The sequence below is a fragment of the Malus domestica genome, chromosome 05, assembly GCF_042453785.1.
Source record: "Malus domestica chromosome 05, GDT2T_hap1".
Taxonomy (NCBI): domain Eukaryota; kingdom Viridiplantae; phylum Streptophyta; class Magnoliopsida; order Rosales; family Rosaceae; genus Malus; species Malus domestica.
In genome coordinates this window covers 12,453,224-12,525,312 of record NC_091665.1, presented here as the reverse complement: position 1 = coordinate 12,525,312, position 72,089 = coordinate 12,453,224, and the positions used below count along the sequence as shown (strand labels likewise).

Here is a 72,089-nt window from a genome sequence, read left to right as displayed (position 1 = left end):
CACCCTCTCAAAGCCTCACTCTCAGAGGCTCTCTCCCTCACAATCCTCTCAGAGAAATACAATAATCAGTGTGGACGTAGCCTAAACATTGGGGTGAACCATGATACATCTTGTGTTCTTTACTTTCTTGCAAATTCACAGTCGGATTTACGTTGTTCCAAGACCCCTCCGATTTTGTGCATCAACATTTGGCGCCGTCTGTGGGAAACGATACGAAAAGTTATGTCGGTTCTCTTTCATTTTTTCACCTCCGTCGTGAATCTGCAAAAACCCAAACACCCAAAGCTTTCCCAAAAAACCCACACAGAGACACCAAGTTCATTTCTCTCCCTCATTCCGTCTTCTCTCTCTTCATTTCCTCATCAAAATCCCACCTCCCAAATCCAACCTCTCGCCCTTGGATTTTAAATTCTACGATTTGGGTTTTGATCTCCTTTCCAGATCGAAAAATAGGTGCCTTGTCGACCATGCTTAAACACCCCGATGACATTTACCCACTTCTGAAGCTCAAAATTACATAGAAATAAATGACAGGTAAGGGAAGAGGTAGCGGCTAAGAGCTCTGGGTAAGGCGGTTATGCCTTAGCCTGGTCTGCAGTCCGATACTACTAAAATTACTGTTATAACCTTGGGGCTTACCGCAACTTGGAAAGTCACGAAGAAGTAGCAGTTGAAAGCAGAAGAGAAGTGATTGCTATGGCTATAGCGTCGAGCTAAGTGTCTCCTAGTTGCAACTGGTCGACTTGGAGACTAAAACAATCTTCTTTATCCCCAGCAAGGTCGTCGTCTCATTCCTCTGCCCTGTGATTCGATTCTCGCCGGCATCGGAGGAGTCAGGTGATGTGTATGGCACTAGATGAGGAGAAGCTCACCTGCCGCAACCTTCTCTATTTCCCGATTGAGTGTGAGAGCCCAAAGCCAGGGCGGAGGCCTGACATTTTCCCGCCGTTCAGTCCTATGAAGATGTCTATGCAGCCTTCTTTGCCGTATGACCCGCCATATGCTACTGCAGAAACAGGAATAGGAGTTCGACGAGCCAAACGAGAAGATCCGGTCGAAGCAGAAGGAGACGCTAAACGCGTTTCACATAATCTCACTGTCGGAGGGGTTCGATCTGTCGTCGTTGTTCGATGAGAAGTCACGGGAAGAAGTCATCACTCAGCAAGGTGCTCTCCTCTCCTATCCTCACCTCTCCATTCATCTCTTTCTTTCCCAGGTCCAGACGAGGCCACACAGACATAGAGACATCGATCTGGCGGTTTTCTTTCGGTTTTGAATAGGGACATCCTATGGGAGACTTACATGATCACTAAGCTCATCACTAGAACCTGCCTTCAGCTCTTGAGGCGATATAATAAAAGATCCGAGAGCTACAGATCACAGCTTCTCGATGATGATGGCCCTACTTATGTTCAAGTTTTCGTTAGCATTTTACGTGATATTTTCAAGGAAGAAACGGTGGAATATGTCCTTGCTTTAATTGGTATACCAGCATACAGAAGTGGCAAGCACATAACAAGATAAGATTCCACTCCTAAAGAAGGATGTCTGGAGATGAGAAAAACCGAGGAGGAAGTGGATTCACAGTCACTGCTCTCACCCATGTTGTAAACCTACAAAGCAGAAAAGCAAAAGTAGAGAAGAGAATAAAATCTGAGAGATTGTGATTTGAATGAGCAGGACCGCAAGTGGTAGGGGAGAAATGGTAAAGAAGATATTAATGATTAATTAGGTGCACATGCATGACAGAGACAGAAAGAGAGGTGCGGTGGAAAGAGGAAAGGAAAAGAAGAAGAAGAAGAAGAAAAAAAACTCTCCAATACGCAGCAGGTGCAGCACGCACCAACAACATGCAACTGTCAACCACTCTCACAAAGGAAATCTCGTTGTTGTTCATTTTTCTTATCTTTTGGAGATATCTGTATAACCCCACTAGAGGGTTATCATAAAAAAAATTAAAAAATAAAAAAAACGGCAAGCCCAAAATAATAGGCTAGAATGTTATGTGTAGGGCGAAGGCCCATATGACCAAAAAAGCTAGGCCCTTTATTATCACCAATCAGGTGATCAAAAATACGTCCAGTACAACAAAAATTATTCGGTAGCCTGCCTCTATTATCACCAAACAGGTGATCAAAAGTACGCACGGTATTCCAAAATTATTCGGCACCCTGCTGCTATTATCACCAACCAGGTGATCAAAAGTACACCCAGTACTCCAAATTTATTCGACACCATGCCGCTATTATCACCAACCAGATGATCAAAAGTATACCCAGTACTCCAAAATTATTAGGCAGCCTGCCGCTATTATCACCCACTAGGTGATTAAAAGTACGTCCAGTACTCCAAAATTACACATGAGCATCACTCATGTCAATCATACATAAACATTCATGAGCATCACTCATGTCAATCATACATAAACATTCATGACCATCATTCATGTCAACATTCATGAGCATCACTCATGTCAACATCCATGAGCATCACTCATGTCAACATCCATGAGCATCACTCATGTCAATCAACATAAACATTCATGAGCACCACTCATGTCAATCAACATAAACATTCATGAGCATCACTCATGTCAATCAGCTTCGAAAGCTTCATTTACAGAGCTCCAGCTTCAAAAGCTTCATTTACAAAAGCTCCAGCTTCAAAGCTTCACCTGCAAAGCTTCAGTGTAGGGTATACAAATACCTCATCCGAACAACCGCCACTTCGACCCATACATGGATTGAATTTGAAGTCTCCAACCAACAGCCTCTATTGACTGAAGACTTGGGGGACTACACTATGTACCATATTTGGGCCTCAACTGGGCCTCATGAAAAATACTCGGGGGACTTAACCCATTATTCATGTATTGAGGAGCGAGCCCTTATTTTATAAAAGGGACTCCTTTACTTTCATTAAAGAGCACCCACATTATATACCATATATTGGGCCTCAATTGGGCCTCATGAAAAATACTCAGGGGACTTAACCCATTATTCATGTATTGAGGAGCGAGCCCTTATTTTATAAAAGGGACTCCCTCACTTTCATTAGAGAGCACTCATTATTCATGTATTGAGGAACAAGCCCTTATTCTATAAAATGGACTCCCTCACCATCATTAGAGAGCATCGCCGCCTGCTGAGCAACCACCTCGCCGCGAGCATCACTCTAGCCCATCACTTATGTATTGAAGAACGAGCCCTTATTCTATAAAAAGGACTCCCTCACCTTCAACACCACAAACCGAGCTAACCAAGGCAACATAAGCCACAAGCCGAGCAACCTCGCAACATGTGCTACTTCTAGTTGAGCATCATTTCAGATTGAGCACCGCCTCATATCGAGTATCAGTTTAAGAAGACATCTAGTTACTTTGGCCCACACATAGACTGAATTTCAAGTCTCCAGCTAAAAGACTCTCTTGACTGAAGAATTAGGGGATTACTGTTTGTACCATACTTAGGGCCTCCATATTTAGACCTCGTATAAATACTCGGGGGACTCAAGTGTAATTATGTAATAAATGAAGGGGAAAATATGTAATAAGTGAGGAGCCCTTATTCTATGAAAGGACTCCTCACTCTCCTTATTAAAGGAGACCAATTCTTAGGCCTGACCCTCACCCTCTCAAAGCCTCACTCTCAGAGGCTCTCTCCCTCACAATCCTCTCAGAGAAATACAATAATCAGTGTGGACGTAGCCCAAACATTGGGGTGAACCACGATACATCTTGTGTTCTTTACTTTCTTGCAGATTCACGATCGGATTTACGTTGTTCTAAGACCCCTCCGGTTTTGTGCATCAACAGTACTAGTGGTAATGCTACCTCAAATGTGGAGCAAAGATCAAGTGTTGTACTAGATGATGTGGGGGGTGTGATCGTAGATATTGATGTAGCTTCAAGGATGGCAAAGAAGATCCAACGAAAGAGAGTAGAGGCACAACAAAATGAGATAGCCAATGAAGTGGATATGTACTTCAATGATCCACATCAAAGCCTAACATATGAGGGTTTCAATCTTTTGGATTGGTGGAAAGGAAATTGTGCTCAATATCCAACTCTTAGTAAAGTTGCTAAAGATGTATTGGCCCTTACTAGTAGCACCGTTGCTAGTGAGAATGTCTTTAATCTTGGTGGGAGAGTTGTTGATCCTTTTAGAACTTCCTTAACACCTAAAACGGTTGAGGCTTTAGTGTGTACTAGTGATTGGCTTAAAGGAAAGGAATTGTGTTTCTACAAGGAGCCTACACTTGACGAATTCCATTTCTACCAAGAGCTTGAACGCTTAGAAAGAAGTAAGTAAACAATTTAATTTCCTCTTTTATTTCCTTAGTATTTATTATCTAATAGACTATAATTCAATGTAAATGATTTGTGGTTTATTGTTTTAGGCATGGCTAATTTGGGAGGTGAGAATACAACACAAGAAAATGAAATGCCACCTCCACCTCCTCGACCACCTCAACTTCAAGTTCAACAACGTCAAAATCAATCACTACCTCCACGACCATCCATTGTAAGGGGTAGGGCTCAACCATCAACATTAAGGGGAAGGGCTCAACCATCAACATTAAGGGGAAGAGCACAAGTACCAACAAGAAGGAAGCAACCACTAGCATCAACAAGATATAGGGGCCGAAGAGGCCAAAAATCTTCATAAACTTTAAGCTTTGCTTTTTGGCTTTTGGTTTGTAACTTAATTATTGAAACTTTGGCTTGTATTTCTTTTGGGTTTGTTACTTTATTTATTTTAAAACCTTGGCTTGTAACTAATTTTTTTGCTTTTGGATTTGTTACTTAATTTATTTTTATTGCGTGCATTTGTAGTAGAAATTGAAGAGGCAGATTTATGCTATTGTCATTGTGCACAGATTTGTGCTATTGTCATTGTGCACAGATTGGGTAGATTGGCACACTGCACACTGCACAGATTTGTGTTATGGTTTTATTCGTTGAGAACTCCATGTCATTTCATGTTTTAGTTAGTTAGCAAAATTTCTCCTTAAAAAACAAACATAAAGAAAAGATTTGTGTCTGTACAGTTATATGTTCAACAGATTGGCAGCCCAAAAGCATACTATATCAAATTTTAGTCTAAAAGCCCAAAAGCTCAAAACTATTTTGGGATTCCCAATTTATTCCGAAATCCCGAAACTATTTCGGGATTCCCGAAAATTTGATTTAGGATCGGGATTGAAATTGGGATTCCCAAAAATTTGGGTTTGGGAATCGGGACAAGGGTTTCGGTATGGGATCCCATACCAAACCACCCCTAGATAATAGTATAGATAATAAATGAGAAAATATGAGGGTTAGGGCTTGGTAGTTAATTAAGCTCTAATAGAAATAAACTCTTATATCACTTGAGTTGATGATACATTATGCGGAAGGTAATGTGGACACGTACATTTCAGAAAAACATGACATTCATAATCTCTTTCTTTTCTTTTTGCTTTTGTTTTTTCAAAAAAAAAGATCAGCTAGTGGTTTCGTTCAGACTACCCTTTTGAGAGTTGGAAAGACTCATAAAGACATTTCAGCCTCCCATGGTCACCATCGTGTGATTCACTAGTATTAGAAATTGACCCTAAGATGTGCCTATGAAATACAGGTCTGAAATTCGTCATCAACCACTGTACCACACCATGGTAGTTACCTATCATAATTTTCTCACCTAAATTTTGGGAGCATAGCAAAGAGATCCATTTGATAACCATTTCTTTTTCACTTTTTATTTTTATTTTTTTTTAAAATGAAAACTTATTTGGTTGCTTTAAAAAAAAACAAAAAAAAATGAAAACAGAAAAGGAAATAGTTATCAAACGGAGTTTGAATGTTTGACCTTGGTCATTCCCCAACAAAGCGCAGCGTTTTGGTGGCCACAACCGACTGGTGCCAAGCGACGAAATAGCCTGAACTCTATAACCCGGAAATGAAATTCCAATTTCCATCTGATTAGCACTGGCCTGCTCCTTCCCAACGTCCCCAAATCGAACCCGAGTCGCGCAGAAGAAGACCCATCGACTCAGCCATCACCGGTCATGGCTGCGATCTTAGCTCGGAAATCTCTCCAGGCTCTCCGCGCCAGACAGCTCGTGAGTTTATCCTCTGCCCTAGCTCCCTTTGTCTAATCCTCCGTTTGGTTTCTGAGAAAATTTGCTGAGAAAATTAAAAATCCAAAGCTCCCATCGTGATGCTCACCTTTAGAGACATATCGAAGTTAAATTTCCCAACTTTTTGACTCCTTCCAAATTTCTTGGATCAGGGGATCTATTTGTTTGAGCAGAACTGAGATATTTGCTTTGGTTTCTTCTTTAGATTTTTCGATTGAAAATCTGAATTTTATTTATTTATTGTATTGATAGTTTTGGAACTATTATTGCTTTCTGACTGCGATATGTGTTGTGAGCTTTAGATTGTTGTTGTTAAACTCATTTGTTTTCACATGGGAAAGATTTAGAGTGGTTTATGACCTTAATTTTTCGCACGGGTAGAGGAACGGACATAAAAAATCGAAGAATTGTGTATGCCTTGCGATGTCATTTGCTATGAGAATTAGAGGGGATTTTGGGGCTAATGAAAGGAGAATAGGGAAATTCTGGGTTATTGAGATTTAGAGTATGTTTGTTTCTTGGAATGGGGTTTTAGGAATTTATTCCAGGAGATGGGTTTTTAGGAGTTAGTGGAATTCAATGATTCTCATTCCAGTATTTGGAAATGTTGGAAATGAAAGTGATTAGGACACAGATTGTATTTTACTATTCATAAGCGGATGTGTAAGGTAATCATTTTGATTTTTTGAATGTCAACGGCAGAGAATGCGTTTGGAAAGCCCAATTCTTCCTTGGTTAACAAAACTTTCGTTTTATGGGTTTTTGATATCTTGGGAAAACAAACACTATCTGATTTGAATTTACCAAACTTGAATATCCTCATGCCTCAGCACCAGTTGTGGAAGTCAAACACACTAATGCTTTTTCGGAGTTCCTTGGCGTTTGAACTATACACAAGTTGAGGTGTGGCTGACTGGTGACTTCAATTATATTTGATTAAAAATACTAGTTGTATGTCCTAGTTTTGTTTGAGTTGGTGGTTGTTTTCTGTTTGCTATGTTTTGTTGGGCCGGGTTGTTCTTCGTGACTACGCTCCTTGTTTCTTTAATATACTCGTATCATTTTCAATAACAATAAAAAAACTGGTTATCTATTTGAATTTGGGTTTTCCATATACTAGTTTCTGCACCTTCAAAAATAAATGAACTGATCATTATGCTTTATCCCCATCAGTATCTTTGATATGTCAATTGTTTAGGAAACAGTCAGAAACAATTCCTTGTCTGAGGTTCTCTCCTTCAATTCTTTCATCTGCATTCTTTTTCTCAACTTTCAAATGAAATCTAATGAGTCTAAATTACGTCTTCCTTGTTTAGGAAACACTTTCATATATTTTATCATTTCAGCATAATTGTAGGGATGTTATCAGACTTTTTGGGTTTATGTTTACTTGTTTCATATTCTATTTTAGCTATTGGATGACACAAGATTTTACCGGTCTATTGTTTGGTTACTGTTCAGGTTGTACCAGGCCAAGCATTGCAGAGTTCTTCCTACTATGGACTGCAATCCAGTTCACAACACTTCTCAACCATAAAAGGTTTGCTATTCTGTGGGGTCACATAGTGTTGGAATAATGATTATTCAAGATAAAACTTTTATCTATATCATGTTTGTGTCAGGTGATTCATCATGTTGTGATATTATTTTTGAGAATACATTTGTACTTATTTATGCCAACTTCAGAGGATGAGGAAAGAGAGCAACTCGCAAAGGAGATTTCCAAGGACTGGAGTACTGGTAATCCCCCTTCCCGTCAAAGAAAAAAGATACCAGTATGTTTGTTCTTGATTTCATGTTACAATATTATTCTGCCATGTGAAATAATGGCCTCATTTTGATATTTACTTCAGTTTTTGATCGAAGCATAAACACATTGTTCCTCACTGAAATGGTTCGAGGTCTGATGCTTACGCTTAAGTACTTTTTTGAGAAAAAAGTTACTGTAAGTATCTTCCATCACACATTACCAAGTTTGTTTTTTCTTCTTTTTCTGCCAAATTATGACTACTATCTTTCATTTTGCAGATCAATTATCCTTTTGAGAAGGGCCCTTTGAGTCCTCGTTTTCGTGGTGAACATGCCCTACGGCGATATCCTACGGGAGAAGAGCGTTGCATTGCATGCAAGCTTTGTGAAGCTGTAAGAGTTGAAACCTTTCTTTTGGTATTCTAGGTTGTCAAATATGAATTTAAGACAACTTATAAATTTAGGATATGAAGGTGAAAGCTCCCGCCTGCTAAAACTGTTTAAAAAATCAGTATACTTGTTTCGGTTTTGCTTTTTATTTTTGTGTTATGTTTTCCTTGGGCTGCTTTTGGCATCTTGGGCAATACCTGGAGCTTAGAAGACAGACAACGCTGCCTCTGGGCCACATTTAGAAAACTATATTGAATTTTTGGCTTTGTTTGGCAGTTGTGCCTCATTTATGTCTAATTGCTTTCAGGTTTTGATATATTTTTTGGACTTTTCACATGTAAGCCCTTGATAAGTTTACATAATAGAGATAAACACGTCAAACCCAATACTTTAGAGAAAACCCAACTGACTTGGTAATGGAGGAAGGATTTCTTAGCTAACAATCAATTAGAGCATGACAAGGGGATGGATGAGGGTTTTTTTTCTTTCTCCAATTGAGCTCTTGAAAGTGTTTTGTATAAAACTTGTAATTGTTGGGTTGTGTTTTTTCTGAATTTGCTGATATTTTTTATGCGCACATGCGTATCAGATTATTCTGCTTTCAAATTTATATATCTATATACATGGTCTGCTTCTGCACTTGTGTTTAGTCTCTTGCTTTGGATGTAATTCAATCTGTCGTAGAATGCAGAATCATTTCACTGTGCACATCCTAAACAGGCTAGGTTCAGATGTTATGTTAATGTTATATGGTTTGAGCAGGAGCAGCTGAATGTAGCATTTTAACTTACAAAGAAGATTTTTTTTTTTTTCTTTTTTTCTTTTCTCAGATCTGTCCTGCACAAGCAATAACAATTGAGGCTGAGGAACGAGAAGATGGTAGCCGTAGGACTACAAGGTGAAGCATCATTCTCCCTTCTTCCCCTCCCCGTTCCTTTCCCTCTCGGTATTCTCCTCACAGTTATCTAGTCTTCTAGGTATGACATTGACATGACAAAGTGCATCTACTGTGGATTCTGTCAAGAGGCATGTCCCGTTGATGCCATTGTCGAAGGACCAAACTTTGAATTCTCAACAGAGACTCATGAGGTTAATGAGCATTCTTTCTATTGACTCAGTGTAACTAATCCTATGTTTTCATCTTTATTTTTCGTACTTTGGGTAACAACTGATCCAAGCATTTGTTTCTGCCTTTGTTGCAGGAGCTTCTTTACGACAAGGAAAAGCTGCTTGAGAATGGAGATCGTTGGGAGACCGAGATTGCTGAGAACCTCAGATCCGAAAGCCTTTACCGCTGATTTTCCGCCCATAGTTTCTTTCCTAGTTACCATACTCCCTTTTTCTCGACTTGTTGAGTATGTGGAAAAATAATAAGATCCCGGCATGGATCTTAAAGAGTTTGTATTGTTTGTTTCGCGATATCTTAACCGTTGTCATTGAGTCATTGTAAGTAATGATTCCAAATGCGACGTAGTTTCTTTCTTTAAGATTTTAAACACATGAAGCATTCTCGAACGCGAAATCTTTTGAGAAACAAAATGTTGTAGGCACCAGAGAAGCATTTTCATTGTGCTGCAGTCTCTCTAGCTCCTTCAAATGAATTACTAGTTCTCTTGTTCAAGACATTGATAAATCTTCGGGATTGAAATTGTTCTTGAATCGATAGCATTTAGAAACCGTTGGATTCAACATGGTTTCCTGTTAAAACATCTGAACAAGCGATTTTGGAGGGTTCATGAGCCATCTCCTCATGTTATATGTGCTCTACTAACGTTCAAAAGTTAACGATGTCAAAATTATACTAATTTTTCCTTTGTTAGTATAATTAAAAATTTAATTTGCCAACTAAAAGTAATATGTTTTTTTTTATTTTGAGTGCTAGTGGAGTAAATGTAACATGAGAAGAAGTGAGAAGGCTGAAATGAGAATGTAATTGATAAAGTTTAATCTGTTGTAGCCTATTTTATCTGACAAAGAGAACGGGGCCGGCGGCAAGAGTAGAGAGAGAGGAGATATGTGTTTGTAGAATCGTAGGGGAATTGTGTATTGAGGGTGTGTTATCCCTCCTACTTAGTGCCTTTATTTATAGTAGTAAAAAGAGAGAAGAAATTCTTCATCCCCAAGGAATACAAGTCTATATAGAAAACAATAACTAGAATCAAATATAATCTAGGATTTACACAATCACACTTAAACTAGGAAAGTTCACAACACTCCCCCTTGAGTGTGTAAATACTCAAGGTAGATTCAGCATCATGCAGAAGTCGAGGAAGTCGACTCGTCGGCATTGATTCTAAGGAACAACGTTTATTCTCAATAAGGTAGGAACTTGCATAAAGTAGTAAATCTCACTAAAACCCCTAAGGCTATGGCAAAAATCCGAGTAGGGACAAAATCCATAGTCTAAGGAAAAATGCGTGAGAAATGCATAGTCAAAAGAAACGTCTAGGAGATGTCGTCAAGGATATGACCAACCCAAGGTGGGTGCTTCATTAAAACCTAGTTAGGTAGCAAAAACCCAATGGAAAAAATTGCTCATAATCGTAGGGAAAAAAAAGTACATTAAGATCAAGTAAGTGTTCTTTAGGATACTCCTCCTGAGTTTGACACAATTCCAAAGAGAAATAACAATGTTGCAACTCAAAAAATTTACGCATACCAATTCTTTGAACAAGCTTCTGAAACGTCACCTTCTGTAGTGATTTGGTGAAAAGGTCGGCCAAATTGTCTTGTGAACGGATTTGCGTGACTTCAATCTTCTGATGCTCTTGTTGTTGATGTGAAAGGAAGAACTTCGCGCAATATGCTTGGTGTTGTCTCCTTTGATGTAACCTGTCTTGAGTTGTTCGATGCATGATGTGTTGTCTTCAAAGATCGTCATAGGGACATCTACGGCGGGGTAGAGATCGCAGGAGCTTCGAATATGGCCCACTACTGCTCTCAACCAAAAGCATTCTCGAGTTGCTTCATGTAAGGCGAGAATTTTAGCATGGTTAGATAAAGTGGCAACAAAGGTCTATTTAGTTGGCCTCCAAGAGATTGTGGTGCCTTCAATGGTAAAGACATAACCCATTTGAGAACACGCCTTGTGCTGATCAGATAAGTATCTTGCATCAACATAACCAACAAGGCAAGAATCGACTCGAGAAGCAGAGGGTGCGGCATCACTCGAGGATTTGTAGGGATAGAACAAGCCCAAATCCGTAGTACCCTTAAGGTATCGGAAGATATCTTTCACGCCAGTCTAGTGTTTGCATGTTGGTGCATTACTATATCTTGCCAAAAGATTAACAACGAAAGAGATGTTAGGTCTAGTGCATTAAGCTAACTACAATAAAGCGCCTATCGCATTTAGATAAGGAACTTCAGGCTCCAAAATCTCTTCATCATCATCTTTCGAACGGAAATGATCTCGTTTTGCATCTAGTGATTAAACGACCATATGAGTACTCGAAGGCCTCACTTTATCCTCATTAAAGCAGTGCAACACCTTCTGGGTGTAGTTCGTTTGATGTACTAGGATTCCATCTGAATGGTGCTCTATCTCGAGATCGAGACAATATTGAGACTTACCTAGATCTTTCATCTCAAATTCCGACTTCAGGTGCGCGGCAGTTCTTACGAGCTTTTCAGGAGTTCCGATAAGGTTCATGGCATCGACATATATTGCAATTATCGTAAAACCGAAATGTGACTGCTTAATGAACACACAAGGGCATAGTTCGTTGTTCACATATCCCTGACTAGTCAAATACTCACTAAGACGGTTATACCACATTCTTCTGGATTGTTTAAAACCGTAAAAGTTAATGCCTCAGCCAAAAAGCGTGTGTTCAGGGGTTTGGAAATATTTGAACCAGTAAATGTAAGTCATTTGGGAACTTTCATATAGATTTTCGTATTAAGATCCCTATAGAGATACGCAGTTACTACGTCCATCAGCTGTATACTCAGTTTTTCGGAAACTACCAAACTGATAAGGTATCGAAAAGTAATCACATCCATAACGGGCGAATAAGTTTCATCATAGTTAATCCCGGGGCGTTGTAAAAAGCCTTGTGCAACAAGACGAGCTTTGTAACGCACAATTTTGTTCTTCTCATTACACTTCGGAACGAAAACTCACTTGTAGCCAACAAGCTTCACATGTAGAGGAGTAGGAACTACAGGTCCAAACACCTTACGTTTCGCAAGCGAATCGAGTTCGACTTGGATTGCTTGTTTCCAGTTTGACTAATCGGTTCTACATCAACATTCTTCAACAGAACGCGGTTCAATGTCATCGCTCAACATGATCTCAGTAGCTACTAATGCATCGTTAACGATCATCTCATTTCTACACCACACATCATCTAAGCTAGCATGATAAATCAAAATCTCACAATTCTCGGAAGGAGGATTCGTCTCTTTAAGGACGTTTCCGTAATCTAGAATTTCCTCATGATTTTGATAGAATGAGTAAACGACTGTTGGATTCACAGTAGGCTCTTCATGTGCATGTGTCGTGGGTTTCCTTTTCCAGGGGTGTGAATCATTTAAACCAAGATGTCTGCCATGCTTTTATGCAGGGTCAGATGATTGGCTAGCCGCTAATGTACGTGAATCACCAAGATTGGCAACCCGGGCCTCCAAGAGGGAAGTCTATCGTACATTTGGTACATCCATCTTTGCAGGTGCATTTGCAGCTGGAATATGTGATCTTGTCACGTGTGCTAGATCGGTGAAAGCTTCTGGCATGCTCTGAGCTATGCTCTAAAGATCTAATATGCGTTGCACTTCAGTTTTAGATTGAGCAGTGCAGGGATCTAAATAAGACAAAGTGGGAGTCGTCCACGATAATTCGCATCGTTCTTCAGAAATGTTGATGTTCTTATCTCCCCCTAACAAAGGAAATATTGTTTCATGGAAGTGACAATCCATGAAACGAGCAGTAAACAAATCACTTGTCAAAGGTTTTAAATAACGAATAATTGTAGGAGAATCATATCTAACATAGATTCACATCCTTCGCTGAGGCCCTATTTTTATACATAAGGGTGGTGAAATTGGCACATAGACTACACAACCAAAAACAGGCAGATGCGATATGTCGAGTTCGTATCCGGTAACTAACTGAAGGGCGCTATATGGTTAGGTCATAACAAGCCTCAAGTAAACGAACATGGCTGTGTGCAATATTGCATGGCCTCAAGCAGCGATTGAGAGCTTGGTATGTATGACCAACGATCGAGCAATCATTTGTAAGCGCTTAATGAATGCCTCTACCAGGCTGTTTTGGATGTGAACATGGGGTACTGGATTTTCAACTTCAATCCCAACCGACATGCAATAGTCATCAAAAGTTTTAGATGTGAATTATCTAGCATTATCCAATCGAATAGATTTGATCGGATAATTAGGATTGTGAGCCCTGAGCTTGATAATTTGAGCTACTAGTTTGGAGAATGCAGCGTTCCTTATAGAGAACAAGCACACATGTGATGAACGTGTGGAAGCGTCAACCAAAACCATAAAATATCTAAATGGTCCGCATGGAAAGTGAATCGGTCCACAAATGTCCCTCTGAATCCGTTGTAGAAAAATGGAAGGATTCGAATGAATCTTGTTATAAGAAGGCTGAGTAATAAGCTTTCCTATAGAACATGTTGAACATGCAATTCCTTGAATCAAACCTAACTTCGGGTTAGTGGATGCTCGTGTGATGATTTGAGGATACAACGCATCGCTATTCGTTTAGGATGTCCCAAACAATCATGCCAAAGTGTAATTTCATGTGCGGTACCAGAGGTAAGGCCAACCACATAGTGGCTTTCTATGGGGCGTATGGTCGTAGTATACAGACCACTCGGGATACGCTCCATTTTCTCTAGAATATGTTTCTGGTCATATTCGTAGGAAGTTATGCACATAAATTCAATGTTGTTTTCTATGTGGGTTTCAACGTGGTAATTGTTATCTCTAATGTCCTTAAAGTTCAACAACGTTCTTCTGGAATGTGGAGAATAAAAAGCCTAATCAATGGTCAAGATTGTACCATTGGACAACATTATACGTGCCTTACCATATCCTTCAATCAGGTTGGATAGGCCTGAGAGGGTTGTCAGAGGTGCATTCTTAAGTACGAAGTTAGTGAAATAGATGTGTTTACGCAAAACGGTATGCGTGGTTGCACTATTTGCCAGATAACTAACTTCCCCACTAGTCATACCTAAAATGAAAAACTAATTTGAATCAATCACATGAATAAAAGTTCTAAAAACAAATATCCATTCAAAATAATTTTAAGTATTCAAGGACGGAAATTAATTAAAAACTTAATATCCAAAAAACGAATCACCAACAAATAATCCACATATAAAGGAAAATTGTTCAAAATTTAACCAAAAACAAAAGGAGAGGTTTGACCACTACTGTGGAATTTGGCCCCATGGTCTTATTTCAACTAAAAAATAAGTCTATGTCTAAGATTCTAATCTTCCATAGGTGTGATAGCCTCTTGAAAGTCAGAAACCTCCATCTTTGTACTTTTTGGATCGTCCACTTACACAAAGTTTGATTCAAACTTCTTACGACGAGAATGATATTCAGTTACAGCCTTTTGGGGAGCTCAGCAACATGGGACCAATGGTCATTTGAACCATAGCAATAACACATGTCCACATCTATGGTTTTAGGTGCTTTGCCTTTATTCTTGAAATTTGGGGCCTTAGGAGCCAGATTTGGGCTCTTCTGGGCTTTGTTTCCTCCCTTGGATGTGCCTTGACTCTGTTGACCTTGGTGGGATGGCTTTTGGCCGTCCCTACCATGTCTTTTTTGGCGTTTTGGGCATTGGCTTTTAGCATTTCAGGCATAACAATCGCTCCAGTAGGTTGAGCTTGATGATTCTTCATTAACAGCTAGTTCTGCTTTTTAGCGAGAAGTAAAACAGAGATCAAATCCGAGAACTTAATGAAGTTCTAAGCTCTATATTGTTTCTGTAGGACAATATTAGTAGTAGAGAAGGTCGTATAAGTCTTCTCTAGGAGATCCTCTTCGGTCAAAGTTTCACAAAACTTAAGAAGTGGTCGAATTCGAAAAACTTCATAATTATATTCATTCATAGACTTAAAGTCTTGGAAGCGCAAATGCTACCAATCATGTCCTACTTTAAGCAAGAAGATGTCTTTTTGGTGATCAAAGCGATCAGCCAAAGCAACCCATAGTGCTCGTGGATCCTCTTCAGCAAGATATTTAGTTTGCAAGGCTACGTGGATATGTTTTTGGATGAAGATCATAGTTGTGGCTTTCTCAACTTTGCTAACAGGGTTGACTGTTTCATCTTCAATGGCAGGACGAAAATTCTTTGCAGTAAGGTGGAGTTTCACATCTTGGACCCACTCGAGGTAGTTCCTTCCAAAGAACTCCAAAGTGATGAAGTCGAGTTTGTTCAAATTTGACATGTTCTTATCGCAAAATAAAGGACAAGATGTGATTAGTGCAATGGAGAAAAATAATCAATCCATTCACATAGGAGTAGAACATTCAGGTTCTAATAGACATGTATTGGTTAATATTCGTATGAAAAAACTTCGGGTTTTCATGGGTGATGTTTTTAAGTGAAAAACTTTAGGTTTTCAAACAAGGCAAGTTTATAGAAACTTTAGGTTTCAACATAATTATGAACTTCAAGTTCATATGCTCTTGTAGACAAATGCAAATATATACACAGAAATATGCAACAAGAAAATATGCAAATAGAACTTCAGGTCTAAAATTATAATTAAATTAATTAGTTGGGCTTCAAGCCGAATTTAAAGTGTGGGTGAAAAAATATAAAACCCATTGGGCCTAAAAATAATTAAGCAATTAAACTTGGGGCCCAAAAGAAAGGCCTAAACCCATGGGTGGGTTGAGTAATCAGGAACGTGCGGCCTAAGCCCAAAAATTGGGCTGGGTTGTGCTTGGTTGGGCTGCAAGCTGAAATAGAGAGGGCACATATCTGGTGTGGTGGGGATACAGGACACCAAAGTCGCAGGGTTAGTGTTGGGAATTGGGCCAAGCCAAGTTGTCGGGTCACTGCAGGCGAGCCCTAAATATATATATATATATATATATATATATATATATTTGTATGGTCGAGTTGGGCTCGGAAAAAAAACATGCCCAAAGAAAAAAAAACTTTTTTTTCTGGCCCGATATCATACCAGGCCCAAACAGGGTCAAGTTGGACCAATAAGTCCTAATAGAGCTAAGAGGTGTCGCCGGAGAAGGTGATTAGCGCCGCCATTGCAGGTGGCCAATTCTTGGATGGGAGGACTCGGAGCACCCTTGTTGGGTGCTTTTGACCACCATTACGAATTAGAGATTGGGAAATCTCAACGATTCAACCAAAACCCTAGAAATTAAAATTGGAATTTTGAGAAATCCGATGAGATTCGAAGGAATCTTCAACCAAGGGACATCGTGGACAATCTTCAGGTCGTCGGGGAGGTAGCCGAGGTGGCTGGGCATGGCTGCAGGCCATGCAGCACGGTGGCTGAAGGGTGGCGACACCTTTTGGGTGTCAGGTTCTAGGTTTTGGGCAAAGAGCAGAAGCTCCACTTTGGGTTCTTGGCTCGAGGGCCCATCTACATGGATGGGTGATGGAGGTCACTGGTTCGAACCCCTAGGTTTCTCGATTTCAATTTTTCTGTTTTTTTTTTCAATTCAATTAAATGCATAATCAATTCAAATATTTGAATGCATGTACATATATTTGATGCAATTCATGGCAAATATCAAATTCACATAATTCAACAATTATGAATATAATGCATACACAATTTATGTAGAATCTAAAATTCGAAAAACGTAAAGTTGGGTCATGCATTATGGTGAATGTTCATGCTATCATTGTAGCAAAAATATTGAGATAAAAATCGTTGTTTTGGAAGCACCTAATTGCGTGATGATATGGATGAACTGGTTTGATGCAGAAAAAAGCTTCAACGTCAGATTCCTAAGCGCAGCGGTAGGAGCGTGCTGATAACGTATTGTAGCTTATTTTATTTGACAAGGAGAAGGGGGCCGACGACAAGAGTAGAGAGAGAGGGGAGATGTGTTTGTAGAATCGTAGGGGAATTATGTATTGATGATGTATTGTCCCCTACGTAATGCCTTTATTTATAATAGCAAAAGGAGATAAGAAATACTTCATCCCCAAGGAATGATTTACATAATCATATTTAAACTAGGAAAGTTCACAATATTATTAGTTATTTTAAAAATACTTTCCAAACTATCGAAATGGTCAAGGATTCTCTTCCTTTCTTTTTTTTAGCCTTTATGTTTGCACACTCAAGATTTCATCTTTGTAGAGAGAATAAAAAAAAGGAAAACTAATAAAAAATGCTTGAAAATTTTAAGTTTTAATAATAAGGACAAAATAAAGGATAAAATAAATAGTACCAGATTAACTTTTTAGTGTAAAAATATGATTTTTTTTCATAAGATAAACACTACCAGGTTGGTTAGGGTTCCCTACAAAAAAATTGTGAGAGGCGGGGAAGGGGGAGGGAAAAGGGAGCGGAGAGAATCCCGTCCGCCAAATAGAGGAAATAAAAATAAAACCCTTAGCCCACAGGCCAGCCTTCGTCTTCGTCTTTCACTTTCTTGAAGTTCTTCCTCCCTCGACTCATCTGCTTCGACAGCTAACGCCCGCTTCTAACTATAGCAACACTTGCTGAATTGAAGAGAGAGAGAGAGAGAGAGAGAGAGAGAGAGAGAGAGAGCGATGGCGGAGGAGGCAATTCTAGGATACCTGGAGTCAAAGGAGGAAATATCAGATTCCGGTCAGTTTGCAGCTGAACGTGGGCTCGATCACAACGAGGTTGTCAACGTTATCAAGAGCCTCCATGGTTTCAGATATGTTGTCGCACAGGTTCTCAGTTTTGCCCCTTTTTTCCTTTCTTTATCGTAATCTGCCATTCAGTAGACTATAGATTGTTACAAGTTACTCATGCCTGAATATGTTTTTGCCCAAAACTGATAAGTAAATACACACAAGAAAAATCCCGCATTCGCGGAATGTTTGAAAGGTTTAAATTCATGTTTTTTTTTTTTTTTTTTTTTTTTTTTGTAACTTAGTTGAAATTAAAACTACTAATTCTGAATTATAGATGTAAAATGGTGGCCTTGGTGAGTTATTCTGTTGAATACCTTTCAACAATCGTTAATCTGCAGGACATCAAAAGAGAGATGTGGATGCTTACTGATGAAGGAAGGGCATACACTGCTACCGGGTCACCGGAAGTGCAGCTGTTCCTGGCCATACCACCAGAGGGTATCCCCAAAGAAGAATTGCAGGTGTGATTCTTTCCTATGGCTCTCACCTTTATTTGGAAATTCTGATCTGATGCATTATCCATTGGTTTTATTCAATGTGTGTTTGCGATAGATTTTCGTTTTTTTATCTCCCGTGACATTGATAGTTGAAACTGATGTTTTATTCAGAAAAAGCTGGATCCATCAGTTTTCAAAATTGGAAGCGCCCAGGCTGCGAAGAGAAAATGGGTGGATATGGGCAAGCAACTAGTAACCCGAAGGGTAAAACCCTGTTCATGATATTATGTTACAATGAAACCAAGGATACTGTTATTATGTTACAATTTTATCTAAATAAGTAGGCTCTTCCGTTGATTAACCAAGGATAATGTTAGTATGTTACAATTTTCTCTCATGCATATTTCTTGTTTGCAATTGTACATACATTTTGAATTCCTCCTGGTTTGGGAGCCTGAAACTTGTGGTTATTTGATTTAAAGTTTGATGCAGGGGCAGGTTTTTAAGCGATTTCAAATGAAAATTTCACTTAGACCTCATAATTATCCTGTAAAACTAGTTACAAATCCTGGTGTATTGTTTACTTAAGCAAGGATCACAAATTAGGATTGTTGTTTCAGCTTTCACTTTGAACACTCTCTTGAATCAGGAGTCCATCATGTTGTCATCCAGCCAAAGAACATTTTTTTAATGTGTTTGAGTTCTTCCCCTCATTGTTCAGTGCCGATCGCTTTGCAATGTTTGAGTCTTTTCAAAATTTAATATTTTGTGTCAAATGGACTCTGATTTTATTGTCTGTTTAATTATGTGGTTCATTGGTGTTTTAAACATTCATTTGCACCTTTTATCTTTGTGTATGCGTTGTTTATGAATTTTCAGAAGCTTCATCCTATTGTGTGTATCTTTGTCCTTTTTCTTTTTTATGGTTCTGGCTGTACTCGGAGCAGTTCTCGTTAGTTTGGAACTCTGAGTGAGTGTCTCCATGGGGTTCTAGTGTTGTGTTATGTAATGGACATTTTGTTATCAAATTTAGTTGTGTTTTCTATTCCTGCAAAGTTGCACTTTTTTCTGTCTTGCTCAAAATTTGCTGTACATTGCCAAATCACATACTTGGAATTAGGCCTGCACTGTACTCCTGCAAATGTCGTCCAAATATCTGATGCTAGTATAACCAAGTTTTGCCTCAGTTATGTGTGCATGATGCCTATTACTTACATACATACTCATCATAATTATCTTCTTGTACGTTCTGCAGATCCAACATGTGGAGGACGAAGTAAAAAATTTGCTTCTACAGATACAAGATGGGCAGGTGGATAATTTTTTTTCAACACTAATCATCTCACATTGCATGCAACTAGATACACACATGCACATATTTAGAATGTTTGGGATATACGTTCAGCTCCAGGCTTCAGTGATGTGTAGATAGGTTATGGTATGCGTGTCTGTGTTCATCTTTTATGATGGGCTGGGGCCTGATCAAAACACATCAGGTTTAACATACTAGAAAACGGCTGCCTTATGAGACATTCAAGTGGCCTGGGGCCTGTTCGTAATTTAAATGAGCTGGGGGCACTCTGTTTATACATTATCATGCATGAAATGAAATGAGTTTGTTTTTATTTTTATTTTTCAATACCACATTCCCTCTTATCTGATGCACGTTTGCTGTCCTTAGGTACCCTCGTATCTTTTCTTCTTATATATCTTCACTGGCAACTTGTTTGGGTTTTCTTTTCATTATATGTGATTGCAGGCCATCAACCAAGATGAAATTAAGGCTCTCAAAGCAAGAAAGCTTATTGTTGCACAGTAAGCATCATATAATTTTTATACCCTTTGCTTATATAGTTCCGTTGTTTTCTTTTGAGGCCGAGGGGGTACCAATAAAATTTCTTTGACCACAGAAGATAATTTTTTATCATAGAAATCATTTTTTCTGTTCTCTCGTGCTATAGAACATGGAAGGGCTACTTGGTGAAAAAGGGCCCCAATTATGCTCCAAAGAGAAAGAAAGTAGCTACAGATTTGACTCGAGAGAATCTTCAAAGGTACATATGTGCTTGCTAATTGCTGAGTGTAAATCTTGATCAGCAGAATTTTTGGCAACAATAGTACTAAAGTTCTCTGAAGCATAGTTAACTTGGAATCACCAAAGTCATAAACATACCTCAGAAGTATCCTTGTCAAAGAAAGGGGAACGTCCTCTTGTATCCCAGGCATATTCAAACTAGAAATTTATTTTTCCAACGGTATTTGAAATGTATGTACATATTCCTATGTACCAGTCATGTTTTGGTAGACTGGGGATCCAGAGTATTTGAGGTTAATAGCTTGAAAACTAGTGTTATGTTCTTTCTTTTCTGAGACCTAATGGCATGCCCTTCTATAGGCTATCGTGAGAGAAAAACAATAAAAAAAAAACAATAACTTATGTGTTAGATAATGGAATTTGGATCAAGTACATATGTCAATAGTATTCACACTTGCAAAAGAACAAGTTGTGTAACTTTTGTTACAACCTACCTGTGCTCGGTAGAATGTCCCAGATAATACCCCCTTTTCTTAATCACAAGTTTGATTGTCAGTTCATCTAATGAGAACTGTTTCTGTCGACCATTTTTTCTTTGGTTGGATTAAATTTCTGGCTTTTATTGTTAGTTATATTATGATTGTGGGCCTTTGGTTGCTCAGCATTTCAGTCATATTGCTTTAACTGAATGAGCAATCTTTTGTATTTGCTATATAGTGCATGCATTTTGATTTATTTTATTTTATTTTGAAAAGGAGACGATTGTGTTCAAACTAAGAAATAGTATACAAAGAGGAAGACCAACCCGAGCAAACAAAACACAACAACAGCTCAGGAAAAAAACAAAAAAGATACAAGACAAACTACAAAATAACTGCCTTCCAATCTAGCGAAAATAGGGACAGCAAAATTTCCTAAACTCTGCGGAAACAGATACCCACAGCAAACAAAAACTGAACTCTTCCCCAAAGATTTCAAATCCAGCACCTTCTTCTAAGATCCTACTCTCTCTCAATCTAGAGCCTTCAAATCTAGTGCATATTTTAATTAATAATTTAATACCTTTGGCATTACAATTAGCATTTGTTAACTCTTTATATGTCCCTGGATGTTATAATGACTTTACATAAATAACCTTTCCTTTATGTTTCTTTTCTTTCTCTTTTTTTTTGTTGGTGGAAACTTTTGGGAGAGACAGGTATAACATGGCTCACTGACCTTTTCAATAGGATTTTGAAAACGAAGAAGATGCCAAATGAGTGGCGAATGAGCACTTTGGTGCCTATCTACAAGAATAAGGGCGACGTACAAAATTGCATGAACTATAGGGGTATTAAGCTAATGAGTCATACAATGAAGCTCTGGGAGAGAGTCATTGAGCATAGATTGAGGCAAGAGACACGGGTTTCGGACAACCAATTCGGGTTCATGCCAGGGCGCTCAACCATGGAGGCAATCTATCTCTTACGAAGATTGATGGAAAGATATAGAGATGGGAAAAAGGATTTACACATGGTCTTTATAGATTTGGAAAAAGCGTATGATAGGGTCCCAAGAGACATTCTTTGGAGGATTTTAGAGAAGAAAGGAGTACGAGTAGCATATATCCAAGCTATAAAGGATATGTATGAAGGAGCAAAGACTGCCGTAAGAACTCATGAAGGACAAACCGAAAGCTTTCCCATAACTGTAGGATTACATCAAGGCTCATCCTTAAGTCCTTACCTTTTTGCGTTGGTAATGGATGAGTTAACACGACATATTCAAGATGATATTCCTTGGTGTATGCTTTTCGCAGACGATATAGTGTTGATAGATGAAACTCAGGAAGGGGTAAATGCAAAGCTTAACCTTTGGAGAGAAGTGTTGGAATCTAAAGGTCTTCGCCTAAGCCGATCAAAGACAGAATATATGGAGTGCAAGTTCAGTGCAAATGGAGGCCAAAACGAGTTAGGGGTGAGGATCGGAGATCAAGAAATACCAAAGAGCGACCGTTTTCGTTACCTAGGATCTATCTTGCAAAAGAACGGAGAATTAGATGGAGATCTCAACCATAGAATACAAGCTGGATGGATGAAGTGGAAGAGTGCATCCGGCGTGTTGTGTGACCGCCGTATGCCACTGAAGCTCAAGGGAAAATTTTATAGGACGGCAATAAGGCCGGCGATGCTGTATGGCACAGAATGTTGGGCGGTGAAACATCAACACGTACACAAAATGGGTGTAGCGGAGATGAGGATGCTTCGTTGGATGTGTGGGCACACGAGAAAGGATAAGATTAGGAATGAGGATATCCGGGGTAAAGTAGGAGTAGCCGAAATTGAAGGAAAGATGAGAGAAAATCGGTTACGGTGGTTTGGACATGTGCAAAGAAGGCCTACTGACGTTCCGATTAGAAGATGCGACTATGGGACAGAGGTTCAGGGCCGAAGGGGTAGAGGAAGACCTAGGAAAACTTTGGAAGAGACTCTAAGAAAAGACCTAGAGTACTTAGATCTAACGAAGGACATGACACAGGATCGAGCACAATGGCGTTCTAAGATTCATATAGCCGATCCCACTCAGTGACTTGGATTTTCCAAGTCTCCAACTGAGAAGTTTTCCTCACTCGGGAAATTAAGGGAACACTACCCCAACCTACATGCTCCACTCAGAAAGCTTCAACATACAAGCTTTAACAAAAGAAAATTCAAAGAACTTAGCGAAGAAGGCTTTGGTGTATTTAACACAATACGTTGAAATGAAGGAAAGCTTATTTATTGATATCCCCGATAAGCTACAAATATGTACATATACATGAGTCAAAATAAGCACACAAGAGGGAGCCTTCACAAAGGTTGCTTTGGAGAAGTCTCAGCAGTCGGTAGAGCCCCAGAAAGAGAAGGCACCGGAGGGGGATCATTTGGAGCCTCAGTACTGGACAGAACCCTAGAAGGAGGAGGCATCAGAGGTTGATCATTTGGAGCTTCATTACGCGGTACAGCCCCAGAAGACGAAGGCAATAAATGCCTTTGGAACAAACCCACAAATCTCTGATGATCAAGTAAAACCTGACCATCAGTTTCCTTCATCTGGTCAAGCTTCCTCTTCATGTTTGTAGCATAGTCATGTGCGAGCCGGTGCAACTGTTTATTCTCATGCTTGAGCCCTCTAATCTCCTGTTTGAGACTCATCACTTCAGCCGCCAATGATTCAACTTGGCGGGTTCGAGCAAATAGGCGTTGGGCCATATTAGACACAGAACCTGCACACTGAACACTGAGAGCCAGCGAATCCTTAACAGCTAACTCAGCAGACCGTTTGGAAAGTAGTCTGTTATCTTTGGGAGTGAGAAGGTTCCTGGCCACCACCGCAGCGGTCATATCATTCTTCATCACGGAATCCCCAACGGTAAGAGGACCAGTAGGGGAGACGAAGGATGGGCGCCATATGTTGTCTGGAGAAGGCGGGGCTGCCTCTTCAACAAGGTTCAAGTCAAAACGACGGTCGGAGGGGCCAGACATTTTCAAAGGTGTTGAAGAGAGAAGAGGTCAGACAAATCAAGATCTTAGAAGTGCAAGAATGAAGCTTCTACTGGTGGAGATTCAAGTGTGCTTTGGAACTTAATGCCAGCCCCTATAAAAATCTGCACTCGACGAAGCTTCAGAAATCGAAGAGGCGCCTGCTCAGAAATCGAAGAGGCGTTTGCTTTCTCAAAAGCTGGGCTGCTTAGAGATCACGAGGGTTGATCTCAGAAATCGAAGAGGCGTTTGCTTTCTCAAAAGTTGGGCTGCTCAAAGACCACGAAGGCCGATCTCAAAAATCGAAGAGGCGCTCGCTTTCTCAAAAGCTGGGCTCCCCAGAGACCACGAGGGCCGATCTCAGAAATCGAAGAGGCACCTACTTTTCAAGCCTTTTCCAGCCTTGTCAGCACCTGTCACACGCACACTCAGTTTTGCGGAAATTATGGGCATTCTGTCAAAGACTTCTGGGGAAGTAGAAAACACATGAATCTTACTGTTCAATCACCCACTTCCCACACGCAACAATAGCTCATGGGTACCACAGATAACTTTGCCAAAGTTCTCTGCCAAAGTTGAGCACGTGAAGCTTGCAGCTCCCACTACATCGCTCTGACCAAGAAGGGTAAAAGAATAGCAAAGAAACAGCACTAACAAAGTTTAGACCCATAAATTTTGAAGGTCTAGCTACCATATTATTACCCACAAGGGTAAAGGAACAGTACCACTGCTGGATAATTGGAAAGTCCCTGTGTGTCAACCTCTGTGCTTCGTGGCAAGGTAGACTAGCAAACATGCCCAACCTTTACTCACATTCGAGAAAACACTCCCAATAAGATTGCTTGCTCCAAAATCGAAGAGGCACCGTCCTCCGAATCTCGAGAGCCAGACTCCCAACATGACTACTTTCTTAAAAATCGAAGAGAGGGTAAAGGAACAGTACCATTGCTGGATAATTGGAAAGTCCTTGTGTGTCAACCTCTGTGCTTCGTGGCAAGGTAGACTAGCAAACATGCCCAACCTTTACTCACATTCGAGAAAACACTCCCAACAAGATTGCTTACTCCAAAATCGAAGAGGCACCGCCCTCCGAATCTCGAGAGCCAGACTCCCAACATGATTACTTTCTCAAAAATCGAAGAGACACTGCTCCCCGAATCTCGAGAGCCAGACCCCCAGCATGATTGCTTTCTCAAAAATCAATGAGGCATCGTTCTCCGAATCAATCGAAGAGGCGCTCGCTTTCTCAAAAGCTGGGCTGCTCAGAGACCACGAGGGCCGATCTCAGAAATCGAAGAGGCACCTACTTTTCTAGCCTTGTCAGCACCTGTCACACGCACACTCAGCTTTGCAGAAATTATGGGCATTCTGTCGAAGACTTCTGGTGAAGTAGAAAGCACATGAATCTTACTGTTCAATCACCCACTTCCCACACGCAACAATAGCTCATGGGTACCACAAATAACTTTGCCAAAGTTCTCTGCCAAAGTTGAGCACGTGAAGCTTGCAGCTCCCACTACATCGCTCTGACCAAGAAAGGTAAAAGAATAGCAAAGAAACAGCACTAACAAAAGTTTAGACACATAAATTTTGAAGGTCTAGCTACCATATTATTACCCACAACTGTAAAGGAACAGTACCACTGCTGGATAATTGGAAAGTCCCTGTGTGTCAACCTCTGTGCTTCGTGGCAAGGTAGACTAGCAAACATGCCCAACCTTTACTCACATTCGAGAAAACACTCCCAATAAGATTGCTTGCTCCAAAATCGAAGAGGCACCGTCCTCCGAATCTCGAGAGCCAGACTCCCAACATGACTACTTTCTCAAAATCGAAGAGAGGGTAAAGGAACAGTACCATTGCTGGATAATTGGAAAGTCCCTGTGTGTCAACCTTTGTGCTTCGTGGCAAGGTAGACTAGCAAACATGCCCAACCTTTACTCACATTCGAGACAACACTCCCAACAAGATTGCTTGCTCCAAAATCGAAGAGGCACCGCCCTCCGAATCTCGAGAGCCAGACTCCCAACATGATTACTTCCTCAAAAATCGAAGAGACACTGCTCTCCGAATCTCGAGAGTCATACCCCCAGCATGATTGCTTTCTCAAAAATCGAAGAGGCATCGTTCTCCGAATCTCGAGAGCCAGATACCACAGACCACTTTTTCAAAGTGCTCTGACAGAGTTAAAACATGTGAAACTGGCAGCTCCCACTACTGTGCTATGACCAAGCAGGGTAAAGGAATAGCATTACTACTTGTTGTTAGGGAGACTCCTATATATGTCGACCTCCATCCCCAACGGACAGGCAGACCTGCAAAAATGCTCAACCCTTCATCATATCTGAGAGGGCACTCCCAACGAAGCCTTTCGAAATATTCAGCTTTCTTTCCCCCCGATAATACCTCTGCAAACAAGCTATACTAGAGCAAGAATATCTCATATCATCAGGGTTAAAAGCAAGAGTATCCCATATCATGCTTTTTCCCTGTCTTTTCTTTTGGCCTTGTTTTTACCTGCAAGACAAGGAGAAAGAGAGCAATCAGTCAGCACTTGGAATCAAGCTTCCAGCCAGGAACTGACTGCCTGGAACCCCTTACCTGATTACTTACCTGGCATTGCTCTCGAGTACTCATCTTCAACATCTTATGTTTCCAGGGAAGATTCCGCATCTGCTTGAGGAACAGATAGGGCAAGTGCGAAGGATACAAGGAAGCATGTGGAGACAAGCGTAACAGCACACGTGCCGATACATTCATTACTCTGTCAAAAGCAAAAGTATCCCATATCAGCAGGGTGGAACGTACTCTAGATTTGATGGACTTGTTTTGACCCTCAAATTCTTCAGTCGGCCTTATACTCTGGAGGAAACCAGAAAACCCTCCAGCTCAGTTCAAGAATAAGCCTGTGGAAAGTTACTTCTTCAAAAGCAAAAGTATCTCATATCATCTCTTCTCATTTTTCTTCTCTCTATCCTTCATGCTGCTGCAAGATGGGGAGAAGGTGAACAATCAGTCGGAGCTCTGATTGCTTACCTTGTCTGTCACCTCTTTCAGCAGACCCCCTAGCTCGGCGACTTGGGGGACTCCTACTACATGGTTTGTATCGCGCTTGACCAAGCCTGAAACTACAAGTAAGCTTCAAGTGAAATTGATACATTACCTTGTGCATCTCCACCAGTTAAAGATACCACCCCTGGATGGAGGAAGAGTACTTCCAGAGAAGATGCCACATCTACCTATGAGACAGATAAGGCAAGTCAAGACGACACCACACTCCGATACTTAGAAGTTTCGTGACTACGAGATCATTCTCCCACAATATTTCCTAATGTCATTTGTACTAAATCATTCACTTGTACTCACTAAATGAGAGCTTGAACCTATGTACTTGTGTAAACCCTTCACAATTAATGAGAACTCTTCTATTCCGTGGACGTAGCCAATCTGGGTGAACCACGTACATCTTGTGTTTGCTTTCCTATCTCTATCCATTTATATACTTATCCACACTAATGACCGGAGCAATCTAGCGAAGATCACAAAAAGCAATCGTTTTCGCTACCTAGGATCTATCTTGCAAGAGAACGGAGAATTAGATGGAGATCTCAACCATAGAATACGAGCTGGATGGAAAGAGTGCATCCGGCGTGTTGTGTGACCGTCGTAGGCCACCGAAGCTCAAGGGAAAATTTTATAGGACGGCAATAAGGCTAGCGATGTTGTATGGCACAGAATGTTGGGTGGTGAAGCATCAACACGTACACAAAATGGGTGTAGCGGAGATGAGGATGCTTCGTGGGATGTGTGGGCACACGAGAAAGGATAAGATTGGGAATGAGGATATCCGAGGTAAAGTAGGAGTAGCCGAAATTGTAGGAAATATGAGAGAAAATCGGCTCCGGTGATTTTGAACATGTGCAAAGAAGGCCGACTGACGCTCCGGTTCGAAGATGTGACTACGGGACAGAGGTTCAGGGCCGAAGGGGTAGAGGAAGACCTAGGACAACTTTGGAAGAGACTCTAAGAAAAGACTTAGAGTACTTGGATCTAACGGAGGACATGACACAAAACCGAGCGCAATGGCGTTCTAGGATTCATATAGCCGACCCCACTTAGTGGGAAAAGGCTTTGTTGTTGTTGTTTGATTATGTGACGCACCCATTAATGAATGCTGTTATATGCAGTTTATCTTGCTTATAGATTTAAATGATTATTTCTGTAATTAGGGGCGATTGGAAGGAACTGGAGTTCAAAGAGTATAACTTCAGCGCTAAAGGTCTGCCTATTGAAAGTGGTCATCTTCATCCGCTGCTCAAGGCAAGAACAGATTTCCATTGTATATTTTTAAAAGTAGTTTTTTGAGTATTATAAAACCATTATATTGTGTAAGTCCTCAGCAGCTAATTTCTTGTATTACAAGGTTTAAAAAAAATGTGGAAATAGAAAATAAGGAGATAAAAACACATCCCTTTGACTTTCGTAGTTTAGAGCAGATAAGATTAGCGACCATTTTTCTAGTCAAGATAATCACATCTTACAGTAGTTTACTGCAAGCTGGCATTTTAGTAGTATCAGTGATGCAAAAGGATATGGTATTTTTTGTTTTAGGCTTTAGCAGACTTTCAAATGATACCGCCAAAGTCTGTGGGTGCTCAATTTGTGCTATGGTATGAGTAAAAGTTTTAGTTTGAAGCTGTTTTGTATAAATTAGCTGTTAGCATTGCTAATTGAATTTCCCAATTTTCAGGTACGACATCAGTTGAAGGGTATTTTCAGGCAGATGGGGTAAGACCTGTTTCTTGTCTAATATTTGCTGATAACGTGCTCTCTCTCATATACATGTACTCCTCCCTATGTATAAGTCTGATCTTTATGTATGGGGTTTTTGTACTGACTGCAGGTTTGAGGAGATGCCAACAAACAATTATGTCGAGAGCAGGTAGCCTCCCTTCTTACTTTTACCAACTTTTACCAACTTTTCTTACTTTTAATAGTTCCAATGTCAATTGTAGGTTATGATAGGACTACTACTTCTAGCCCAGTCTAGTTGATGACAAGTAACCATATTGCTAAATCATCTACAGGGAATTGTAGAATCTAATGTCATTTTATGGATGAGAATAATTTGAGTACCATTTTAACAAAAAAAAGTAAATCTGTTCAGGGGATTTGTTCCCGAGGAAGATATGCTAAGATTTTGATGAACAAATTCAAGCTAATTTCCGGTCCTGGAAGAAGAAAATGCATGATTATTCACAGATTATTTTGCACTCCTCACTGGTATACCGTATTTCTGTTATCTAGCTGGAGTGACAATAAATTTTAGTGATAGTTACAGGTTCTGTTGAACTATTGGTTTCAAAAACCTCCCATAAAGTAGATATTTGTGCGAATGTTTTTCACTAGATGGAAAGTGCTTTGAGTAATAACTTTAATGTGAAAACTCTCTCTCTCTCTCTCTCTCTCTCTCTCTCTCTCTCTCTCTTCATTTTATCGGTAGAGTATTATTTCTTATTGAAATTCTCTCATTAGTATTGTTTCTGTGGGATTTCAGTGCTTACAGCTTCAGTATTCATGATAACCAATGGTGAAATACTGAGATTTTTTGTTTCTGCTTTACTTACAGCTTCTGGAACTTTGATGCGCTTTTCCAGCCACAACAACACCCTGCCCGTGATTCGCATGATACATTTTTCCTACAAGGTGTCTTTGACGTTATTGCTTTATCCTGCATGCTTCTGTATCTTTATTCCAAATAATACTTGTCTGGGTTTTTGCTTTTAGTTCCTTCAACCACCAATGAGCTGCCTGAAGATTACGTTGAGCGGGTGAAGCAGATTCATGAGTCTGGTGGTTATCAATCCCGAGGGTATGGCATTCAAACTTCCTTTAATGTTTTAACCTCACAATATTTGATATAACTACATGTTTCTGTTCTCTTTCTGGCAGATATGGGTATGATTGGAAAAGAGAGGAAGCAGACAAAAATCTTCTGCGAACTCACACAACTGCTGTTTCCTCCAGGATGCTGTACGCACTAGCCCAGGTGTGTTCATTTTTTGAATCTTTAACTGATATGCTCTTCATGTCTTTCAATTGATTACTAATTTCTTTTTACGTTTAAAGCTAATTCTAAACTATGAAACTTCTTTCCTTTATTTTCCCCTTCTTCCGCCTTTCCTTTTTAATGGCACAATCTGTAATCTTTGTATTCAATAAATGCTGAGTTGGTCTTTGTATTCAATAAATGCTGAGTTGGTGTGAAGTTTAATCCGCTTACAATGCCTTTTTGGTGTTGGTATTTTTCTTGCACTATGATTCTTTTAATGTAAGGCTAGCCGACATTCACCTCTCCCAGACCCTGCGTAAAGCGGGAGCCTTGTGCACTGGGTATGACCTATGATTCTTTTAATGTAAACCAAAAATTATTCAGTCTTGAATTATTATCATATTTTACTTGCTACCAACTCATATTTATACACATTTAAAAATTGAAATCTTATCGAGGTCTAATTAGCATGCATACAGCTCTTAAAGGTTTTCAAAGAATTTTCTTCCATTTTTCCCCAAAAGGTGTTTCTAACTATTTGTTAAGTAATTATTTGATGTATTTTCTGTCTAACTTTAGCAGTTGCAGGTCTTTAATATAGGCTTCACCTTTGGTTTTGCCATTTTTCATGTGCCTGCTTAAGCTGACACATTCACACATGAGCAGTCCTGAAGTTGTAATTGTTTTTCTTTCTTTTGCATTGTCACAGAAACCATTTGTGCCCAAAAAGTACTACTCTATTGATCGTGTGTTCAGAAATGAAGCAGTAGATCGAACACATCTTGCAGAGTTCCACCAGATAGAAGGTAGTGTACAGTTTATTTATATATGTCGAGGGTAGCAGATGTTCTTTAACACCTTAACGAGAGGGAAAGGAGTAACATTCAGTATAAGTTGGGAGTTTGGTAAATCCGTCGTGCACTGGTGTTTGTGGGCTATGGATGTAATTGAAACTAGGTTAAGGTGGTCTGTGTAAATCAGTCGCCTCTCTGAATTTCTGCTTCTGGTTTTAGGTTTGGTATGTGATCGAGGGCTTGCTCTTGGTGACTTGTTAGGAGTACTCAAAGAATTCTTCTCACGTCTGGGTAAGATATTGGCCGGCATTTTGCTGCTGTCTTGGTTTTTGTGCTTGTGATTTTGGATATTGGGTTACTAGAATGCACTTATTTGTTTCTATTTTTACTCTTAGGCATGTCGAAACTGCGATTCAAGCCAGCTTATAATCCATATACCGAGCCTAGCATGGAGATTTTCAGGTGCAAGTTTATTCTCAATAAGGTGAAAATGCTATTTCGTGTGTGTAGTTGAAAGCTGATAAACAATTTCCTTTTTGCTCAAATAGTTATCATGAAGGCTTGGGGAAATGGGTAGAAATTGGAAATTCAGGCATGTTTAGACCTGAAATGCTGCTTCCTATGGGACTCCCGGAAGATGTTCGTGTTATTGCATGGGGCCTCTCCCTCGAAAGGTGAGAATAAATTATTTTGTCGATACTGTTTTCCTCGGTGTCTTTTTTGAAAGTGAAGATTTGCTGAAGAGCACTCTTTAACTATGCTTTGGAGAAATCCAATAGGCGGGTGGGGAACTCTTGCTAGAAAATACTCTAAACTATAATTGCTTTCTTGTGTGGATTTTAATTTGGCACCAGACCGACGATGATTCTCTATGGGATTGATAACATCAGAGATCTTTTCGGACACAAGGTAAGACGGACATCCTTATCTTCAATCTTTTTCGTAAATTTTTCATTCTTCCGAATTGGGGTTTCACCTGGTTCTCGTATTTTCTAGGTCGATCTTGGTCTCATCAAGAGAAACCCAGTCTGTCGGCTTGGATTATAAGCGTTTTCTGTGGCCGTTGCAAGATTTTTGTTGTACTGCAGTTTGCTCATTCTAAATACAAATATACTGAGAATTTACGCCAAGGCGTAACCTTTTGTTGATAGAAAAAAAAAAAGGCTTATCTTCATTTGATGAAGACTCACGATTTGCCATTTTTATGGAACTGAATTGTTATTTGTAGACATCGAAATTTCGGTAAATAAATGTTGACCGATAAATCAAAGTTTCAACGCTCATCTATTACATAAATTTTACACGTAACGTGTGTCTAAACAAAAAATCGAAATAAGTTGGAAAAGTCATCAAACAGGACACGTGTCAACACCTGGCAGAAACGACTTATTTCATATGGAATATTATATTCAAAATTAGGCCTTGGAAATTTCTATAAATAGAAGGCTAATTCATTCATTTGAGGGGAGGAATTCATATTACACCTTGAAGCTCTGAAGCTCTGAAACTCCGAAACTCTCAAGCAAATCCCGAAGGATCAAGAAAGCCCTTTTCGTTCTTCATCAAATCCATCTTCAAGATCAAGCCCCGACGGCCCTTGAAGAAAGTGTTCTTCGTTCTTCGTTCTTCATTCATCATTCTTCCAAGATCAAGCCTCGACGGCCCCTTGGATCAACAATCATCCACCTTCAAGATCAAGCCCTGACGGCCCTTGAAGAAAGTGTTCTTCGTTCTTCGTTCATTGTTCTTCTAAGATCAAGCCCCGACGGCCCCTTGGATCAACAACATCAACAAATCCACACGTCCAACCGTTCTTCAAGATCAAGCCCAAAAGCCCTTGGAGATCCGTTCATCACTGTTCTTCAAAGATCAAGCCCAAAAGCCCCTTTGAAGATCCGCTCAAATCCACCTTCAAGATCAAGTCCACGGCCCTTGAAGAACGTTCATCCTTAGATCAAGCCCAACGGCCCTTTGGATCAATCGCACATCCACAAATACACACCTTACGGAGATTGAATCAGAGGATCAAATTTAAGAGAGATTGTAACCCAAAATCATCAAATACAAATATTTGTTTGTGCACGTTGTTCTTGTCTCTTTCGTTTCAGGAATTTTCCGTGTTCACAAATTGGCACGCCCAGTGGGACCATCTCTACCTCTCATCTCTTTCTCCGTTCAAGAAATTCGAGCACACTTCCAAAATCAATGGCATCAAGGAAGGCTCAATCTGTTCCCACAACCAACACGAAGAACAAAAGCATCCTTGCCGCAGGCGGCGCCATTTCAGACATCGTAACTCGAAGCAAGGCAAGAGCTCTTGTTGCCTCCTCTTCCACCCCTACATCAACCCTGCCAAAGGAACAAGAGTACCCGAGGTACGAACCTATGATCACCCTGGCCTCGCTAAGGGCACCAAGGGAGGAAAGCCCGAAGAAGTACTCCGAGTCTTTGTTTTCCGATGCTGACTCAAGCGACAACACATCCATGCAAGTTATGGCTACCAGAGCAACTTCAATCGATGAGCAGCTGGCTCAGATGAATGAAGCAATTGCAAGGTTAACCCGAACTGTGGAAGAAAAAGACTTACAAATTGCAGCACTCGTCAACCGACTGGAGCCGCAGGATGGCGAGAAACCCAACCCGAAGATTGATCATCTGAAGAAGGAAGACGACGAAGAAGACGAGCCCCCGGTGAAGAAAATCGATGTGAAGCCGGAGCCAGACCAAGCAGCGAAACTTATGGGATCTCTATCTATCCAGCAGCTGCAAGAGATGATCACCAACACCATCAAGGCACAGTATGAAGGAAGCTCTCATGCCTCCACGTTGTACTCGAAGCCTTACTCCAGGAAGATCGACGCCTTAAGGATGCCGAAGGGCTATCAACCGCCGAAGTTTATGCAATTTGACGGAAGGGGAAACCCAAAGCAACATGTCGCACATTTCGTCGAAACCTGCAACAATGCAGGGACGGAGGGAGATTACCTCACCAAGCAGTTTGTGCGCTCGTTAAAAGGAAACGCCTTTGAGTGGTACACAGACCTGAAGCCCGAGTCCATCAACAGCTGGGAACAGTTGGAAAGGGAATTCCTCAACCACTTCTACAGTACCCGCCGCACTATGAGCATGCTGGAGCTGACGAGCACGAAACAATGGAGGGAAGAACCAGTCATGGACTACATCAACCGATGGCGTAATCTAAGCCTCGACTGTAAGGACAGGCTCTCCGAGATTTCTTCAATCGAGATGTGCATCCAGGGCATGCAATGGGGTTTACAATACATCCTTCAAGGTATCAAGCCACAGACTTTTGAAGAATTAGCCACCCGTGCCCACGACATGGAACTGAGCATCGCCCACCATGGAAAGAAGGAGCCAATCACCGATTTCAAAAGGGATAAGGTGTTTACTTCAAGAGCAGACAATCATGGGAAAAAGCCCGCCAAGGAAGCTTTTACCACCAAAACCATCCCTATCAAGACCTCGTCCGCACCCGTCAAAATCTCCTTCAATAACAAAGCAAAGGAGATAAAAAGAAGTGAGCCTTCCTACACCCAAGATAGGTACAAAAACACTTTGAGGGAAATGAAGCAGAAGGTATACCCTTTTCCGGACTCCGACATGGATGCAATGCTGGACGACTTGCTGGAGAAGAAGGTGATTGAGTTGCCTGAATGCAAACGCCTTGAAGAGATGAATCGTACCAACGATCCCAAGTACTGCAAGTATCATCGTATCGTGGGTCATCATGTGGGCAAATGTTTTATCCTAAAAGAACTCATCATGAAGTTGGCACAGCAAGGGCGGATTGAGCTCGACCTAGAAGACACAGCCGCAACGCATACCACTACGATCGTGTTCGGGTCCTTTGATCCCGTGCCTCTTCAAGAAATACCCAACCATTCCTATCAATGCACAAGCTACACGGCACCTTCTGCACAACCATCATTAGGGGCAAACGACCAGGATGCACCTATCGATGATGAAGAAGGGTGGACATTGGTGACCTATAAGAAGACGAGGAAGCCAAGACCACAAGCTATAAAGCCAAAAGGGGAGCAAGCGAGAAAGCATCGTCGCCGCAACAATAGGAAGCCTAAAAGAAGTATAAGAGCTGCTAAGTCAACATATGCTGGGGACCCCATGGAGCAAGAGCCACGTATTCCTGTCTCCTTGCACGAATACTTCCCGGAGGACTTCTTCCAACAGTGCACTATCACTACATGTCACATGGTCGAAGTAGAAATGGAAGAACCCTCAAAAGGCAAAGCTGTCACCATTGAGGGGGAAAAGACTCCTACAACTGAAGAAGGTCTGCCAACACACTTTAGCATTGAGGGAACGCTCCGGTTGCCAAAAAAGATGCGAAAAGCACTGGCAGCGGTCTTGGCAAGTTCCGACGACCATGAAGTGCAAGAAAGCAATAACGAAAGTTTGAAGCTTCAACCACATGAATGTGCCACATGCTGTGCCGCCGAGGACGCAATCCACTTCACCGACGAAGACTTGCTACTAGGATCCAAGCCTCACAACCGACCTCTCTTCATCTCTGGTTACGTAAGGGAGCACAAAGTCAGCCGCATGCTTGTGGATGGTGGATCAGCCATAAATATCATGCCAAAGTCAACAATGACCACAATCGACATCAAGGTGGATGAACTATCCCTAAGCCGTATACTAATCCAAGGTTTTAACCAAGGAGGACAAAGAGCGATGGGCATGATCCGAGTAGAGATGACCATTGGTGAACTCAAGTCAAGCACAATATTCCACGTGATTGATGCAAGAACTTCCTATAGTTTGCTCTTAGGAAGGCCTTGGATCCATGCGAATGGAGTAGTACCGTCCACCCTTCACCAATGCTTAAAATTTTACCGAGAAGGAGTAAAGGTGATCTATGGCGACACCAAGCCATTCACCGAAGCCGAATCACATTTCGCAGACGCCAAGTTCTACATGGATGAAGACATGGTGCCTGAAACTCTTCCAAAAGAGATCAAATCCATGGGCAAAGCAACACCTAAAAAACAGGAGTGGCAAGCCGTGCCCAAGAAGCAAGAAGAAGAAGCTATGCCATCTTCAAGCAAAAACGACGATGAGCTTGCTAAACCTGCAACAACCAGAGGGAATAGGACGCCTTCAAATGGACCAAACATACCCGTTTTCCGATACATCCCAACGTCAAGAAGAAAGAATGGTCAATCCCCGTTTAAAACTGCAGCAAGCAAAACCGATACACAGCGGCACATGGATAATGTAAAGTTGCTTAAAACAAATGCAGTTTTGCCTCTGACACAGCTAAGCGACATTAAGGTTGCAAGGCCATCACAAGGCTTCATAAAAGGCCTGCCAAAGGGGGTAGAACCAAGCTTTCTCCCAACCAAGAGGACCGAAGAAGGTTTTGATCCAAACGCCTACAAACTCATGTCGAAAGCTGGGTACAACTTCACCTCCTCTGTAAATTTGGGAAAGAAGGATTTGAACACCATCAAAGACAACGAACGTGATCTTACTAAAACTCAGAAGAAGTTGGAGGAGCATGGTTACGGGGTCAACAACAACAAAGCTGGACTTGGCTTCACACCAAATGCACCGGTGAAGATCTCCAGCAAGGCAAAAAATGCTAGCGCTCAACACATCAGCGTGAGCATCATACAAGATAAAGAGGAGCCTCGAACTGCCCTTCAGACGTCAGTATTCGATAGAATGAATCGTTCAAGGACCAGAGTTTTGGCACCTAAACTCATTGGCGGTCAAAACAGAACTTCCGTCTTCAAAAGGCTTAACACATCAGTATCTCGAAGCTCTGTTTTCAAAAGGTTATCGAAACCTAAGAAGCAAAGCGATACGACTAGCTTTCCTCCACGACAGTCAGTTATGGAAAGACTTGGAGAAGCCAAAGAGCATTCCAAAAGGAGAAAGACAACACCAGAAGTAGAAAAGATCGATCGTTTGGCAGAAAAGGATGACGTTCGAAGTTCCATTCCTTCAAGAATGAAGCGCCAAGCAATTTTAGAGGTTAACACAGTTGGATCACTGAAAGTGAAAAGGCGCACCATCATCCACACTGGACAATCTTCATGCCAACAAGCTTAAGAGGTCAACACTGAAGAAGAGGCCCAAGACGTCTTCCACATCACAATCCAAGAAGGTGAAGAAGATGAAATCCTCGAGGAAGATGTCATTGCAGCACCGTCACAACTCGAAGATGGGGGGCAAGCCACAGTTGACGATCTCAAAGAACTCAACTTAGGCACAAGTGAGGAACCAAAGCCTATCTTCGTAAGTGCATTACTAAGTGCAGACGAGATAGAGAAGTATTACCAGCTGCTATTAGAGTACAAGGACGTCTTTGCTTGGACCTACAAGGAAATGCCCGGCCTCGACCCTATCATTGCTGTGCATCATCTTGCAGTCAAGCCTGGAACGCGACCAATAAAGCAAACTCAAAGACGCTATCGATCCGAGCTCATCCCACAAATCGAGGCTGAGATTGACAAGTTGATCGAAGCAGGCTTCATTCGAGAGGTGCAATACCCTAAGTGGATCTCTAACATCGTCATAGTTCTTAAGAAATCTGGACAAATACGTGTTTGCGTAGACTTCCGAGACCTCAATAATGCTTACCCAAAGGATGACTTCCCATTGCCAATCATTGAAATCATGGTGGACGCGACCACTGGCCATGAGGCACTATCATTCATGGACGGCTCTTCTGGATACAATCAAATTCGTATGGCTCTTGAAGATGAGGAACTAACAGCCTTCCGCACTCCAAAAGGTATCTACTGCTACAAGGTGATGCCCTTTGGCCTGAAGAATGCTGGAGCTACATATCAACGCGCAATGCAGAAGATCTTCAATGACATGCTACACAAGAATGTAGAATGCTATGTAGACGATGTGGTGGTTAAGACAAAGAAAAGACCAGATCACTTGAAGGATTTGCGAGTAGTGTTCGAAAGGTTGCGAAAATACAACCTCAAGATGAACCCGTTAAAATGTGCATTTGGCGTCACATCTGGAAAGTTCCTCGGCTTTATTGTCAAGCATCATGGCATTGAAGTGGACTAATCAAAGATCAAGGCCATTCAAAGCATGCCCGAGCCAAGAAACCTGCACGAGTTGAAAAGTCTACAAGGACGGCTAGCCTTCATCAGACGCTTCATCTCCAACCTTGCAGGGCGTTGTCAACCGTTCAGTCGACTCATGAAGAAAGATGTTCCATTCGTATGGGACAAAGCATGCAACAATGCTTTTGAAAGCATAAAGAAGTATTTATCAAGTCTACCTGTCCTGGGGGCACCTGTACCAGGGAAACCGCTCATATTGTACATCGCTGCTCAGGAAAGTTCAGTTGGAGCACTCTTGGCACAGAAAAACGAATCCCAGAAAGAAGGAGCGCTCTACTACCTCAGTCGAACGCTCACCGGCACTGAGTTGAACTACTCCCCAATAGAAAAAATGTGCCTTGCCTTGATGTTTGCCATCCAAAAGCTCAGACATTACATGCATGCTTACACCATCCACTTGGTTGCTAAAGCTGACCCGGTCAAATATGTCATGTCTAAGCCAGTTTTGACAGGACGACTAGCTAAAGGGGCATTGCTTCTCAATCAATATGAGATCATCTACAGCTAAAGCCATCAAGGGACAAGCGCTAGCAGACTTCTTTGCCAACCATCCAATCCCAGCCGATTGGAAAATCTCAGACGACTTGCCTGACGAAGAGGTGTTCTACATCGACATATTTCCGACATGGACGATGTTCTTCGACGGATCTGCACGAGTAGACGGAGCGGGGGCAAGAGTAGTATTCATGTCGCCACAAAGGAAAATACTACCTTATTCATTCCAACTAAGTGAATTATGCTCCAACAACGTCGCTGAGTACCAAGCACTGATCATCGGGCTCCAAATGGCAATCAACATGGAAATCATAGCCCTTGAGATATATGGCGACTCCAAGCTCATAATCAATCAACTCTTGACTGGCAACGCAATTGCTACAAAGATTTGAGGCCGTAACACTAGAACACGTGCCAAGAAAAGAGAATCAAATGGCAGACGCTCTCGCCAACCTAGCCTCGAGCATAACGTTAGGAGAAGACGAAGCCACAAACGTGCCAGTCTGCCAAAGATGGGTAATACCGCCTGTCACTGAAATGGTACTAAGTGATACAAATGTTATTTCCATACTTCCGGTCAACATTGAAGAATGGAGACAGTCGCTGATCAACTACTTGGAGCATGGGATACTCCCAGATGATCCAAAACACCGTTCTGAAGTACGTCGACGAGCGCATCGCTTCCTCTATTACAAAGGGACAATCTACCGACGATCTTTTGAAGGAGTACTTCTGAGATGCTTAGGCGAGGAAGAAGCCAATCAAGCCATTGAAGAAGCACATTCAGGAATATGTGGAGCACATCAGTCCGGACCGAAGCTTCATTTCCAGCTCAAAAGAATGGGTTACTACTGGCCAAGCATGGTAAATGACTGCCTAGAACACGCTAAAAGGTGCCAAGCCTGCCAATTTCACGCCAACTTCATACATTAACCGCCTGAACCATTACACCCTACAGCTACTTCATGGCCATTCGATGCATGGGGATTAGACGTAGTAGGACCAATTGCGCCAAAGTCATCTGCAGGAGAAGCTTACATCCTGGCTGCAATAGATTACTTCTCCAAGTGGGCTGAAGCCATACCCCTGAAGGAAGTCAAAAAGGAAACTGTCGTCCGTTTCATCAAGGAACATATCATCCACCGATATGGCGTGCCTCGCTACATTGTCACTGACAACGGAAAACAGTTCTCCAACCGACTCGTGGACGAGCTCTGCGAGAAATACAAGTTCAAGCAGCACAAATCCTCCATGTATCATGCTCCAGCCAACGGTCTTGCAGAAGCATTTAACAAGACATTGTGCAACCTCTTGAAGAAGGTAATCGGCAGAACAAAGAAAGACTGGCATGAAAGAATAGGCGAAGCACTTTGGGCATACAGGACGACATATAGAACACCTACCCAAGCTACACTTTATTCTCTTGTATATGGCGTGGAAGCTGTTCTACCGCTCAAAAGTCAAATCCCCTCGCTAAGGATGGATTTACAAGAAGGCTTGACTGACGAAGAGAATGCAAAGTTGCGCCTTCAAGAGCTGGAAGCCCTGGATGAGAAAAGACTCGAAGCCCAGCAACACTTGGAGTGTTATCAAGCACGACTCTCTAAGGCCTTTAACAAGAGAGTTTTCCCTCGTTCTTTTCAAATGGGAGATCTCGTCCTTTCATTGCGTAGGCCTATCATCACAACTCACAAGACGAAGAGCAAGTTCACATCAAAATGGGATGGACCATACGTAATACAAGAAGTCTACACCAATGGCGCCTACTTAATCATGGCGGAAGACGGCTTGAAGATCGGCCCTATCAATGGCAGATTCTTGAAGCGCTACTACCTCTGAAAGGCGACAACTCATGCTCTTTGTTCGCATGAGCCTAAACTGCATGAACCAAAGCTTTTGGCCCGCAAGAGCATAAACTGTGTACGGTAAAATCATCATCAAAATCACTGTTAAATTCATCACTCATTTGAACTACGTTATGACTTGATCCCTCCTCAACAAAGGGTACGTAGGCAACTTGAAGCATCAAAACTTCAAGTACAGTCACACCATTTAAAAAATATATATATATATATATATATATAACACTTTGAAGATTGAAGAGCAAATTCAAGAACATAAGTGCTTTATTTCTCTAGAAGAAGGAGTCGGCTCCAAAGCCTTATTATTAAAAAAAAAAAAAAAAAAAAAAAAAACATAAGGTACTACTTGAAAACTATGTCCTTAAAACTACGAAGGCGCTCTTCAAGCGAGCCTTCCAAAGTCTTCAAAGTCTCTACCTCGATGGGAGACAAGATGGGCAACTCCATAGCCATGCCTTTCTCTCGTTCTAGGAGTGAAATCTCCTCTTGGTACTGAGAAAGTGCAGTTCCCTGCTCCGCAAGAACACTTTCAAGTTACGATGCTTCGATTACCAACTGCTCCCGCTCTCGCACCAATGCATCTAGACGCCCCTGGACAGAAGTTAAAGAAGTCTCCGTGACTTGATAATTTCCTGAAATAGCTTGCTGAAAAGACCGAACTCGAGCCAGTGACGAGTTTATTGTTGCTAGCTGATGAGCTCTAACATCTGGACTCAACTTCTCCAAGGAAATGGCACGCAAGGAAGAATACTCAGTCGAGGCAGCCATAAGTTCGGCAATCTTGATCTTCAAGGATGAGGAATCAACGTTAAGGTTGTCAATCACAGAAACAAACTTCAACAAGTCCTCATTGAGCAACGTAAGGTCTTCCAGTGGACACTTAGAAATCCTCGCTTCAATATGGCCCTTGATCTCCATTGCCGCACCAAGACTGATGCGATGGATGAGTCGCTCAGTACCGCTAAGGTTCGGCCCTCTCAAAGAGATCTCAAAGCTAGCTGGCAAAGGTGTTGGACGCATGACAGGTTCTTGCATACCTCCACCTACACATGGCAAACTCGGGAAGTTCGACGGATTTGGAACAAGCTCTACACCAGGCGGATCCCCGATCTCTCTGTCTGTAGGTAGGCCGCCTATAAATAGCATCTCCGTATAGGAATGAACATCTGCAGTTGCCAAATCAAAATGACGGGAAGGCCCAACCTAAAGACAACAAAGAAAGATGTTAGAAACAAAAGCCAAAATCATAAAAGCAGAAGAAATCATGAGAGAAAATAAAGTACATACATCTTTCTCAAATGGCGCACGGTCATCGAATTGAGGAGGTCTAAACACTTCTTTCTTCTTATGACGAAAATTGACATCACTGTCAGCCTGAGCATCCTCAAATGGTCGTTTGTTTGAAACTTGTTGACGCTGCTGCAAAATAAATCCATCTTCGTGCGAGTCACCTTCATCTACTGCCTCTTCAGAAGCATCCGAATGTTGAGGAGACAAGCATAGGCGTTGAGGAGCTAAAGCTACAGGTCTATCTCGCAAAGGAGTGACACTCGAACAATCAAAAGGTACCAATTGTGTAGGAACCACAGAACAACCCTCTTTTAACGCATCATGATGTGAATGGGAAGAATTGGTACCACTTGCCGTCTCTAAATTCTCATAATATACCTTTGACCACCAACGTACGTAAACACGGGTTACTGGATTACTCTTGAACTCGTCCTTGGTCGGCAGGGTGATAGAAGCATTTGTACATGCACGGGTACATAACTCCCAATGCATATACACGGCTTGCAAGGATTCTGATCGAGCTTTCTCCCTCAACGTGCCTGGCACATTTTGGACAAAACCAAATTGCCTACTAAAGCGATGAGGACTGTACGGCTGAATAATACATCGGTCTTCTTGCCTCAAAGAAACATACCTTGAACGGAGACTTATAAGGTAAGACAAGTCTGAAAAGTGGATAAGTGAATCATCTATGATGTCTCGCCGCACCGGGCCAAACCTCGCCAGGCGATCCATCTTCAATCCTTCACAACTTCTAAATAATGCTTGCGCCTGCTGATCGTCGAGACTCTTCGCAGAAAACACGCCAGAATACTTCGTCATCAAAGGTCCTAGCTTGACTACGGAAGGCCCAGACTTGTCTAAAGTTGACGAAGAAAAATGAGTACCAAAGTACTCACCCAACCAACCGTACACATAATGGTAAGGAAGTACCGCATCACGATCTTCAGTGCTTGCGAAGTCCGAAACAACTCTTAAGCTGTCGTAAATATTGGCTAAGACCGGTATAGCAAGGCTAAAAGATTCGCCTACAGCCAACTTGCTAGCAACTTTGAAGACTCCAGGACAAATCAAGTTGACATCGTCTTTAGGGAAGACAAACTTACAAAGCCAACAAGCTAAGAATGCAGCTAAGTAAGATTCTTCCAAGTGCTCTAACGCCACGCCGAGATCCTCAAATGTCCTTAACTCGTTAAGGGTACGGCGCCCAGCTAGACCAATGACGCCTGACGGATCAGAATCTCCCTTAGGCCTAGTTGTTTTGTTACGACCATTTTTTTTCGAAGGCCTCTTGTACTTCACGGCATCCCAATACCAAAACCGGATCCACGAAGAAATCTTCACGCCTGACTTACCGGGGGCCTCTTGGAAAAGCTTATGGTACGCCCAGAACAAATAGCGGCAGCTTGCAGGCAATCCTCGACTGTTGCGACAAGAAAACTCCTCCACACTAGGAACAACCTCGTCATAAAATTTTCCCTGGATGGGCAGACCCCCTAGCTTGTGGAGATCCCTAAGTGAAATCGACATCTCCCCTTGAGCTGTGTGAAGTGTGTTGGTCGCTGAACACCAATGCTCAAAGAATGCACGAATGACGGAAGGATGGCAATCATAACTAAACAAAGATGCGTATACAGCATGATAAAGGCCTGTGTTGGTAAGTACATCTTTGGAGCGGCTCAAGACATCTTCAAGCCATTCCCAATAAAACTCAACGAAGGCGGCTCCTCCAGTAGTCGACAGGGTGCTATTCCAAGCTATAGCTCCGCTACGGATACGATCACCAAGAAGCTTAGACTTAACCAAAGGGTTGGCACGATCATGGTGCGAAGAGTTCAAGATAAGAATCCTCGATCTGCACACCTTCCTCTTTGTAGTTGGTCGAACGGAGTTTACCAACTCCCAAGATACCTCAGAAGACCACGACTTAATATGCATGGAGTTGTCTTTTATGAGAAGAACAAGTGCCTTAGGGCCAGTCAGTGGCATATAAAGCTTCAATGTCGTTCCACTATCTTGTGGATCGCCTTCCTTCACAAGAATGGTGATGGTGTTGTTTTTAAAGCACTTAAGAAACACCATGACTGCAACGGAAAAGTCAGCCACAAAGCTTGAATAGGCACGGCAAAAGTGGGCAGCTACAAGACGGTCCTTCAAAACACGTTACAGTAGCAAAAAAATCCATCAGTGAGGGCACAAACACACTGTGTATAAAAATAGACACATTATATGGTATTATATGTGTGTGCGTATATGGGTGTCTGTGCGCATATATATATATATATATAAGACATGGCAACCAAGTTCCATATACAAATATATATAATGTGTACACAATGATGGTGATGGGACGATTGAAGGAATGTATATATATTCTAGCATCATAAACAGATTATATATATATATATATATGAGGTCAAAAAAAAAAAAAAAAAAAAAAAGAGCCTAAAAAAAAAAAACCTAAAAGCTTCCTGTTACTGCACCACGATGTCACCCGTCTGCATCCTCCCTCTGCTCAATCTTCTACCCATTGCCAAGCAACCTATGGGGGTATTTATAGGAAAAAAAGAAGAGAGGGTGATGATTAAAAAAAAAAAAAAAAAAAAAGATGGTGAGGATTGCACCATCTAAAAAGAAAAAAAAAATAAAAAATATATATATAAAAAATAAAATAAAATAAAAAAATAATAAATAACTAAAAAGGGGATGGTGCGGGTTGCACCATTGAAAAGAAAAAAATTATAATAATAAAAAATAATAAAAAAAAAGGGGGGATGGTGCGGATTGCACCATCTGAAAAGAAAAAAAAATAATATAAAAAATAATATAAAAAAAAGGGGGATGGTGCGGATTGCACCATCTGAAAAGAAAAAATAATAATAAAAAATAAATAAATAAATAAAAATTAAAATTAAAAAAAAAAAAAAAAAGATGGTGCGGATTGCACCATCTGAAAAGAAAAAAAATATAATATAAAAAAAGGGGGATGGTGCGGATTGCACCATCTGAAAAGACAAAAAATAATAAAAAAAAATAAATAATAATTATATAAATAAAAAAAAAAAAAAAAAAATAGATGGTGCGGATTGCACCATCTGAAAAAAATAATAATAATAAAAAAAAAATAAAAAATATATATATATATAAAAAAAAAAAAAAAAAGATGTTGCGGATTGCACCACATGAAGAAAAAAAAAAACAAATGCATTGAGAGAAATAAAGTCCATTTCATCGATTTCTCTGGAAAAATTACAGATGGAACATTTACATACCAAAAAAAAAAGAAGTGCAAACAAACAAAAGCCTTCATTGATTAGGTGGCGCCTCAGTACTCGGCGGAGCCCCAGATCGGAGAGGCACCAGAGGGTGATTATTCAGAGCATCATCACTCGGCGGAACCCCAGAAGGAGAAGGCACCGAAGGTTGATCATTTGGAGCTTCATTACGCGGTACAGCCCCAGAAGACGAAGGCAAATGCTGTTGGAACAAACCCACAAACCTTTGATGATCAAGTAAAATCTGACCGTCAGATTCCTGCATCTGGCTAATCTTCCTCTTCATGGTTGTAGCATAGTTATGTGCGAGCTTGTGCAACTGTTTATTCTCATGCTTAAGCCCTCTAATCTCTTGTTTGAGACTTATCACCTCAGCCGCCAATGATTCAACTTGATGGGTTCGAGCAAATAGGCGTTGTGCCATATTAGACACAGAACCTGCACATTGCACACTAAGAGCTAGAGAATCCTTAACAGCCAACTCATCAGATCGTTTGGAAAGTAGTCTGTTATCTTTGGGAGTGATAAGGTTCCTGGCCACCACCGCAGCGGTCATATCATTCTTCATCATCGAATCCCCAACGGTAAGAGGACCAGTAGGGGATATGAAAGATGGGCGCCATATGTTGTCTGGAGAAGGCGGGACTGCCTCTTCACCAAGATTCAAATCAAAACGACGGTTGGAGGGTCCAGACATTTTCAAAGGTGTTGAAGAAATAAGAAGTAGGACAAAATCAAGATCTTAGAAGTGCACAAAGGGAGTTTCTACAAGCGAAAATTCAAGTGAGCTTTGAAACGAACTGCGTGCCTCTATAAAAAATCAACACTCGACGGGATTTCAGAGATCGAAGAGGCGAGCTCAGAATTCGAAGAGGCCAATTCAAAAATCGAAGAGGCAAGCTCAGAAATCGGAGAAGCATCTTGCTTTTCCAGACGCGTCAGCACCCGTCACGCGCAAATTCAGCTTTGCGGAAATCACGGGCAAGTTGTCGAAGAGCCGATCCCAGATATCGAAGAGGCGCCAGTCTTTTTCAGCCTCGTCAACACCTGTCACATGCACACTCAGCTTGACGAAAATTACGGACAATTTGTCGAAGATTTCTGATAAAGAAGAAAGCACGTGAAGCCATACTGATCAATCACGCATTGGTTGCCGACACGAGTAAAAGAATATTACCTCTACAGGTACTAAAGAATTTCCTATAACTGTCCACCTTCACCCTCCATAGCAAGGCAGACATACATAACCTTTCTTCATCTCCAAGAACCTTTCTTCATCTCCGAGAATGCCTTCCCAACAAAGCCTCTCGAGTCACTCAGTGTTTCTTATTCCTTGGGGTACCTCTACAAACAAATGACACCAAAGAAAAAGTATCTCATATCACCAGGGTAGAAAGCAAGAGTATCTCATATCATGCGTTCTCCCTGTCTTTTCCTTTGTCCTTGTTCTTACCTACAAAGACAAGGATAAAGAAAACAATATGCCGGAACCTCCACTCAAACTCGGATGCCACATTTGCCTGGAGAACAGATAAGGCAAGTGAAAATGATACCTTGCAGCATGTGAAGACAACGTGCAGAAGAAACAAGCAGAGAAGAATGCAGTCTTCATAGTCAGCTCAGCAGAAGGAGTCCGAGCTGAGGAACTCAAGAAGCTGCCACATCTGCCTGAAGAAACAAGCAGAGAAGAATGCAGCCTGCACAGTCAGCTCAGCAGAAGGAGTCTGAGCTGAAGAACTCGAGAAGATGCTACATTCTGCCAGAAGAATAGATAAGACAAGGAAAAATGATACATTGAAGCATGTGGAGACAAGCACAACAAAGCACGTGCCGATTTATCCGCTACTTCTTCAAAATCAAAAGTATCTCATATCATCAGGTTTGCAATCACTCTGGGTGGAGGACTCGTTTTGACCCTCAAATTCTTGGGTCGACTTGCTAGGCGTTGTGGGCTGCATGTGCCGTTTCACCACCCTTGGGTCAAATCTTTAAAGATCAAGTCACCAACTGGAAGAAGAACCCATCAGTCTTGAAGATCATACCGTTGACCAAACTACTCAGGTGTGAATTAGAAAGATTGAACAAAGCAACAAGCCGTCACCTTCACCTCGTGCCTGCTTGCCATGTGTTCGAGTCAACCTTCAAGAATCAAGCCTCAACGGCCTTTGAAGAAGTTTCAGGCCAAATTTAAGATCAAGCCTCGATGGTCCTTGAGGAAATCACAAGTCCGATTCAAGATCAAGCGTCCACCATATTTGAATCAAATCCAGTTCAAGAATAAGCTGTGGAAAATCAACAATTGGAGGAATCCAGAAAATCCTCCAACCCAGTTCAAGATCAAAGCTGTGGAAAGTCAACAAGCGCAACAAAATACGTGCCGATTCATCCACTACCAAAGCCAAAGATCATCTACCACATGAAGCTCCTTGTGGTCTAATTTCAACCTTCAAGATTAAGCCTCGACGACCCTTGAAGAAATCTCCAACCTAATTCAAGATCAAGCCTCAACGGCCCTTGAAGAAATCTCCAGCCCAATTCAAGATCAAGCCTCAACGGCCCTTGGATCGACATCTACATTAAGGGACTTCAAAACGCATCTCCTACATGTGACAAGCACATGTATACGATGCGTCTTGAAGTGGGGGCATTTGTAGACATCGAAATTTCGGTAAATAAATGTTGACCGATAAATCAAAGTTTCAACGCTCATGTATTACATAAATTTTACACGTAGCGTGTGTCTAAACAAAAAATCGAAATAAGTTATCATATGCAGGATGAATGGGGAAAAAATTATTCCAAGATATTATTTAATAAATAATATCTTAGAATTATTCTGTGGAATCCCTGATTGGATTTGATTATGATTCCTTACTTGATAGAGTTGACCTTCAATTAAGTATAAAGATAAGACTTAGTAGTTAATCCTATCTTTAATCCCTTTGACTTTTCTCTCATTATAGGAGAGCTTGATGAGATTGTAGTTAGCTGGTCAGGGCTTCAAGGATGTTAAACTGTGTGTGGATTAAATGTGGGCCTTGCCAATTTAATAAAGGCATTCTTATCTTTCGCTGGTACAAGTTCATGTGTCATCTCTAGGATTTTTGGAATTATTTTTGGCTATACGAATGCCTCCCACCTACTGTGCTGCACACAGCAAAGGGCATAAGGCATAGAAATCTCAAGTTGAGTAGGCTAGCAAAGAATTGTATCCTGATTTGCTTTAAATTTTGGGCTTTGAATTGAAGGTAAAGTCTTATGGAGAGGGAAACTAACTGCCTCAAGGATTTATTTAATCCTAGCTTCAGTAGAGAATTAAATAAACTCAGAGAACAATTATTCTCCCATAAGAAAGAGAGAAAACTAGAGGAAACTGTATCACATCCCCTAGTTTTCTTCTTCGCCTACCCTGTGAAGAGTTGATTATCGTTGTCTTCTTCTCCGTGCACACCAAAGATAAGAAAAATAAAAGTTTTCCTTTTTTAGTTCCTACCTGAAGCCGTGCTTGGCTTTATGGGATGGCTCGACTGAGGTCGAGGTCTGGGATAACATGGCTGAGAGCTATGGTGCTAGAAGAGAGTCAGGTCAGGCGGTTGGAGTGGGCCATATGCTTGGAAGAGGTGGGTTGTTGGGCTTTTCTCGCTGGGTTGAGCCAAGAGAAGGGGAAGGGAAGCCTGGCACGAGGTGTTGGGCTTCTGCATAAGTGGGTCTATGGAACAGCTGGAGGGAGAGAAGAAGAATGGGCTGTCAAGATTGGGCGCTGGGTTACTGTGGTCCTGGTCCGTGGGGTGGCGCGCTGGGCTGCAGCCTGGTGTGCTGCCCCCTGTTTCTTTTTATTATTATTTTTACACATCTTGTTCGAGTAGTGTTCTCAGTATTTTACTTGTGTTGCACAACACTTCTCCGATATGCCTTTGTACAGCCATAGGATTATCGAATATCCTCAGCCAAATTACCGTTAATTCGGGTCCGTCAGTAAAGTTGGCTACTTTAAGGATGATGATGTTAAGATAGGTCCCAAAAAGCTATTGCGAGACTTCATTGAGACGTACTAGCATGCAATCCTGTCTGGAGTCTGCATGAAAGGGGTGAAAGAAGGAAGCAATCATGAGCCGTGTGTTGCGGTTACTAAGGTGGGCAAAAGAGCCATCAAGTTCCATCCGTATTACTTTGTTTTGGGATTCACCTTTTCCATAGCACTCTTCTTTCAAGAGGTTATTTACTCTATGAGGTGTACTCCTGCTCAATGTTTCCCGAAGATAAAATGAATTCTAGGAGATACAATGAATACATGTATCAATGATGGCAATATAAAAGTTGAATGATAAGTAACAACACAATTTCAAGAAACATTAACAAAGCAATAGCTTTTGCTCTCCTCATTAGATATTCTAATGAGGCCTTATTCCCATAATGGTTACATAGGCCTTATTACCAACTGGCCAGAGCCTGACTCATTCACAAAGAAGGCACAAGACTTTGAACAATGAAATGAATGCCACATCTGGGCTGCTTGCTAAAAATGAGGAAACTGCTTGAGTTTGATTTCTCAGTTGCCGTAGATGGAGCAGTCAAGGGTGGAGCTGCCAAGATTAGAGCTGTTGAAGATGAAGTGTCGGATGAGCGAACTGTTAAGTGCAAAGTGGTTGCTGCCCCTTGACCATTTGTTGCCTAGTTGATCTTCAAGCATTCGATCTTTTGAACTATGTGGCCTTCTCGCACTGGAGAGCTTACCCAGATAGGTGTCGGGGGATTAGTTTACCCTCTCACATTGGAAAGCAATTAGTTTACCTTCTCGCACTGGAGAACAATTAGTTTATCCTCTTGCATTGGAGAGCAAACCCATATGGGTGTCAGGGAATTGGTTTACCCTCTCGCACTGGAGAGCAATTAGTTTATCCTCTCGCACTTGAGAGTAGACCCATATGGGTGTCAGGGAATTGGTTTACCCTCTTGCACTGGAGAGCACTGGAGAGCAATTAGTTTATCCTCTCGCACTAGAGAGTAAACCCATATGGGTGTCAGGGAATTGGTTTACCCTTTCGCACTAGAAAGCAATTAGTTTATCCTCTCACACTGGAGAGCAAACCCATATGGGTGTCAGGGAATTGGTTTACCCTCTCGCATTGAAGAGCAATTAGTTTATCCTTTCGCACTAGAGAACAGACCCAGAAAGGGTTTTGAGCAGTTGTTGTGGACAACAGTTGAGGAAAGCTGGACTGCTGGACAACTGAAATAATCCTTAGCCTGCGAGGTCTTGTTTGGTAAACTTCTTGTGGAACCCAAGTAAAGGTGTAAGCACATTGAGCTGCTCCTAGAATTATTGTGCCATCATTAGATGTTTCGTCGTGTGCCATTTTAAGGCTTGGTTAATGCTAGCGACATGGCAAAATTGGCATGGCTGTGAAAGCAAGGCTTGGGCCAAGTTGTGAGCAGCATGAGGAATTGGACTATTAGGTCCGTGATGCTCGGCTACTGATGATGTGCTGCTTCAGTATTGAATTGTCTGGAGTGTTGAGAACAAGGCCTGCCCCTGGTTCTTGGTAGTTGGGCTGGTGTGTCCTTTTGGTACTCGTTTACCCCCGGCATGCCTTTAGCCTGAGCTGTTTCGTTTGTCGGAATAGAAGTAGTCTTTGTATCCAGTAATCTATATGGGGTAGTCCCGTCTGCTCGATCTTGTCAATAGCGTTGCGCGGGAAATCGCGCAATCGCTCGGTCTTGAGTCTTTCTACTTCTTCTTGAATTTGCCTTTGTTGGGGGTGGTGTAGCTCTCAGCTGCCTTCGGTCATGACCTGTTGGTCTAGGCTGCTCATCTATGTGTTCGGCTCGTCTACAGCGCAGCTGCGGTGCATGTGGTATGTTCCTAGTAGGCGATCAGGTAACTCGTAGGCTACTAGTTGAACTTGAGCTGGATTGAGTGACTATTTCTCTCCGTTCGCTGTGCTGCCTACTTTGATGTGAGGTGGATGATGCTCCTTGCAGGCCTTGCTGCGAATAAACACTTCGCTTGGAAGGTTGCCCATGTTGATTATCGGAGTGTGGCCCCAATTGTAAGTGTATGTTTTTCTGTGGGCCTAACTGAGAATGCACGCTCCACCGCATGCTAAGACGGGAGTATACGCTATCTCGGGGGCCCAGTTGGAAGTGTACTTTGTTAGAACGCTTGATTCGTGATTGGTCAAGTGGCTGCTTGCTGGGACGCTGCTGGAGAGATTCTTCGTCTGCCTTTGTCCTACTTTGGGACACCTCGTCTGGGGCACATTGCATCTTGGTGTGCTATAATAGCTAAATCAACGAGGTCATCTGCTATGCGAGGGCGTTCATAAACTCTATAACTTGTCGAGACAAGTGTTGTTCTCCATTTGGGTTGGAAGATCTTGGAAGGAATGTATCTCATTGAGCAGTGGAAGTGTGGTAGACTCTGGACGCGAGATTTGAGTTGGCAAATGTCAAATCTGTAAAAAAATATGGTGAAAATGCTCATAGTTCGATCATTGGTCCGAAAATTTGGAGACTGGATGGTTGAACTAATCTTGGACTGATTTGGGTTGCTTGGAAGGCAACGGGACTAGCTTGGGCCACATGAGTGGGCTGCTCAATTGTCGTAGGCTGGGCCACGAGAGTGGGCTGCTAGCAGGCTGGGCGTGAGAGTGGCCTGCTCGGCGGAAGCAAGCTGGGCCACAGGAGTGGGCTGCTCGGCGTGTGGCGTATGCGGGTGCGAGGCTTAGGCTCGGCTTGGCAACATGTTGGGCGTTGAGTGACTTGGCTTGGGCCATGACCTTGGTGCCGTGGGCCTTGGATGGCATGGCTCGGGCTGTGGTGGTGACATGATATGAGCATATTTATGCGACTTAGTTAGCTTGTTTTCTTGCATTTATGTTAGTTCATAGTTATTTTAGTATTTTAAGCTATTTTCGTGTGTTTGTAGGTCCAAAGAGCTAAAGTAGGAAGAAAGTGCATTTTGGAGCATTTTTGGGCTTGGAATGGATAACACATGCATGGAGCAAGGTGGATGGACGAAATTGAAGACCAAAAGAGGCTAGGATTATGCTGAAGTTATGAAGAAATTAATTCAAGAAAAGGAAGTAAAGGATGCAAGCAAGAAAGAAGGAATGTTAGCCAAGTTACCTTATTTTGTCCTAAATTTTCCTAATCCTAATTCACCTATGTTCCAGCTGCAAAGGGGTGTCTTAAATACTTTAGGACACTTAATTACATGTTTCTAGAAGACCTAATCCCTAACACAAAGGGTGCCGCACCTTTCTTCCCTCTCCTTTTTTCCATTGTCGTGCAAGGGATCCTTCTTTCCTCTTTTCCTACCTTTGCCGCATATCCTTTTTCCCTTGTCCCCTTGGATACTGTTTTGACTTACCCTTTTTCCTTGTGGACTTAGAGTTAAAATCCTTATAAAATAATTAAAACTTTATTTTCTCTTTCCCTTTAATTTTGCCGCACCCTAGCCTTAATTCCCTAGGGTTTTGACATACTTGACTATTTTTATTTAAGTTCCTTGTCTCAGCCTTCCTTCAACCATTCACTACCATTCATACTTTTAGCCATTCTCCCATACAATTCATCACTCAAACCTTCACCCATACCTTGTGTCACAGCAAAGAAGAAGAAGGAGGACCTTTGGACGTGCTTGCCATTCAAGTTGGATTGCTGGAACATTTTTAGGTGTTTTCAATCTTTTGTTTTCAATGTCTAAGTTTATGTATCTTTGTTTTGCGACCATGAGGAGCTAAACTCGTTTTAGCTAGGGGGAAATTCAAAGCCATGAACATGTTTGCAATATGAATTGATTACTTCCAGTTGTGATTCTATAAATCGTGAATGCAATTTACTTAACTGTTTGATTCAAAACTTATTCTTGTTTGTGGATTAAGGATGCATACTTAGTTTGCATGCATGAATTTGATGCTAGAATATAAGGGAGTTTCACCTAATCGTTATGAACTTATATTCATAAGTAGTGGAGGTTGCGAATTCTTGGTAGGAGTATCATGCTCATCATAGTTACGAATGCTTTGTCAATGCTTATGATTTTTACAAAGCTTAATGATCTTTTATTATATCTTTATTATGCTATTCATGTATGGAACTTTTGTAGAATAATTTGGGTTGCCGATGCTTTATCCATCCAATTTAATGACTTAAGGAAAATCTGAGGGTTCATTAGTGCTGTTCACGGTTAATCTGGGGCATTGAGGTTCATGGTTTATTGGAAAAGCAACTGGAAATCGATTTGTATGCAAGTGTGTCATGTGTGGAGAAGAACTCTCTAGCTAGCTTATCACCCATCCATTTACCCTAATTTCATGCCAAAATCTGTCTAAGCCTTTAGTTTACTTGTTTTACTTCAAATTCATCCAAAACCCAATCCCCTTTACTTTGTTACGTCAAATTAGTTAAAATCTGTCCAAACTTGTGTTTTTAAGTATTTTGAGTCAAGTAAAAGCCAAATTTCGTCCAAATAACTCCCTAGAGTCTATTTTAAGTCTATTTGATTGTTTTGTGTTGTTTTGACTCTTTTTAGTTTGTTTTGAGTTCTTTGAGTCTAGTTAAGTGTTTTCAAGCCTAGTTTTATATTTTTGAGTCAGTTTTAAGTAGATTAGCAATCCCTCCTAATCCCCGGCCTAGAACAATTTCTACTTACATCTTTACTACAATTGTCAATAAGAGGGTTTAATTTGAGTGCTGTTTTATTTCACATCATGACACCATGGACCTCGCCGCGGGGTAGCCACCGCGGTGGAAACTCGTGGTGGTGGTGCCGCTCCACTTATTGTCACATTTAGCCTCTTGGATTGTCGTGGTCCCATCTCTTAAATATTGGATTTTTCACTTTTTGAATTTTCTAAATTTCTAGCCATTGTACTTCTCTTTTACGTTTTATCAAAGAATTTTTACAAATAAAAAAAAATTCTAATAATAAAAATGTACGAAACATCTACAAATGGACAAGAAAAGTAGAAAAACCTTGGATGTGAGAGTCTACTACGAGTGTGAGACTCAACTCTCAATGAAAGCACAAATTTGTGGATGCAAATTTCTTCCTCCTTGTTCTTGGACAAATTTGCATCTACAAAACAAATAACACCTTAGGTCAAGGTCAATAGCCTCACGCACCCCACGATGAATGGGGGGGGGGCTTTAGCCGAAGAACCTCCGATGCCAAAGTTAGATTTTTTTAGGGAAAAGTGTTTGGAGAATTTTGAGTATTTAGCAAGAGTGTAGACCTAGGTTTTTAGAGAAAATGGGGTAGTATATATAGGGCATGGCAAGCCTCCTCGAGGGAGAAGGTGGCCAGCCCTTTGTGGTGTTTTTTAGTGTATTTTGTAGTTAATCGGTAATTTAATTAGCTATTAATAGATTAATTAGGTAATAAATCTATTAATTATCTAATTAACATAATTTAAAAAGAATGTTTTGGGGGTTACCTTGTGGAGAAGATGGATAAAATAGGTTTTGACTAAATACCTATTTTGGGCACTTTTGACTTGATTGTGGGATGATTGTCCACTGCTCGTGCGTGAGAATTCCAGTGCTCCTCAAGGATAATTTTGTCATTTCTGCCCAAAAATCCACATGTCGTCTCTTGATTATTTTTGGCTCCACAATCCTAATCTACCGTTAAAACGAAGGTATATTTTGTTAACCAAATATTCTATTATGTCGTCGGGTGATCGAAATCTAGAAGATTCTCACCACATTTAACATAATATTCGTCCTCCAGCAAGTGTGGCGCGTATCTGCGAGTGACATCACTTGACAGCTTCGACTGGCACTGGCGGTGTGTGAGTCATTTTTCAAATAATTTGAACCCCCGAATTGAGAAAACAAAGCCATTTTGTCGATGTGTTCCGTAGTATTGATTAGGTTAATGATTAGTATATTGGTTTCTCATATAGGAGAGGCTTATTTAGGCAAATACAAAATGTTTATACATTATTATTAATGTGATTTATGAGCTTTGTGAATCCGACTATGGCATGACCATAGATATATTTTATCTGGTTATTATATATGTCTGCACGATTTCTGTAGTACCGTCCAAGGCTAGGACCAGCTTCACATGTATGTTCATATGCATCGTTATGTTCACATTGGATCCATTGTAGGTGATAGCATGTACTAGTTGTACTAAGTAACTAGAACCCGTATGTGATGTGTTTAGCGCCAGCTTCACATGTATGTAGTACCTAGTCTGTTCATGTAGCTACTTTATGCATGTACTGTATGCATGTATGTTTTTTATGAGCATATCATATTATTATCAAGATATTTGCGATGTACCTGTACCTTGAGACTACTACTATTGTGTTATGTACCTTGATTTTTCGTACTTATGATTTAGTATGATTTTGAAAACTATATGGGATTTTACAACTAGGGGTTACTATTTTTCGAAAAGCAAACGATTTTAGAAAACTCTTAATTTTTGTCATTCACGTTCTATTTTGTGCCCTTTCAGGGGGGCTTAGTGGTTGTATTTTGGTGGAGACAAGGATTACTGGCACTCACTGACCTTCATTTTCGATAATCTAGGAAGTTGTTTTCCGTTATTTTGTATTAATATCCATCCTATCTAGGATGAGAATATATATTTTTTTAATTCTACGACACTTACCTATTCTCTAACAATGCGTGTTCAGTAATAAGGACTCATACCGTACACTGCTCACTCTTGTTTTAATTTATCCTTACTGTTTTACAAACCACCTTCACTTTATGGCTTCTTCACCATTCGGATATTGCTAGCATGCCTTGATTTTGTTATCCACATGGATACTCGGGTCAGGATGTGTCAATTGTGGGTTGACCTAAGAAAATTCCTCAAAAACTTGATTGGCGGATCAAGGGTAATGAAGTGAAGTTTGCAAATAGGAAGTGTAAGCTTTGGGACTCAAGGATTTTGCTTTGCTTAAGTCAGTGACTTGCACTTTGTACGGAGATCATTTGCAGTCTAATTGTTGGTTTTTCAGTTCTTACTTTACGAAGGATAGTTGATTTCTTTATATAGGGTGGCTCGCATGACCACAAGACCATGAATAGTTGAAGAAAATACACAATTTTTATGTCAGTGTGTGCTTGGTTCTTTTTGTTTTCTTAAGTTTAATTAAGTATTGGCGTAGTTATCTAATTCATCACATCAGTTTACAAAAATGAGTTGTGAAAACAAAGTGCCAACATCTTGATACATAAATGACCTTCATGTACTTGAGGGTCATTTTACACACATGAACAAACAACCAATTACAAGCAGAGATCGATAATAAGAACGCTAGCATGAATGCTCGACCACACTACCAGAACTTGGTGATTGGTCATTATTCTACATACATGAGCGAAACATGGTGCACCAGACTAAGATCCAATAGAACCCCCAGCTACTTACTCAGATAGTATCTGTTGTTGGTGATGGGATCCAAACAAGATGATTTTTAGGGAAGAAACTGGAGAAGAGGCACCTGCTTTGATTCACAGCGGGCCAAATATATTGTGGTTAGGGACCCAATCAGAAGTGTCCATCGGGCATACAGCCATAGCTTCCACCTTATCCCCATTCTCACCTCTGAGTCGAACCTTGAAGAACTTGGTGTCTTTCTCAAAATGATGGCAAAAGAAAACTGCATAAGGATAAGCCAACGGATGGCAAAAAACCATTTTCGAAGCCAAAACTTCTTTAGGCTCTTTCAAAATATAGTTTTGTGTGATGGATGTTGATGTTATGGGGTGTGTGGTTGAGAGAATGTTGAAGCGAACTCCAGCACCAATGATCTTGGTAACAAAATCTGTCATTGACTCAAGAGAAGTGGCACATAATTTGGTCTCCCCATTGATGGGTTTCATCTCACATTGTTCGAGTGCATATGCCATGTTGTTTGCGTCTCGAGAACCTTGTGGGATTGACAAGAGTTGAAGAAGCTGTGGGAGTTGTGGTGTCGAGAAAGGAATGGAATCTGCTACATCTTTAGGTAAGAAAGGAGAATGTTCTTGGTTGGGAAAGTTGAGTGGCATTATCATACCTTTGTGTAAATCATCAAATGTGAAAAATCCTTGCCAGGATGCCTCATTGTGATCCATTGGAGACGATGAATGTGTATGCATATGATGGTGTTCGTGGCCCTTTGATGTTGGCTCTTGTGAGTGTTTGGTGTCAAATGAAGGTGGATTAACATGCTTATGATGTTTACACTTGGTCCCGACCTTTTCTTTTGCGCTGTGTGTAGAAATGTACGCAGTTATATATGGCGCTTCAACTTCTTTCGGCACTTTTGTGCCTTGTGCAGAAATGTACCCAGTTATGTAAGGTGCTTCAACTTCTTTTGGCTCCTTTGTGTCTCGTGCAGAAATGTATCCAAGTATGTAAGGCGCATCAACTTCTTTTGACTCATGTGCTTCCTTGGCTCCATAGTTGGTTATGTAATTAGGCCTCTGATTTTTCTCATAACTCATTACATAGGGAGTCTCAACTTCTTTCCCGCCTTTTTTAGTTCCATAACCCATTACATAAGGAGTCTCAACTTCTTTTGACTCATGTGCTTCCTTGGTTCCATGGTTGGTTATGTAATTAGGGCTCTCATTTTTCTCATAACTCATTACATAGGGAGTCTCAACTTCTTAAGCGCCTTCTTTGATTCCATAAGCCATTACATAAGGACTGTTTGGTTTCATAACCCATTACATAGGGAGTTTGAACTTCTTTTGCGCCTTCTTTGGCTTCATAACTCATTATATAAGGCGCCTTTACTTCTTTTCTGCTTTCTTTGTCTCCATAATTAGTAAGTAATGAGAACTTAGTCTAGTTATGTAAGGCACATCTGAAGACTCGTGTAGTTGAAAACTAGTTAAGTAAGGATCAAGTGATTCTAAAATTTGTGTTGTGTAATATACTAATATGTAGTTTTATGTATGGGCATGTAATAACTTAACCTCCACTTTTTCCATGCTTTGTGTAGCTCCATATTTAAATACATCTCTTGCTCCATTGGCATGACGACAGTGCACCTAAAATTACAAATAGAAAATGAGGTCTTATATATTTCTTATATTTGAGATTAAACTTTGGCTGTATATTGTGAGATATATATATATATATTTTTTTTTTTTGAGAAAGTAACCATACATAGTTTTAAAATGGTTAAGGAAAACTTATGAGCTGCAATATTAACCACACCGGGGGAAAAGTAAAGAAGACGACGATTATAGTTATAAAATTGTATGCAATAAAACTTCCTAATAGTGTGATACTCTATAAAATGATAACCTCCTTGTAAGCATAAAAAACCGAAAGTTATATATAGAAATAAACTCCAGTGTAATAAGTTGTAATTTTTCTAGGTACGTCTTGGAAACTTATTTCTACATAGTAATAATTGTCAATAAGTTTAAAAATATAAATGTCACACATAAAAGTTTTAGATGAACTAAAATATTTCTCTAGAGTTTTTTTGTTTTGTTTTTGTTTTTGACAAAATGTCATGAAAGTTACACAATTTTCCCTTTCTTAGAAGTGGGATCCACCGTGCTACGCCTATAAACATATATGAAAAAAGGCTAATGCTAGGAAGATTAATTTGTAAACTAAATGATGTGTCACCAACATGAATGAGCACTGTGGTTGCAAATTTCTTCCTCCTTGATCTTGGACAAAATTGCACCTACAAAATAAATAACACATTTGGTTATGGCCACAAGCCTCACGCTTCCACGATGAATGGGGAGGAGCTTTGGCCGAAGAACCTCCGATGCCAAAGTTAGAATTTAGAGTGAAAAATTGTTTAGAGAATTTTGGGATTTTTGCAAGGGTGTTGGCCTGACTTTTTGGTGAGAATGGGTGCCTATTCATAGGGGTAGGCTTTGCCCAATTTTCAGAAGAGATGGCCGGCCACTCAAGGGTTCTTTGGGTTCAATTTTTTCATTTAATTAGCCAATTTATTGGCTAATTAAATATGAAGGGCATAAATGGGTGGTTATAAAAATAAATGTCTATTTTAATTTGGGTAATAAAATAGAGTAAATGAGAAAGGTGAGGATGGGAATGGTGGCCGGCCTTTTGATAGTTTTTTGGGTTAATTTGTATAATTTAATTGGTAATTAATGGATTAATTGGGTAATTAATCCATTAATTAACCAATTAACACTATTTTGGAGGTTACCTTGCAAAAAGAGATTTGATAAGATACATCTTGAATTGGTTACCTCTCTTTGGAGCATTTTTGACTTTGTTGAAGGACGATTGTCTGCTACTCGCGTGTAGAAATCCCGGTATACCTCAAGGGTAGTTTGGTCCTCTTTTACCCAAAAATTCATGTCTCGCCTTGTGATTATTTTTGGCTCCACAAGCACATTTATCAATGCTTAGGTAATAATACAATCATCAGCCTCCATGTTATATAGTTGACTAAATTTTGCTTACAAATTTAGTCTCCCTAACATTACCCATGAAAGAAATACTACATATATACTGGACTCAAGGTTCTAAAAGACGCTAGACGCTAGTTGGGTGGCCAGTTGGGGCCTAGCGCCTAGGCGGCTAAGCGGGTCTTAGGCGGACTAAGTGGATTTAAGTTAATTTAATATAAATCGTATAAATAAGTGTCTATTTAACTTTAAAAACACACATAATCATATTGGGATACATAAATTACAAAATAAAATGACATATAAATTATAAATTATTAGAACATATTGAAAACATGGGGAGCAAACATATAATGAGTGTTCATCCAAGTATTCAACAAGTCTCTTACATTTTATTGAAAGATTAAAATGTAAAATGAAAGTTATTGATCTTCTATCTAGGTCAAAGCTGCGACCTAGTGGGGTACCTAGGGAGGTTTTGGCGGGCTAGGCAGATGCCTAAACAGGTCTAATCGCACTTTCTTAATTTTCAAACACATAGGGACTAATTTGGGGGGGGGGGGGGGGGAGGGGGTGGCCAACCGCCTAGCACCTACTACATTTAACTATTTGCACGACTAACAAAAGTTGGTCGCACAAAGTGTCATTTCATCGCACAAATGTATGCGCGACGGAAACTTCGTCACGCAGAATCCGTCGCGCAAAGATCATGAAGAAAGACTTTGCGCAACGAACAATAGCATTGGTCGCAAAAACACGATGCGACGGTTTAGCCTTCGTCGCACAAAATACTAGGATACAAATGTGGGTTGCGAGACGAAGGTATTCGTAGTTAAATTTTGTAATAAAATTCAATTGTTCTGTTTTTTTTAATTTTGTAATAGCATTGTTCTTTTTTTTTAATTTTGTAATAAAATTCAATTGTAATTAAAAAATGTAATGAAGAGAAAAATAATTTATTTAAATAAATATAAATGTATGTACAAGGAAAATGTTAAAAATGTAAAGGAGTAAAAAACTAAGAAACAAATGCGGCATAATCAATAGGGTCGTCATTCGGAGGCGGTTGGAAGGTTTCGAGGATGGGGACGGGCTCAGAGGTCAATAAAGCAAGTTGTGGGCATGAACAGGTTGGAAGGGCTTAGATGTCGACGGCGGATGAAGATTCGGGAGACGAATGCATGACTGACTGAGGGCTTGAACAATTTGTGATATCTGGCTCTTATACGAGGCCAACTCAGTCCTAAGGTTGGCCACTTCTGTTGTCAAAGCTGTCACCTGGCTTTTTGACTGCAATGATGAAGAGGCTCTTGCCGCCGGGCATTCCTCATCTCCTTATAATACGTCCCTGACCTCCGCCCAAGAGTCTGATCCAAGGTCTCTGTAAGGATTTGAAACCCCGCATCCTCTGGGGGATCCACAGACTTGAGTGGAGTCTCGGGAGGAAGCTGGTAGGCGGACTCCTGAAGACCCAATGCCTCTTCTCCATCATCATCGCCTGTGTAATATAACATGAAAATATTAATAATAACATTCAAATAATAAACATGATACTTGAATGCGTAAGATAGTAATTACAATTGAAGAATACTTACATGAAGTAACTCGGCCAACTCATCCCAGGTCGAACATAAACGTTGCTGAAGACATTGATCTCCGAGAATTTTGAACCTATCTAAGTAGAACAAGATACGAGAATTGTTAGTACGAAAAAAAAATATTATTGATATATTAAAAATTGAATATGAAAAACTTTATTATTACCTGCCGCTGCACCTCCATCCTATATGAGAAGGGTCTCGAGCCGAAATGATGGAGAAGAGTCTTCTTCTCCTGATTGCTCTTGTTGACTTTTGCCTTCTTTTGTTATACAAAAAACAAACGTATTAGTTCTAATTTAAATGAAATATAAAAAAAATCAATAAACATTAGTAAGAAACGTATAATACTTTTAAACTTAATATAAAAAACGTACTACATAGCCGAGCTCCTGAAAATGACTGTAGAGCCACACCTAATTATCTTCTTGGTCCTCAAACTCCTTCTGGCAACCCTCCTCAAGAGCGACCTGTAAATCATCAAATGTCTCAAAATATTGGTGCAGGTCGCTCTTCCACTGCTTGTACCATTCAACGAAGAGCCCGTTGACGTACGCCAACATATTGTCGTTGATGTTGTCGAAATTGTAGTTCGTCTACAATGTAACAAATTAATTACATACCCTAACGTCGTCGTTGATGTTACCGACAACTATGCGTGCACCTTTATCCTCACATCGTCCGACATTGCCTTCCAAGACTTCCATTGCATAGGGCAATAGGTTCGAATGACGTGACCAATGCCGTGGGCTAATGCACTATGCTGCTTTGCCGTTGGTGCAGCCCGATGCCGGTCGTCTTATCCTATCGTGATACGTTTGTTGGTCACCTGGGTGACCTTCGCCATCTTCAACTGGCAACAAGGTCCCCGATTATTTTTCTTTGCTGCAAAAAATAAAAAAACATTCAAACACAACAAATAAAACTAAAATTCCAGTAGAATCTCCCCTAAAATTGTAACAATTCCCAAGCCCTAGATATTGTAATGAATAATATATGATATCCAACAACAATCACAATTGAATACTTCAGTAGTGGATGCCAAGTGAAATATTACATAGTGTATATCTAGTTTCTAACCTATCCAAAATCAAAGCCAACTAAAAATTTTAATCGGAGGAGGAACATTTAACATCCACATTCTATTTAGCAACTCAGTTTTTTTGTTATTTGTTGCTACATTATTTTGAATTCAATTCGTAGGGTTGATAGTAAATTGACCATTAGCATTCATGCTCCAACAAATAGAATCATTTATATCAACCACCGATAACAAAATACGGAAAATTTGATTAGCAATATAAATATTGACAAAATTTAGCATAAGAGATTTATTCGAGCAGTTATTGCATTTATCATATGTTTACCTGGTTGGGACCCCGAGGCATCTGTAGTGGATATCGATGTCATGTTGGGTGTGTGGGGGCGGTGGTGACCATGCTTGGCGCTAACAGCTAGTAGCGTAACTGCAGAGGCTGATGATGTCGGCGTCTGGGAGGACTGGGGAGCAACTGCATCAGCCGCATCAACCGAATTAACCAGTCTGGGCTCCATATCTGTTGGAGCAGTGGCAGCTGAAATAAAAGACGAGGGAATCGGACGGGGTGCAGTCATCATCGCCTTATGACTTCTAATAAGCTACGACATCTGTACAATTAGGAAAAATTTAGTGCCTATTCATTGAAGTTAACGTGCCAAATCTAGTGCTTATTCTCTATATTACATTTACATATAAATTGCAAACCATAGTTGGCAGCACAAACATATTTCTCATGCTACTTGACCTTGACAAAGCACCAACTCCTTAACTTATAACAAAACACAAGTGTAAAACATGAACACCGACAATCATTTTCCAAGTATTTGAAATTCAAGAAAAATAAAACAAAGCACATTTAGAATCAAAACAGTACTCAAATTTGACAGCATATCATCACCCTAGAGTTGAATTGTGATGAAATTCTAGTACACCAGACATATTATAAGGTAAATAGAAAATTGGCATCCATTGTTTCCTAGTTGATACATGTTGAAGAATATAATTGATGGAACAAGGTAAAATAATTGGTGAGTCTTTTGTGAAGGAAAAAAATTGTACAGAGAAGAATTAGTACACCCAAAACTAGCAAGCAAAGAGAAATAATGCCATGTGACAACACAGAAACTACAACAAAACAAGGACATAATACAAAAAATTTCCAAGCATATCCTAACAAAAGAATGTAGCTTCAAAACCCACCCAGAAAAGACGGCAGAAATCTCTTATCCCTAATCTGACCAAGTGAAAACCTAACATAGGGATTCCCAATGCAAATTCAACAAACCAACTTTATGAAGATAAAAACTTATGTTGTTAAAATATCAATTATGTTGTTAACTAAGGCAAAGTTGAACCACTAATCCATGTTTTGAGCATTGGAAATCATGATCCCTAAAACAGTCTTGGGCGTTTTAATAACTGTAAACGTGACAAGTTCAAGAACTATTCTACCACAAATATAGGTTTTGGGATTTGAACTATTTTTCTTTAAAGCTTGAGATCATAAAAGTCAGTCAAATAGGACTTTGTGTTCTCCACTTGTAATATCATTTCATAAAGATTTGAATTGTTCTAATATCGTGTTAGATTCACACCTAAGTGACTTACAATTAAATACCACGATAATGTAAACAAGTTTGATACGTTGACATAAAGTACTATAAACAAATATTGGCAACCACAAAATTATGCAATCACAAAATTATCTAGTCCGGAATGAAAACCAAAAGTCGGAATGGCATGGAAACTAGTGAAGCATTCAGAAAAGAAACAATCTTTTGGACTAGATAGTTCGATAATTTAGAGAGGCTAGCCAGCAACCATAAGAACTACAAACACAAGTTGCTAGCCCAATATATTACATTAAACGACTATTACTAAATGACAACACAATTCCTAATTAAAACACCACTTAAGAGAAATCAATTTAATAGGAATATTAAATCAAATTTGAAGCAGATTTCCTATTCTTCCTACTAGGATGAAAACTGAATCTAAAAACAACCTCTATTACACAACAACACAAGCTCTAACATTAACCGAACGAAAGAAAACAAGAAAAACTGACAAATGTGCATGCAGATATTGCATTATTGCAATCTGCATTCCACGCAATATAAGAAACCAACAGAGATTTACAAAAATATACAAAAAACTGCCATGGCATACATACATTCAATTAGACACAAAGGACATATAATAAATGTACATATAATCAATGCATCAAAGAACATATATTTATATGGCTTCAGATCAAGCCATAAGCCACCATAGTTCAAGTTAAAGGTTCAGATGGCAGGGGTTCAGCGGTTAAGAGAATTTACCCTTGCGCCTGAGATCCTAAGTTCGATTTTCCCTCCCCAAATACTGCTTGTATAAAAAAACTCTGTAAATTCAAACAAACCTGAAGAATTACACAATACGATATGAACAACCTAAGATAGTTGTAAGATTGAAAGAATCTCATGAAGAAACTTGAACATGAATCCTACCAAAAATGGAAAAGTAAATTCATCGGCAACGAAAGGTTGAAACAAACACAAGTATTCTCCACAACTTGAACCTCATAAGCATAATAGGAAATTTTGCTACTTTATGATGTGTTTCAATCAGAAGCTAAACCAAATGCACATTAAAAACAAATTGAAAAGTGAATCGCGTATTTATACTTTCTTGAAAAGGAAAAGGTCAACTGGGTTTTTAGCATTTTGGTTGCATGAGCTTAGCTTGACCAGTTATAAAAAGTAAAAAATGAATCTACTTTTTCTCATCTCCCTAAATTTTCTAGGAAACCAAACAGAAAATGCAAAAAAAGATGTGGATTTTAGAACCCATTCTTCCTGGTCAGATTAGACCCCTAGTTCTAGAATTCAAAGTAATGATCAAATCAAAGCAATTATTCAAAACATTAGAACCCTAATTCCTAATTTGACTAGAGTTAAGTAAATTGAAATTTACCTGAGAGGGTGAGCGTTGTTGGACGAGGAAGAGATAAGGTTGTCGGAGGAGAAAGAGAGGGGGGTGCCGGAGGAGGAAGAGAGGGGGGTGACGGAGGAGGAAGAGAGAGGGCTGCCTGAGGAGGAAGAGATGAGGGAGAGTTTACAGAGAGGAGAGGTGAGGGGAAAGTGGGAAAGTGTTTGCGATTTCAGTTTAATCCCGAGGTTATTGTGCGAGGAACATAAGATATTCGTCGCGCAATAAATTCAAATTTTCACGAAATTATTTTCATGCGCGCCCAATTTTCAGCTCATTACATGACGAAGAGTAATTAATTGTCACACAAATGCCATTCGCGTGATGAATAATATTTTGTTCGTCGTGCAATGAGCTAAAAATTTTAATTTACCCGGTTAAATTTTTTAAAATTCATATTTATTCAAATAACCATATTTATTCAAATAAAACCAATTTATTTATAACATAAGATAATTAAATTACAAAAAATTTCATTTACTATGTTTTACATGGCAAGTTGCAAATAAATTGCATTATTCATCATCAGAACTATAATAACTTTTGCTAGCGTCGCTATCATCATTTTCTGTCTCCCAATCTTCCTCCTCAATAACTACGTCACAATCATCGTTCGGGTCCACTGCAACATTGTATCGCGGAAGATCACTTAGGTCAATTGTAATTGACTGAATCAGTATTTTGATTGTAGACACTCATTCTATCTGAAACGGGTTTTGGATAAGATTTGTATCTCAAAGTGTTTCCGCATCATTTTCCATTGAAGATTCTAAACGTTGGTCTGCAACGTTGTCGACGTCGTCATCAGTTGGGTCTTGTTCTGGTATAACATACACGTTCCTTTGATCCATCTTCTGAATAACTTTCCAACGTCTCTCGGCTATAGGGTCATCTAGATATACAATCTGTTTTGCCATGTTTGCCAAAATGTAAGGGTCGTCATCGTACATAGTTCTGTTAATGTTCACAGATAGTAAGCTATGGTCGATTTTAACACTGCCCTGCCTATTTGGGTTTGTATCAAACCATTAACAATTAAACATGATCACTTGGTATCGGCATTTGTAAAGCAATTGCATGACAGTTGTTAGTTTGTCATAGAAATCAATGTTCGTACTTTTGCCTCCACCAGGGACATGGATACCGCTATTTTGCTTACATGACTTGTCATCTCATGCAGTCCCCAAAAACTTGACGCTGTTAACATGGCAATCCGAGAACAATTCAGCATGAATCGGGCCTAACACCAAGTTATATAACTCTTCACTGTAAGTGGGGGAATTCAATGCTTTCAATTTATTCACTTAATATTATACAAAAACATACACATGTTAGTTTGAGAAAATTAAATACTGCAATATACATGTCAAATACAAAACACTTATAACTTACATATTCGAGAAACCACTGTGGAAACAATTCTCGGTGTTTCTTGGCATACAAATGTGATGGATGTTTGCTGTTCATCATCTCTTCATGATCATGTAAGTATGCCATTATCTTATCACAATTGTTCAGTACAAACAAATGCGCTACCTCCATGTCATTTTTGAAAAACGACTCGCCTCGTATATGATCTCCAAAGGGTCGTGCGCTTTTGGGCAAAAAACAGAAAGTTTCCCCTTTCTCACACCCCTGTCATTATTGCACTAAGGATGATTGAAAGTTGTCTCCACATGTTTTAAATACATTCCACAGATAGTAAGCAACCCATATTGAACCCAAGCCTCTATAATTGATCATTTGGGCTTCGCCCTATTGCGTACACTTTTTCTAGCTCCCCGAGAAGCCTGCCAACATAAAACAATATGATACAAATTAGTAAGCGTGGGCTAATGATGCATAAACAAATGATGAGGATTATATACCTTTCTATTGGATACATCCAACAATAGTTGACATGACTAACAAGCAATGCCTCTTCGGGCAAGTGAACCATCACGTGGATCATACTTGTGAAGAAAGCTTAAGGGAATATCATCTTAATCTTGCATGAAATTTTTGTATAAAAAGGACGTTAATCAATTGCGACATGACATTGTAAACTTTTTAGTGTAAAAATGTGGTTTTTCGTTAAAGTGAACAGTACCAGGAACTTTTCGTTAAAGTTCCCTATAATTTATTGGTTATTTTGTGAAATTTTGATACTTTGGATTATATTTTCAATGTTGGATATTCGACTTCCTCTAGAGAAAAATGTGAACAAATGGATGAATTTAGGAGTGATTCTAATTGGAGGATGTTTGTGATTCTTTCAAGATGATTGCATCAAAATTTCAGATTTTTCTACCAAGCCATTTGACCGTGGTGATGCAATAAAGACCTAGTGTGCAGCTTTCCCAAATTAACGTTTTTGGACGTTTTAGGCATTTTGAAGGTCAATATGGCATATTTTGAGGAAGATTCCTTCTGAGGATTTGTAGGGGACATCTTCAGCTTTCAAAAGAGCCTTTTGGGACCAAATTGGAGTTGATTTGTTTGGTCAAAAGACTAATTTTCTGAGAACTTCGAATTTTAGTTCAAATAGGAAACTTTTTATTTTCTATTTTATTATTTTATTATGCTTCCTAGTTTTATTCTAAGACCTTTTAGGGTTATTTTGTAGTAGTATAAATAAAGATATATATGAAGGAAATTTTGTGAAAAAAATGTTCATTTAAGCAACATCTATAGCATGCAATTAACAATTAAAGGCGGAATCATGCTTGTATGCACTCAAAAACAAAACATTACCCATGAAATTCAAAGCCTAGTAGTTAGGTGAACCATGACTCAACTCAAGAACAAAGTGAGTTGAGAAATATTATACCTTTGTTGATTCCTCTTTGCATAAGCAAAGGCTAATCACCCAAGGAGAGGGCCTTCATTCATTGCTTCTAAGATCCATCGATTTCTTGGAGGAGGATGGTAGAAAAGATTCTCCAAGTTCTCAAAATAGAGAACCTCTAATTTTTCCACACCAAGAAGAGACTTGAAGAAGAGAGAAGTGACCTTGGAGGATGAGAGATTGCTAGCTAATCTCCTCCAAGGGGGCCGGCCTCTTAGAGAGAAAGGGAGAGACATGTTCTCTCCAATTTTCTCCAAAAGAAACCCTAAGGATGAAATGGCTATAAAGTTACCTTTATACCACCTCACAATGGAGTGGCAAACTTGCAATTAAAGCAAGTTCACTACCCTCCTCTATTTGGCCGGCCTTAAGGGTTTATTGGACTTTCAAGCCCTTTGTTTATTCAAGTTGTCATACAACTTGAGTTAATGGGCTTGACATTCAAATCCCATTGGGCCTTGCGGCCCAAATCTAACCCGAGGTCTTTAACGAACTTTATTCGTTTGATTAATTAACATATTAATTAATCCTCGCCATAAATAATTAAACCATTTAATTATCCTTACTCATCTCCGTTATTTCTTCAATCTCTACCTTACGCAGTGTACGATCCATTAGGTTCCTTTTAGCGAGGCAGTGGGCGATTAGAACTCTTTCAAATCGATTGTGAATTGAAACTTACTTTCAATTCTACCTTTAGTGATTATACACGTTTAGGGCTTCCACAAACCATGAGTGACACCTAGCAGTATGTCATGGTTACCTAAGCTAATCAGAAGAGGTAGAGAACCTATTCATTTTAGGATTACAATGCAATACGGTCTTTCTCTAATACAATACTCTTGACCACATTATTTGGTTTGATAGTTTATTCATGTCTACTATCCAATGTGATTCTCTTACTTATATGATTACCTTGAATGTGACTTGGAACGACTTCCTAAATCTCATTCATACTCTGGCCAGAGATTCTTAATCATATCATAGAGTATTCTCCCTCAAACAGTTTGAAGGTTAGAGATCTCTTGTTGCGCATTCACTTGCCTCCATGGCTAAGTGGCTTAACCCCAACTATGTCGTGGACACCCTTTGACGGAGTGACTTTGACATAATCAAAGATCAAGGACCTAACCACAAGACAACTATGATGCCTCAGGTCAAATGACTACTTTGCATTATCCCAACCATGAGTTCTCATGTGACATGAGTATGAGAACTCACCGTTGATCGTGTTCAGTGGACTCATTCTCTATTGAGAACCTACATGCTTGTCTTGGTGTCAATCACACCAATGACTCGAGACCAGTCACTCTTCCTGAGAGAAGACACAGCACGCACTGATCTTAACGGACTGTCAATGCCCAATTGGCAATCCTATGATCAGGAACGTTTAGGATATGTATACGAAAGAGAATGGTCTCATGAATCTAACTTCTTTAAATTACATTCTCCTAATTACATATTCCTTGGACTTATCGTTTAAGCATATAACATTTATATGAGACGGTTTAAAACAATAATATTTGCCCTTGATATTAAACTAGATTAGTTTAACATGTGAAATGTCCGTAAAGTATCATCATATGATTGGTTTTAGGGCACATTTCCAACAATATAGCCATTACAAAAAAAGAGGAGAACGTAACACTTTGGCTTTAGAGAGCTTTTGATGATTCAAGTTTATTTTCAAGTTGTTTTCTATCAATGTTTTTAATAATATTTTATTTTATGGTTGTTAGTAACTGTTTCGTTTGTTAGGGTGAGGCCACGAGCCTTAGCCAGAATATGTAGTTTCTTTAGGAAAACCTAACCTTCAAATATGCATGCATAATTCATAAGTAATTGGAAGAACTACGTAGGATTGTTAAGGTAACGGTAAAACCCTAGTGCTCAAATTTATTTTCAAAACTATTTTCTTTTGTTTTCTTTACTTTCCAAATTTATTTAATTATTTTTAATTAAATTCGTTTTTAATATTTTAGGTAATAATATCAACCTCTTCCAATCTTTGTTTTCAAATAATTAATTAAGATTTGGTTTTAACATAAATTATTCATTCAATCCCTGTGGAAAACGACATTACTTGAGCTGCTATACCACGATAACCTTGTACTCTTGCAAGTATTTTAAAGTATTTTTATTCCTACTTTTGCAGGTGGTAAAAATACCTATCAATATACATGTTAAAAGTGATTTTGGGTGTATGTAGAATTTTTTTTTTTAATCTTTAGGAAGGAAATATTGTCATTGCATTTTAAGGTATATGAGTAATTAAATATTAAATTTTAATGTGCAATGTATTTAATATTATGCGGAGTTCTAATAAAAAAAGGCCTTTTTTCTTATACCACAATACATCATTTTGTTTTTGTACTTTTGTATGATATACGGTATCCGGTAACTTCGTCTGTCACAGCCCGTCCCGAACTTTTAATGTCGGGGACGTGAAATGATGGATTTACCCTTAGCGGGTATTAAGGTATGTGTGTGTGTGACGTTATTTGGATTAACTTTATATAAGTTTTGGAAAAATATATTTAAGTTGGGATGGATTAAAATTAATGGTTTTGTAAATTTGTGTGGTTAAGGTTTAATGTTGGGTTTGTTTAGAGACCACACACACACCCTCGGGACATTTCCCTTTTCCTCCCCCTCTTTCCCGTGTCTCTCTCTCTCCTCCCTCACGACTCTCACTCTCTCTCTCACCCCGATAGTACGGACCAACACCAAAACCCCCTGAAACTTCATAGATCGAGGATTTTGAAGACACCATCGTGCTCGTGAGGACTCTACGAACTCAACCACACCCATTTCAGGTAAGAAATCTTTCGATTTCACGTCGAAACCATAAGCACCGATTTTGGCACTGTTCATGAACTTGGTGTTGGTTGATTTTTAGGTCAATCCAAGCTTATAGTGAGCTTAGGGAGGTCCCAAGGAAGCTCGAGGACGTTCATTTGGAAGTTTTGGACGTCGGGATCACCACGTTCAAAGTTGGCCGGTTTTGCTTGGATTTTTTCTGGTGAGATTTAGTTGTTTTTGGAGCTTAAAAATAGTGTATCGTGATTCTACATGTTTGGGGCTTCATTTTGGTATAAAATACGAAGAAAACGGTTGAGAAACGAAGGAGAACAAGAAGTTTTAAAACTCGCCGGAATCCGGCCACCGGAAAAACCAGTCCGGCAACTGGCGGGGGAAGATGACGCGCGTGGGGGCGTGTGTGTCCGTGCGTTCCCTGGAGCGTGAGGGCGCGTGCGACACCAAAAAATTAATCTAAAAATTTCTCAACGTTCGTGACGTCGAGTAGGTCGATGTGGTATATTCATATACCCAATTTGAGCATCGTATGAGAAGTTATTTCGAATTGTTGGTTATGTGTTTAAATTAACGTTTTTATAGTTGTTTCGCATATAGGTGACACTTATCCCGAGGACGAGCGCATCCAGGGACGTCACGGGGGTTACGACCCATCGACTTATCAGTGAGTGGGCAGTTTTGTTTTCGTATTACCTATATACAACTGTTTTTCCCAGAAAATGCGTTTATATGAAAATTATGATTTAAATTGCCATGCATGCAAATGTTGAGATATTTAGTTTGATAATTGATGCATATATATGTTAATTGACGCGGTGGACGCACAGGTGAGGTTTTATATTATTCAGATGAGTTATTTTATGAGAATTGCATTGAAAGCTCATAACCTGCACCCTAGGTGTTAGTGCTTATATTATTATTCACCACACCGCACGCTCGTCTTGGATCCAAGTAGGTGGATGTCGTACAGACCATGTGAGGGTTCCGACATGCTAGTCGTATAGATCACTAGATGTGATTCCGACTAGTGGGTGACCTTAGTTATGCGCACTGATGATTGATGAGAGAAGCACTAGAGCATATTTATACACCTTTCATCGTACAGACTACTATACATAGTTCCGAGTGATGTGCAGTGTAGTGCCGTACAGGTCACAGTTGGTGACTCCGGCAGGGCCGTATAGGTCACTGTGGTGACTCCGGCTGAGTGGGATGTTGAGCTTTAGAATCAGCCGTACAGGACCATTATAGGGTCTCCGGTTGATTTATTATTTCACCTGATTGATATTGATGCATTTCTGATTATATTTGGCATGGCGTGGCATATTATTTCTGAGATGTTATGTTGATGGATATGAGCTGAGTTTTGATGATATGTGTATATATATGTTTATATACTATTTTTCTGGGAAAGTATACAGGTTTTACGGTGAGGGTTTAGAAATGTTTTAAATGAAATGTTTTGGAAAATCTT

At 40.2% G+C, this 72,089-nt stretch overlaps 3 protein-coding genes across 3 annotated transcripts; 2 read left to right on the top strand and 1 right to left on the bottom strand.

The window, feature by feature from the left end:
• The first annotated feature begins 5,840 nt into the window (after positions 1-5,840).
• LOC103414581 (NADH dehydrogenase [ubiquinone] iron-sulfur protein 8-A, mitochondrial) lies at positions 5,841-9,884 on the top strand. The gene is made up of 8 exons (XM_008352952.4): positions 5,841-6,102; positions 7,582-7,660; positions 7,807-7,860; positions 7,974-8,065; positions 8,149-8,262; positions 9,090-9,157; positions 9,237-9,348; positions 9,462-9,884. Exons 1-8 carry the CDS (start codon positions 6,049-6,051, stop codon positions 9,555-9,557), a joined length of 669 nt encoding a protein of 222 aa, XP_008351174.1. The 5' UTR covers positions 5,841-6,048; the 3' UTR covers positions 9,558-9,884.
• A 7,861-nt stretch (positions 9,885-17,745) lies between these two features.
• LOC103418649 (phenylalanine--tRNA ligase alpha subunit, cytoplasmic) lies at positions 17,746-32,209 on the top strand. Its single transcript, XM_029102038.2, has 18 exons — positions 17,746-18,157; positions 18,460-18,582; positions 18,730-18,822; positions 19,814-19,870; positions 20,318-20,373; positions 20,520-20,612; positions 28,323-28,413; positions 28,844-28,881; positions 28,997-29,035; positions 29,723-29,799; positions 29,881-29,965; positions 30,046-30,142; positions 30,855-30,951; positions 31,159-31,230; positions 31,335-31,401; positions 31,488-31,613; positions 31,794-31,848; positions 31,936-32,209. Exons 1-18 carry the CDS (start codon positions 18,011-18,013, stop codon positions 31,984-31,986), a joined length of 1,464 nt encoding a protein of 487 aa, XP_028957871.1. The 5' UTR covers positions 17,746-18,010; the 3' UTR covers positions 31,987-32,209.
• Positions 32,210-56,475: 24,266 nt separating this feature from the next.
• On the bottom strand, positions 56,476-57,597 carry LOC103415379 (BURP domain-containing protein BNM2C-like). Its single transcript, XM_008353715.1, has one exon. The coding sequence runs from the start codon at positions 57,595-57,597 to the stop codon at positions 56,476-56,478; it is 1,122 nt and encodes a 373-aa protein (XP_008351937.1).
• Positions 57,598-72,089: the final 14,492 nt, after the last annotated feature.

Bases quoted from the DNA above. Each gene is read 5' to 3' on its own strand.
- LOC103414581 (XM_008352952.4), top strand. From the start codon at position 6,049: ATGGCTGCGATCTTAGCTCGGAAATCTCTCCAGGCTCTCCGCGCCAGA. The intron at 8,263-9,089 runs GTAAGAGTTGAA...TTCTTTTCTCAG, and splicing joins CATGCAAGCTTTGTGAAGCT to ATCTGTCCTGCACAAGCAAT. The intron at 9,158-9,236 runs GTGAAGCATCAT...CTAGTCTTCTAG, and splicing joins GGTAGCCGTAGGACTACAAG to GTATGACATTGACATGACAA.
- LOC103418649 (XM_029102038.2), top strand. From the start codon at position 18,011: ATGGCGGAGGAGGCAATTCTAGGATACCTGGAGTCAAAGGAGGAAATA. The intron at 20,613-28,322 runs GTACATATGTGC...TTCTGTAATTAG, and splicing joins ACTCGAGAGAATCTTCAAAG to GGGCGATTGGAAGGAACTGG. The intron at 31,614-31,793 runs GTGAGAATAAAT...ATTTGGCACCAG, and splicing joins TGGGGCCTCTCCCTCGAAAG to ACCGACGATGATTCTCTATG.
- LOC103415379 (XM_008353715.1), bottom strand. From the start codon at position 57,597: ATGAGTTATGAGAAAAATGAGAGCCCTAATTACATAACCAACCATGGA.